The following is a 65038-nucleotide window of genomic DNA, read 5'->3' as shown; positions in this document are numbered from 1 at the left end:
CATTGAAGTGAGTAACAAGAAATAAAGCAAACTAGAATCTTGAACCCAAGAGTCTTCACCGCCTTCACTGAGTCTCAATGCATCAACCCCAGATACATTCTCAAAAGCAGAATTCCAAACCTTTCGACATCGACTCTTAAAATGTCTCACCTCTACGCAACCTACCAAGTCGACTATGCCCAGCTCCCACTGTTCCTGTTATCCCAACCCATGCCACACCAACACTCCATGAGATGAACCCCCACTCGTACTATCCCGGCAAATAACTTTACCCAACACGAGATTATGAACCTCTCAAATGGTGTACCACTGATCACCACCAAACAAGATATAACTTCACAATTCCAAACGAACAAGAAGTAATAATCACAGTTCGAACCAGCTAACAGGCAAACAGCTATAACAACAGTAGAACTTTCATGAAATCAAGCGGTACCAAGGGTTCTATGACCGTACACACGATCAGTTAACTCAAACCCTAACCGAAAGATCATCCAAACGAGCAATAGTTAACATGACTTGCCACTAACCTCATTTTTTTTTTTCACTTATGCCGTCACCAGCACACCCGCTGGTTCCATTTTCTCCAAGTTTATCCATCACCAGTACTATATCCAAGTTCACATGACAAACCAATCAACCAAAATCCAAACCGTCAAACATTCCGATCATAACCACCTCGTCTTCAGTTATAACAATAACAACGAGAACAAATCGAAAACAGTGAACAGACACAACAAGGGCACGGGCCTAAACTTGACGATTGTTCAACAGAACACTGCCAAATAAACCGATTTGCTCTTGCAATAACCGATAAATCAACTAACTGTAAATAAACTATATAAAGTTACCTCAGACTAATCTCTTGCAAACAAATCTGAACCCGAACCTAAATGGTCTTCACAAAACCCGGTTCCCTGAAGCCGAGCAACCTCCAAAGAAAAACCCTAAAACCCGAAACACCCCGACCCGGTGCTTCACCTGCAACGCCCGAGTGAAACCTGCAACTCCTAGAAGTCCAAAACAGGAATTCTAATTGCAAAATCACCCGGAAAACTGTCCCAAACAGCCCTGAAAAACAGCCCCGAACAGCCCTGTTAACCAGAAAAACGAAGATCTCTGACAATACTGTTCACCGCCGGAATCACTGTTCACGGCCGGAAACACTGTTCATAGCCGGATACTGTTCACCCGCGGCACTGTAGCGGCGGCACTGTAGCAGCCCTTCTCAAACCAGCCTCTTCTACCTTTTTTTTTTTTTTCGATCGATACCCGTGCAAAACCGTGTGTAAACAACGAGCCAAAGCTCTGATACCACTTGTTAGGAACAAAGCGGCGCGCGAAGCGAAACAGCACACACATGCACAACGATAAACACACATAAACGAAAATATAAACGACACAAGAATTTAACGTGGTTCGGTCCCCGCGAGGGGACCTACGTCCACGGGCTGCAACTAGGTTTTCTTATTAGCTCAGAACCAAGATTACAATTACATGATGGGATATATATAATAAACAGTATTAGAGTTAAACATAATTAGGAGCCAAAACCGGGCCTTCTAATAAAACCGGCCCAAAGGCCTTCATAACCCAACAGTCTCTTCTTCTTCCCCAACATCATGTATCATGAAAAATTGAGGATTGGTGCATCGATGGCCTAGTGAGTACTTCTCATCACAATAGTAACACAAGCCCTTCTCGCGACGTGCTTTAGCTTCGGTGTTGGAGATTCTGCGAGTAGGAATAGGGCTAGGTAAGGTTAAAGTGTTGGTTGGGCCTGGGCTCAATATCCCAGCTGAATCGTTGGAAGTCAAGTGGCCCCAAATCGGGTAGGCTGGGACTGTTTTCTAGCAAGGCCCAATTTGTCTTCTGCCAGCCTGGATAAACCCATCGCATCTACGAGGGATCGAGGTTTCTTCATCTTAACTTCCAATCTGACCGCATCCTTGAGATTTCCAATGTAACATGACATTAAATATTCTTCAGGAAGTCCATCCATGTCACACACCCCGACTTAGGGCCTAGGCGTGACACCCGTAGTTGGTACCTATTTTGAAAATATATCAGAGTTGCAGGTTATTAGCGGAAGTCTTTGGTTATAATAAAATATTAATTTATTTTGAAAATCTCTTGAATAATAAATATTCAAGTATTTGATTTACAAACTTTTGTTTATTCATGTTTACAATATTTTACTTATTAAAAACTGAGTCATCTCTATCTGCGAGCATCTATCTCCAAGAGTGACTCATATCCCTTGCTATCTGTGCTATACTTGCTTTCCTGTAATGAGGGAAAAAATACGTCAGCTATATGCTGGTGAATCGTTGACTCTGAAAACATTTAACTGACAAGATAGTTTTGGAACAAACTCAGCAGAAACGTCTCTTATTTCTGGGAACTTGTGCCACTGCCATACACCCACAATTATGGTTCTCCAATAACTGATGCTCATTGGAGAACTTTCGTTATGTCTGTTAGCCTGCGGCCACGTAGCCTTGATTGATAGGTTAACATATATGTTTGGATCCAGACACATGTGTACTCGGTCTAAGTTGCTTTTATTATCTACCTTGTAACTTAGGGATCACGTAATCCCTTAAAATGTAGAGATCACGTAATCTCATATTTGACTGACTGTTTAAGATAAACAACCCGTTTATCTGACTGTAAAAGGTTTAACGTATTCATCTGTGATTGTGATTGTCTTTTCTGAATGATGTGGTGATCTCGTTTGAAAACCCTTGTGAATGAATGATTGATCTATGTAATAACATAAGTTTATATAAATACTCGGATCGTCTCTTGATCCAGCTACAGACCTTTAGTCTGGTTTTGATAGCTTTAAACCTTGACTGATCATTTGTTTGAATAAATTATTTAGACTCATAATCTTTTCATTTGTTTACAAATTATGTGTTGAGTTTCTTCTTCATGAAGAAACATCAATTGATAGGTTTCTTCCTCAAGAAGAAACATTGAATTGACTATAACCCTGGTATGTAAAATCTTACATTTCTTAGTTGTGAATAAACTACTATATCTGCTTGTATGTAAAAACTTATGTTTCTAAATCATGAAGAAACATTATTTTAACTATAACCTTTGCATGTATAAAACTATTATAAACATAATCATGATCAAGGTTTTTGGGCTATACCCCTGACTATGGTCTAAGCCATATAATATAATAATAAAATAATATTTAGGCAGAACCCCTACCTTATGCGACATTTGGAGTTTATATGCCTAAGTTTGTACGGGCAGCGCTTCTACTTCTATCGCGTATCGAGGCTCAAATCGTCAGAACTTCGGGGCTTGGAACGCACTACGAGGTCGGCACGCTTATCGATGCTAAGTGTGTGTGAGTGGTGGTGTTTTGGTGTGAGAATGAAAGTGCCGTGAGCCTCCCCTTTTATAGCCGATTTTGGGAACCATCGCGTAGCGCGATGGTCCTTTCTACTGGGGCATCGCGTAGCGCGATGTCAGGTTTTGACGCGTGGCATGCTGACTCAGCCCTAGCGTCTGCCACGTGTCCCCCGTTGCGACACGTGTCTGGTGACTCATGCAACTCCATCGCGTAGCACGATGGTGATATTTATGGGCTCATCACGTAGCGCGATGGGTCCTGAAATCCGATTTTCAACTTTTGGTCCCTCATCTTTGATAACTTGTTATTTCTTGATCATACTTCCATTTCCAAAATACTAAAGCGGCCCTTATGCGGCTCGCGGCGATGCGAGCGTGCGAAGTGCGCCATCAAAACGCCACATTACGCCCATCGCCCGAGTCCGATTCCGAGTCCGTGTCCATGCGCGTCGGGTGCTTCGCCACCCCTCCACTAGAACTATAGAGAGTGGTTAGCCACATTAAAACATTCCTATGGAAACTTGCTTCCTTATAAAGAGCGTCCATTTCTTTGTTTGTTTCCATGTGGGATGAAAATTCCATTCCTTATTTATTCCCATGGAATGCTTCCCTATTTTTTCTTTCATCTATCCATGTGGGATGGATTTTCCTACTTCCTTAAACATAAGATGCTTAATTTTTTCCTTATCTCATTTTTCCCATTACTTGATTTTGAGATTATTTTAATCCTCCAACTTTCAAAGTTGACATTTTTAGTCCAAAATAAATATGGATTTTTCTAGGATGTTACAATCCACCTGATGGGACAACTTCTCGAATGACTCCTGGTATTGTGCTACCGTAGTCGTATGTTTCAGTCGGGAAAGAGCTTTGGCCGGATTTTCGTAATCCGTCGGTCCAAAACGTGCCAACAACGCCTGAGAAAACTCCGCCCAAGTCGATGGTCCCTTAAGTTTTGTGAACCAACGATGCCATTGTAAAGCGATACCGTCTAGATGGATTGAAGCCAAGTTGACCTGTTCCTTTGGAGCAACACTCAGAAACTCAAAGTATTGAGAGGCTTGATATAACCTACAGGCTGGGTCTCCTCCACCGAAACGCGAAAACAGAAGCTTGTGGTACGGTTTGGCCGCATCACCCGAAAGGATGAACTTGCCACTGGAACCTGGCGGACCGTCGTGCCGTTCATGCTTGATGGTTTGGAATTCGTTCATTAACTGTTGAAACATGTCGTTAACTTTAGCAAATTGATCGTGCATCTCTTGCTGGAACTGTTCGAGCGTTTTCTTGTTACGGGTTTCCATTGGATCACGACTGCTTTGATACCACTAATGTGGTCCAATCAATCTGATTCAATAGCCAGAAATTAAGAAGGAAAACAGAGAGAAATTAAGGGAGAAGATCTGGAACAATTTTCTGAATAATCCATTAATAATCCAAACAATTACATATAAAGGAAATTACTCTTAACCACTACCCACATGGAGGAGATCATGGATCACCACTCCTTTATATAGGAACAACTCCTTGACACACAAGCTAAAGATAAACTGAAACGTAAACTGAATAAAAAAAGAAATAACATAATTATTTTAGCATAAAATCCCGTTGTAACGTTGGCCCGGTACACATCAGGCAGTCGCGGTTTTAACAATGTTAGGGTTTAGATGAAATTGAATGGACCGATGAATTTATTTAACGTCAATTAAATTAAAGATAAAGATGAACGGAGCAACGAATGAATGAGCAATCAATAAATGAAACGTAGCGTCGCCGAAAATCGAAACTGAAGTCGCTGGCAACAGAGTGTATAGTGTATAAAATCGCCAGAGGTGAAAGAGTAATTAGTTTAGTGGCGTCTGATAGAGAGAGAAAGTGGGAGATGAAAGGTTGTGTATCTGTATTATAATATAGATATAGATAATGTAATATAGATATAGATATAGATAATATAGATATAATATATATATGTTGAGTTATAATAGAAAGTATAGTTTTTGTAGGAATGATAAGAAGTAATCTTGGCCATTGATTTTGAACATGGAGGGTTGAGATTAGTTTAGGGGGAAATCAAGTGTGAACATAAGGGGAAGGGTATAAAAGGAATAACACATTTGTTGACTTTGTCTCTCCACATACAAGACACATGCCAAAATCCCCCATCATTTTAAAATGTCCATAACTTTTTATTACTACGTTTTTATTGGAAAAATAAATTCACCATAATAACGAGTGTCTTTTTATCTTTAATATGAGTACCATATTGTAATATAAAAATTAAAAAAAAATTATTGGGTTTTTTACAAATTGTGTTTTACCAAATTGTGTTTTACAATAGTATTTTTCATTGCGTTTTTCTTTTTCATTGTGTCATACAATTGTGCTTTTTATTGTGTTTTTATCATTGTGTTTTTTTTTGTAGTGTTTTTTTCCATTGTGTTTTTTACATTTTGTTTTTCACAGTTTTCCATTGTGTTTGTTCGGACTTTTCCGGCGAGGCGGTGGCGGTGGGTGAAGGGTGTGGTGGCGGTGGGCGGTGAAGTGGTGGTGGATGTAGGAGATGAGTGAAGATGTAAGTGGGTTTTATGTAAGTGGGGTTTTGAAATTAATATAAGTGGCTTTTGAGATTAAAGTAAGTGGGTTTTGATATAAAAGTGTTAAGACAAAAATACCCTCATTCCTAGCCTTTTTAGGAAAATCAAACTTCTTATTTGAACTTAACCCATTCTCAACCACATGTTTTTAATTAATTTTTAAATCTTGTGGTCCACAATTAAAGTGAATAAAAAATGTAAATACAAATATAACTTTTTCTCTCTCCTAAAAACATATATAAAAATTAGTAAAAAAATGTTAAAAAATAGCAGAACATTTTTCTTTTTGATGTTTCGATGTTTTGTATTAAATGTTACAACATATATTACATGTAACAAAAAAAATGATGTTACATAGGGTTTTCGCGGGTTTTCACAACTCAAGTGGGTTTTCATTTTAACCTTACCCATAAACCAAAACCCTAAAATCCTATATGTCGCGATGTGGTCGCTCCCCTTTTTATGGTAGCCACCAAATTGCTTAATTTTTAAATGGAGGTCTCTCATTGATTTAACCCAAATTCATAGGTATGTGTCTTACCAAAACCAGATAGCTCTTAAACGAGTTATAACATCTCATTAAATTAAAAATTAATCTTACCAATTATTTGATGTGAAAATCCCATAAAATAGGGATATACTAAAATTTAATATCCAATTTAAAAAGAAAAAGAATATTATTTTTAATTAATAAACGATTTTATAGTAAAAAACATAAGCGGGTCATGGGTCACCAAATCCAGATAGCTTTTAAACGAGTTATAACATATCATATATGTATGAAACTTTTTCATCATCAAACCCTAAGTATATTATTAACTTTCTTACAATAAAGAAAATTAAAATCCCAAAAATAAATATTAAAAAATGAAAAATGTAAAACAACCATTCTTTCAAGCCATCGGATTGCTTTATTTGTAAATGAAGGCTTCTCACGTATTTGACCCGAATTCACGGGTAAATGTCTCACCAAACCCAGATAGCTCTTAAACGGGTTATAACATCTCATTATATTAAAAATTAATCTCATAAAATATTTGATATGAAAATTGTGACATTTGAGCCAAAACAAGGTACACCTCAGTACGTAATTACCGATTAAGCAAATAAACGCCTTTTGCGTAACAAACGAACGATTAACCGAACGGGTCGGGTTATGACCCAGATATCTCGGGGGGCCATTTATAAGTGATATACGATCTATACAAGCTAAAATATTAGAAATATGGTCTTAGTTTGATAGCAAACAAGTTAAACGAAAACATGCTCGTTTAACTACCCGCTATAGATTTAAACGAGAGATAGTTACAAACCAAGCATTGTATCATCCGTTAAGCCGAAAAAGACTTACCAAACACTTATTTGAAATGTTTTAAGCGATCCGTGAAAATATTTTTGATTTTTACAAACATATAGTATGTTTTTATAATTTTACACAAAACTAGCCGAAAAACACTCGTTTTCGCGCTGTTTAACGCACCCGATAAGTTTTTCGCGCCAAAAACCGAACCCGAACTAAATTTGGACCGGGATTTCCGTATTTGGACTTGAGAAATCAGAAACTTGGGCCAAAATGGGCCCAAAGGGGGCCCATGATGGTCCGATCGCAGCCGCCACCCCCCCTTGTTTATTCTTTCACATTTAAACTAGGTTCAAGCCATTTTTAACATCATTTCTTGGAAAACTCTGGACACCACTTCTGTTTCAGCCAGAAAACTTCCAAAACCTAAGGTAAGAGCTTAAATAAGTAGCTTTTGAACTTGTTTAAACTTGTTTAATACCATAAAAACATGTATTGGTTACTAAAAATCATTCCTAACCGTGTAAAAATCCTAAAAATGGTCCATAAACATGTTTTGATCATACACATGGTAAGGAACCTGTTTTGATAGTTTTTTTGGCCATAAACACGGATTAAAGGGTTGAAACGACGTTTTTACGGTTCAAAAGTTCGTTTTTGTGCACTAGCCGAAACCCTAACTTAAAGGCTGTTATGTTGATGAAATATTGCTTGGTTTGTGATTTAGGACTTGTACCTAGCTTGCTTAGAAGCACAAGAACCTGAAAACTTGATTAAAAGGTCGGAAACGAGCCAAACCCGCTAAGGTAATGCCGAAACACTCGCTTACGGGCTATTTAGGTTAAGGTTGTGATGTGCATATTTTTAGGACTTGAAATTTTGTAGGGACATCAGGGATCATGTCAGTGAGTCCCTGTTCAAATTTGGTAATTTTTCGACCATCCGAGAATATTTGGCGAATTTATTACCGAATTGGGACGTTTATTTGGGAAAAATAGCTAAAATACTTAAAAAATTATGAAATTTTTCTGGGAACTCAGATTTGATGTATTTTGATCACACGAGAATTTTGGGATCATTTGGAGAAGTTTAAAGGTGTTTTGTTTATTTGCGTTCGTGTGAATTTTTACAACCGAATATGGGCCGAAAAGAACATTGCACGAGCTTTTTACCTTCTGGAATTGATACAGGTTGTTTTGGGACATGATTTGAGTATTCAGGAATTTTTGTGGAATTTTTGGAAATTGTTTGGGGTAAACGGACGATTTTCAGGCGAAATATAGCTGATAAAATGAATTTTTATAAATTAATAAAAAAGTAAATAAATTCCAGAAATATTTTTATAAAAATATAAATATTTTAATTGACAAGTGGTTAAATTTTCATAATTTAATGATTAACGGTTAATTAATTATGCTAATCTGAATATTAAACAAATTCAGTTTTTATAACAACCGGCAAGTTCACGACTAGTGAACCTGCGGGAAAATAAGAACACCAAGAGTGATCAAAAATCATATTTTTGGACTAATTAAGTAAAAACGAACTTTTCTATGAGAAACCTAGACAATCCGGGTGGATTGTGCGCGTTTCTTCTCAAATCAAACTGAATAAACGGAAACGGGCCCCGTGACTAATCCGGGACCCCAATATGTGATCTTTCTTTATAACTTAATCATTTTGTTAACCAATACATTTACCCAAGTTTATTTTCCCATAACTGTTTTCTGAACGCGTAAACGAGCAACTTGGCCCAGCTGGGAAAACGGGAGTCTGAGCCAGGTTCGGTTTTAAGTATTAGATATTGAACACATCACAACCTAAGCCTATTGCCACTTTCTGGGCGTTCCAGCTACACCCAGATTAGTTATACAGCCCAGTTTAGTATTGAGATTATAATAATATTAAAATATTAATATTATTATAATGTTGATTATAGGAACTACTAATAGCGGACCGAACAAACCACGAGCCGATACAGTACGGAATATCTACAAAACCGTGAGTTTCATGACCCCACTTTTAAACTGTTTTACCAACTTTTGGGGTGAAAAGCATGTTTGATTGCATATACATACCTGAAACATGTACTGATGTGAATTATCTAAGTGCTAACACAAGAAAGTCCCCACGATCACAGTGATTAACTTCGAGCCGGTGGCTTGTGAATAGTACTATTGGTTTGACAAACCCAAACGGAGCCGGCACGGTTTGCCGAGACACCAAAACCGTTTGCACATGACCATAATTTTTACGAACCAGCTATGTAGTGTTAGACATAGCTACTGGGGCATGTTGTGGCGGAAAGGGGCCACAGTGGTTGATTGAGCGTGGGAAATGGAGGCACGCAGCACGAGCAGTCCAGGCTTCACTGTAGTTTAGCATAATTACATCACATACATCATTTACATACATACATACTTGTTTCATGATTACAAGTATTGACTTGTGAATACTCATTACTGATTTCTTGAAACTCGTGAAACTCACCAACTCTAGTAGTTGACCCGTTTTAAACTGCTTTTCAGGTGTACCTAAATCGGAGTAATTTGATGATCTGTTACTTACCTGAAGTGTGTGGTTGATGCTATGTGAATAGAGGCAGGGATGTTAGTAGTAAGAATGTATAATTAACGAACTAGTTTTGTTTGTATCGCCTAGACTGTTATACAATGATAGAACAAAGAAATGTAATATATTGTAAATTAGTTTGTAATGTTTCTTTATAAACAATGTGTTGATATCAGAGGTGTCTGTTACATTCCCGTTTTACGCTTCCGCATTGTGCTAGTCGGGGTGTGACAAAAATCCTATAAAATAGGGATATACTAAAAATTAATATCATATTTTATTTAAAAAAAAGATATTATTTATAATTAAGAAATAATTTTATAATAAAGAAAATAAACGGGTAATGAGTATCACCAAATCCAGATAGCTTTTAAACCGGATTATAACATATCATCTATTTGTGAAACCATTTTATCATCAAACCTCAAGTATATTAATTATTAACTTTTTACAATAAATAAAATTAAAATCCAAATAGACATATATAAATATTGAAAATGAAAATGTAAAACAACCCTCATAATACGAGGATATATATATAACAGGTTCACATGCTACTTGACATGTGTCATTTGGCCTTAGGGCATTTGATTCCTCATTAATTTAAGTTTCGTTGTGTCTCGTTTTTGTGCAACGTGTCCATTTTGATATGATTATAGGTTTATGTTATGAATATCCTTTTGAAAATTTAAAGTAATTAAAAAAAATATTTTGCATGTATTACCGTCGATCCACTTACCCTGACTTATCTTTTTGTTATTTTCGCCTCCGTATACATCCAAGTTATCAAAGACTTTAGGGCATTTACATCCCCTCCGTCATTTTCAACTTTATAATATAACTAGGTTATTAATTCGTGTACTGCACGGATGAAAATTAATAAAATCGTCAGATAAACATATATATTTATTTATTTGAATATATATAAAAATTTGTATTAATATGAATGGATAAATTTACATATAACTAAAAGTTCTCTCTCATTTCAAAAAATTTAATGGATCTCATCCACCATTTTTTCTATTATTTTATTCACAAATACTTTTTTATTATATTTCTCGTTTTATACACTCGTAATAATTTGAAGGGTGATGAATAGTAGCTTTTCATATATGGAAAGCTAATTAGCTTATGTAGCAATTTTTAAAAATATAGGGGTAGGGTTGAGAAATGGATGGGTTGTAGTGGGTTTTTAGTAGATTTTTTAAAAATTTAGAAGCAGGATCGGGTTTTTTTTTCTTTTTTTTAACGACTAAATTTTAGACACCACATGGTTTGAACCCATGACCTCCTATTTCACATCTTTATGAACTCTCTAGATAGTGAAATGTGAATACTCATGGGAAATATACTTTTCTTTTTTATTGAGGATTTGAGAATGGTAATTCAAGTCCCCTCTTATTTAAACTTGGCCACCAAAATGATATTAACACTTGCCTCAAAACTTTTCTTATTTTTAACTTGACCATTTAATCCAATTGTAACAACAAATTAAAAATTCACATATACACTAAGACTTAACAAATGAAAATTTTACTATTATACTATAAAATATAATATTGTAAATATAATATACTAGGTGTTACATAGTTGTTACATGTTAAATTTTGGTTTTAACTTATTCAAACGTCAATCTCTTTATCATAATCAATCATCCATTTTGACATATATTTACTTGGGTTGCTAGGCAACTCCAGTGCACAAGGATTTACATGTGCACGGTCTGGGTGGTGTCGGACTTATTTGTACCTGAAGTACACATCCTTACCTTACATTTCTACAAGAGACTATCTTCACAATTCGAACTCATGACCTAGCCACGTGACACCAGCTTACTGTTTCTCCAATGCTCATCCATGTTATGTTACAAGACATTTTAGAAATTTAAGTGCAATTTGTTTTTTTAAATGTAAAATGCGTGCAGTCTGCGAATCATATCTGCAGACATCTATTGAAAAAAAGGTGGACCAAACCTCTGCAGTCTGCAAAAAAAAATCGTATTGTTTTTTTTAATTTCTGCAGACTCCTAAGCATAAACAATTTTCCAAGACACAAATCAATCACAAAACGTAACATAATTGGAGCATAATTGGTTACGTCACCTGCAGGTGGAGAAGAGGCGGCAGAGGAAAGGGAGGCGGCGGCTGTGGAGGTGGAGGAGAAGGGAGTGGCCGGCGGTGGGGGTGGAGGAGAAGGGGTCGACAATGGGGTTGGGGTTGGTGGTTGGAGGAGAGAAACGATATGTTATTTTGTTTGAAGTCTGAGTAAGGTTTGGAAGTCTAATGAAGAAGTTAGAAGTCATTAGTCCAGGTCTTCTAGGATAAGAGGACGCACATACACTTTTTAATGAATGTCTTCCCTAAAATAAACACACTGTAGACCACAACGTCTACACATGGTTTGCACGGCACAAACAAAAGAGGTGAAGAAGAGCTTTTAAAGAAAAACAAACGCAACACTAATATAAAGAAAATAATTGATATTAGGTATGCCAAATATATATTAGAAAAAAACGTATACGTTATTAAAGAAAAAAATTACTTATTATTTAATATAAAAATAAATGGTTAACCATAAATTTTAGTTTGTCATAAAAATGTTCTTTTAAACCGAGGGAAATTGAATTTAAATAATCTCAATTATTGTTCATTGGTAAATAGCATGCCTACTAATGTGTTGGATGTTGATGGTTAAGATATTTGTTTCTAACGAGCCACGCTAACAGAAGCTTAACTCCGTTAGCCTCCGGTCGACGAAAATATGTTTTTAGCAGGAAAACTCCTTTTGGCCAGAAAACTCAACCTCTTCGATCGAACATTTAGGAATCTCTTTTTGGTAAACCTTTCAATTATTGAGGTTGTTGGAACCATAGAACCACCGCAAGAGTCAGTGGAGGTAGAAGAATGGTCACACCAGCTCTGTGATAGTGATGGGCGGTGATTAGAAGCAAATCCAACGAGCACCCAACCACTTAGACGACAAACTAAGGCTTCGTCGACTGGGATGAATGACTGTTCGTTGGTCTAATCGGTTGAAAATCAGGCAAATCCCTAACACGCAGAAGGTTTCCAGCGATGGAGGTGGTGGTGGATGTTAGCGATGGTGGTGGTCAGCGGTGGTGTTCAAGTGGTGGTGGTGTTACGTGGTTGTTGTAGGCGGCAATGGTGGTGTTCAGGTGGTGATGGTTAGCGGTGGTATTCAAGTGGTGATGGTGTTTTTTGTGTTGGTGGTGTTCGGGTTGAGTTTCTGGCGAAAAGGTATCATGTAAAATCATGGAGAAAAATGTTTTGAACACCACCGCTGACCACCACCGTTACTACCACCACCACCGCCGCCACCACTACCGTCGCTGAAAACCTTCTACATGTTAGCGATTTGCATGTTTTGCAACCAATCAGACCAACGAACAGTCGTTCGTCCCCGTCGTCGGAGCACTAGTTAGCCGTCTAGTGGTTGGGTGCTCGCCGAATTTGCCTCAAATCGCTGCCCATTACCTTCACAGAGCTAGTGCGATCCTCTTTTTTTAACCGTTGATTCCGATGGTGGTTCTAGGGTTCTAGCAACCTCAATAATTGGGCTTTTACTAGAAAAAGGATCCTAAAGGTTCGATCTAAGGTTACAAGTTACAAAGATGCTTGGAACGGAAATGTTGAGTTTTTTGGGCAAAAAAGAGTTTTCCGGCAAAAAACGTTTTTTAGGCGACCAGAGACTAACGGAGTTAAGCTTTGGTTAGTCGAGGCTCATCGGGTTGTTATTTGTCAACAACCAACTCGTTAGTTAGGGTTGTTATTTGGACCATCAACAACCAACTCGTTAGTTAGGGTTGTTATTTGTCAACAGTCTGGGATTATTTAAATCCAATTTTCCTTAAACTAATTATCACCCTTCTCATTCTATCCTTAATTATTACTAATTACAGTTTCCAAAACTATGAGCAGCTGGTTCATTTAAAATTTACTATTTTAAAAAGTGTAAAAGTTAATGCATACCTTATGTAGAAATCTTATGTTTGGCATGGATTGAGGAACATAATATATGGATACAATCATGCAAATACAAGTAAACCTTTTATTGTGTAGAATATGGCCTGGAGGACTAACTACAGTGTGCACAACTTATGTCAAAACATGCCCCTTGGATACAATCTAACCGCTAACCATCCGTCTGCTCGTCTTAACCACCAGGGACCGTTCACCCACCACGTGGCTTGTTGATTTTTTCCTCATCAAAAGCAGGTTAACTCGGCCCGCTTACATCATCATCATCTGAACTCCAAACTTCCACATCAGAATCACTCATTGGCTCCTCATTGAAGCCCTCAGCATCCGAAAACCCCGGGATTTTTTCAGAAGTAGATGATTCTGGTGTATACTGTGCTTCTTGTTGACTCTTATCCTTGACTACTGGGATCAGTAGTTCATTATAAGAAGCATCACCTTCATGCCAGTAATCAGCATCTGAACCATCCATATCTTTTCGTTTTATTGCGTCTGAAAGCAGTTGCTCAATGTCAGCATCCGCGAAGCTCTGTCGGCTAGTATTTGCAGAAGTATTTGGCTCGGGTGAATAAGGTGATCCGCTTCGAATTTGACTTCTTTCATCATCATCTGCATCTGAATCGTTTCTTACCAAGTCCGTTGGGAATACTTGTTCAATGTCAGCATCCGCGAAGCTTTGTGGGCTCGTGTTTACAGAAGAAGGTGCTTCGGGTGAATAATCTGACTCGCTTTCAATCTGCCGTGTTTCCTTGTTGTTTGCATCTAGGCCTGTAAACAAACCGAACGTTCAGTTAACCGTTAAGCGGAAAGATTGCGCATGAATAAAATTTTGTGTTAATTTGATTTAATGAAGGAATATGAACACATGTCCCGTTAGTTTATTTTTCGTTCGTGAACTAATGCTCTTTCATATTTATTTAAATTTTTTACTATCCCATGACAGGCTAATTATACAATTTTGGATTTTTGTCCATTTGCGTCTGTTTATGTTCATTTACATTCGTGAACCATTCATTTTGGATTGTGTTCGTTTTCATAACAAATTGGTTAAAGTTAAACAAACGAACACGAACATGCCTTGTGTTCGTTTGGTTTGTTTACAAGCCGTTCTGCATCTGAATCATTCATACCTAAGTCAGTTGGGAATGGTTGTTCATAGTCAGCATCCGAGAAGCTATGTCGGCTAGTATCTACAGAAGCAGGTGCTTCGGGTGAATAATCTGACTCGCTTTCAATCTGCCATGTTTCCTTGTTGTTTGCATCTAGGCCTGTAAACAAACCGAACGTTCAGTTAACCGTTAAGCGGAAAGATTGTGCATGAATAAAATTTTGTGTTAATTTGATTTAATGAAGGAATATAAACACATGTCCCGTTAGTTTATTTTTCGTTCGTGAACTAATGCTCTTTCATATTTATTTAAATTTTTTACTATCCCATGACAGGCTAATTATACAATTTTGGATTTTTGTCCATTTGCGTCTGTTTATGTTCATTTACATTCGTGAACCATTCATTTTGGATTGTGTTCGTTTTCATAACAAATTGGTTAAAGTTAAACAAACGAACACGAACATGCCTTGTGTTCGTTTGGTTTGTTTACAAGCCGTTCTGCATCTGAATCATTCATACCTAAGTCAGTTGGGAATGGTTGTTCATAGTCAGCATCCGAGAAGCTATGTCGGCTAGTATCTACAGAAGCAGGTGCTTCGGGTGAATAATCTGATTCGCTTTCAATCCGCCTTGTGTCTTCATCATTTACATCCATGCCTGTAAAGTGTAAACAAACCGAACATCAGTGAACCGTCCAGCGGGAAGATTGTTCATGTTAATTTATTTAATAAACAAACGAATGAGCATGAACATATGTCCCGGTTGTTCATTTACGATCGGTTACAATAGTTCTTGTGCTTTCATTTATGTTCGTTACACAATATTAAAATTTTGACTATTACTAATATTATTTAAGGATCTATTTGATCTTTTTACTATCCCATGACAACAAGCCTAATTTAAAATCTTTGGTTTTGTGCCAGTTTGTGTTTGTCTGTGTTCGTTTACGTTCTTGAACTGTTCATTTATACCATTAATGAATGAGCATGCACATTTTCTTAACGAACGAACAGGAACATGCCTCATTCGTCTAATTGTTCGCGTTCAAGTGCTTGTTTGGTTAAAGTTAAACTAACAAACATGAACATGCTCATTCGTGTTCGTTTGGTTTCGTTACAATCCTATCTTCATCTGAATCATTCATACCCAAGTCAGTTGGGAATGCTTGTTCAAATTCAGAATCCGAAAAGCTATGTCGGCTAGTATCTACAGAAGCCGGCTGCTCGGGTGAATAACGTGATTCGCTTTCAATCAGTCTTGTTTCCTCATCATCCGCATCTGAATCATTCATCACCAAGTCAGTTGGGAATAGTTGCCCAACGTCTGCGTCCGCGAAGCTTTGTGGGCTTGAGTTTACACTAGGAGGTGGTTCGGGTGAATAAGTTAACTTGCTTTCAATCCGGTTTAATTCCTTATCAACTGCATCTGAGTCATTCACCTCCAAGTCAGTTGGAAATGGCTGTTCACTGTCAGCATCCCTTACTAACTCCCCATCTTGTTTTTCATCAGACGCGCGTGGTTTCTTTTCCTCATCATCTGAACTCCGGTCATGATCTGAATCACCCATCTTGTTTTTCATCTCCCGTGACACTGTTTGATCATCATTATCATTATTATTATTACTTTCTAACGACAACTGCTTTTCGTTATGCTTCGTTTCATCATCATCTGAGCTCCAACCCTGATCTGAATCCGAATCTGAACCGTTCTGCTGATTATTAATAGCCAAGAGTGCAAGTTTATCATGAATACTTGGCAAATACGGAGAATTAGAAGCGTGTGCAGGTTCATCTTCAACCACTTGAGTTTGCTCCGCTTCATCATCATCATAAATCGCGTCAAGTATCATTCTAACCGCGTCTTTCATAATCATAATCTTATAGCGCGTGCTCTTCCAGTATTGCTTGTTTGGTTTTCTAGGAGAGGTATCCTTTTGATTAAGTCTTGTTTGCACTGCCAATGTTTTCCTCACTTCATTACATGTATTATCCAATATCTTCAAGAAATCACGAACAATTGCAAACAATCTTAGCCCTTCATCTTTTCCAGATTTTCCATGGAAATAATCTGCTGTGCTCTTGACCAACGCCATTATCCGTTTCTCTTCTTCAATCATCCACTTGATGTTGGCTTCTGCATACTGCATAAACTGAGTGAGTGCATTATTAAACTCGGTTGCTCCTTCTGCTTTTGTCATCTCTTCGCCCATAAACTCTTTTGTTTTCGTCAACATGTTTCCCAATTTAGAAACCGTTGATGTGAGCATCTCACCGTCAACAATGGCTGCTTTTTTAACATCGTTAAGCTCTTCGCTTAGTTTGGAAACAACCTCCATACCTAACATTTTGAGATATTCGGGTGATTTCTCATTTGGTTCGATACCTCGAGTTTTAGCCACCTTGATTCCTTCATATCGGATGATTTCTTGAACCACAAATGACAAAAGAGTTGTTTTCCCATCCGTGCCTTTAACATCCGAAAGTTTCAAAAGGGTGTCGAGCTTGAACGCCTGGGCCCCACCGCGGTACGTGCCATCGTTCATCCGGTTACCCGTTTTGAGAACTGCTTCTAAAAGCTTCAGGAATAGTCTGCTGCTTGTAAGCTTGTTGCATGCTACCTGTAATTCAGGTCCAGTAAGTATGACCAAAAAAAATTCACAAATTACTTACCAAATATAATATAATGGTTATGAAGAATGAAGTAGTACCTCCAAAGTGGCAAATGATTCTTTAGCCACATGGTAGTTCTCATGAAGTGAACCCATGAACAACAACACTTCAAGACGTTTGAATGCAGACGGGATCTCGACCAAGTTTTTGAGGAAACGTTCTGAAGTACCGAGTTGGTTAATATCGCCGTTATATACCCGAAGTTTTAGTTCTTCATCTTCAGTCGGTTGCATTTTTAACAAAGTTGCAATGAGCTCAACTGGAAGCTGAGTGCCTGATCACACATTCATATGAGAATATATACATAAATAAAGAGTTGAGTTCATTTTTCATTTATTTAGCTTGGCCAGAATTGCCACTTTAAGTCAAAAGTTAATTTATTGCATGTTAAAGTTTTTATCAAAGTGATCAAATGCCCTTATCAAAGTTTTTCTGATAAAGTTTTTATCAAGGACATTTTGGTCACTTTTATAACAACTTTAACAGAAAACTAGAGTACTAGACGGTGTTAGCCAAGTGAACTGAAATGGCAAGTTTTGGAAACCAAGTCTCCCATTAAAAAAAAGTAACTTTTGGTTAAAACGACAATTTTGGACAAACCGCAAGGACGAAAAGTGAACTTAACTCTAAGCTAAATAAGTATCACAGAAATCAAATCACCTTTCTTAACAGCATCACAGACTTGTTCAGTTGTCACATTCAATGCTTTAAGAAGAATAGCTAAATTCTGAGATTTTTTAGAATCAATGATCTGAACCAACTTGGTTTGAGTTTGTAAGTTTGCATCAATCTTCCCGCGCTCTTTCTTATTTTGAGCAGCCACATTAGCAAACAGGCCCACCATCGTCTCCTCATCGAACCTGTTTGAGTATGCACATATGTTTTCAAATATATGCAAAGCAATGCAATTTATATCTAGTAATCAAAATGAATGATTTGTATTGAGTTAAAGCCTTACTGGAACGATCCATCTTTAAGATGGTGCCAAACCATAGAACGGTTTTGAGCAGCGTTCACTTTGTCCCAAAAGAACGGCTTTAACTTGGTTTGTGTGATACTCGAGCCTCCATCTTTATTGTTTTCATCCATAACATTGCTACTCCTTGGACTACCTGATGATGAAGGTTTATTGTTTGGTACACGTCCGCCCTTTGTTGGCGGTGGTGGTGGTGCTTTGAAGCCAGAAGGTGGTGGTGGTGGCGGTGGAGCAGCTCCTTGTGAGCCAGGTGGTGGCGGAGGCGGTGGAGGTGGTGGTGATGATGATGATGATGATGATGCGGGTGGTGAAAATATAGATAATTTTCCTGGTGGAAGCGGTAAAGATGTAGTCCCTGATTCATCGACACTGTCAAGCAAATTCTTGATCTTGGGATCACGAACCGTCACCCTCATTGATCTTTGTAAAGTACCTGAATAATAAAAATCTTAAACTAACTAAACAATCGTAACCAGTAAAATCTCACTCATAGCAGAGCTATATATTGGCATGTTCCACTACGTGCACAGTATAGCAATTCTAGTACTAGTAACATAAAATGCGACTAAATATTGACTGAGCATAACAAATATGATCACCTAATTTTGCTTTATAGCCCTTGGAGCGTATGTTAACAACAAGGTCATCTTCTTCTTCTTCTTCTTCTTCTTCTTCTTCTTCTTCCTCTTTCTTTTGTTTTTCGTTTGCATTGGCTGCGGGTTTAAGTGCATCGTGCCCAAGATAACAGTACAAGAAGAAAGCAAAAAGGCCGAGTGTGACTACAACAGTTATGACTATGACACCTATCAACAACCCTTGCCCTCCACCACTAAAAATTGCTCCAATATCAGCAAGCTTACGCGAAGGCCTGGTGTAAGAAATCTCCAACTCTTCAGGTAATGTAAGTAGGGCCCGAACAGGTGAACGTTTGACTGCAGATGGTGAGCCTGCAGGCCAATGATAAGATGATGCAAATGGGCATGCCCTCTTTTGTTGATATTCACATATTTTCAGATTGTATAGTGTTGGCTGCACAAGCATCATTTCATATCATATATCAAATATCAAGAATGCATATTACATACAAAAATGAATTCAAATGATTAACGAAAAGAATCATACCGCATTTTCTTCAATAAATTGGGACGTCAAATCGTCTTCAATGCCATATGAAGTTTCTTTATGGAGCGAACGATTTCCTTCCAAAAGATCAACAAAAACCACACACAAAAGAGCTACAAAAACAGCTACAAAACCAACTTTTTTTGCAAAGCAAATTGTACCATCCCATAACACACCCCTTCTCATTTGAATCAATGTTTTGTTTATGCAACTATACCAAAATGAACATTGATTCAAGCCCTTAAAATATTTTACCCCCAAACAACCTCAAATTCCTTTTTAATTCTTGAAAATATATAATTCAAAACCGCACTAAATTCCCAATAAAAATATATGATCTTTATCTTCTTTTTATGCAATTCTTGTTTTTTCAAAATGCATGCAATCTCCAAACAAAATGTATTTTTTTTTCTGCGAATGGAGAATCAGAAGCGAAATCGAAACGAAATGAACGTTGCTAGATCATTTCTGACCCCCATGCAGAAAAAAATAAAAAGAAGGTGGTATGGGAATCGGATGAGACTGCTGATTGAAGAACTCAAAAGATATATAGATAGTGGATCCGAAAAAGTACAAATGTTGGGAAAAAAGTGAAGATAATGAAACTATAATTTCCAAGAAATCGGCTGTTAGGGGAATTGAAATTTCTTTCTTGATGGGTTAGTTAAGTTTGATTGTATTTTAGGAACAACAACAAGAAGAAGAATTAGGGAGGATCAATTTCACATTTCTCGGCAAAACATGGTACCATTACCAACGATTTTATTATTATTATTATTATTATTATTATTATTATTATTATATCAAAATATAATTTTTTTTTGTGAATATGCGTAATGTTAACCAAATGTTGTTAGTTTGGCAAATAATGTTGAGAATTGCATCATATATGCATTTGATAAATGAAAAGTATATCATATACACTTTTAACTTTTCATTAATAAACGTCGATTAGATAGACTATTTAGAACGATACATTGATTCATTAGGCATCGAGTCATCATATACCGTAACACTGGTTGCGTGATCTTGAAACTTTGGGTGTAAGACGTTAGCCACACTATGTGCCGGCAAAAGGAATAAACAAATCCACAAGTGTGTATAAATTATACAAGGGTATTGTCGAAACACGAAATGAATATGACCTGATCCATGACGATGTTTCCATGGATTTTCGAGATGAACGAACCACGTCTTGATCTTCTTCTCCGGTTGCTTGAGACCTGCAATGGTTTTTCGGGGGTGTGGAGGTGACTGCTAAGAAATCCTGAGGACCTCTTGTTTACAGACACAAAAAAGTGGTGGTGGCTCTTATTGAGCATGACCCTTTAATAAGGAGGTGGAGACCTCCTTATATAGAGAGTCTCATGGCCACCATCATGGTACCCTAATGGGCCTAGCCCAGTTAGGGTTACCTCCACAAAACCCTCTCAGCCCAATAACATTGTATTAGTCCATATAATAAAATAAGCCAAACATAATAAATTTAGGGTCGTAAAACCGGGTTTAGCACCATACCCCTACAAGCCCCCCAAGTCCAGCATTGCTCCTGGGCGTGCAAGCGTCTAGGTGGAGCGCTGGACTTTATGAGGTGTGTTAGGTCATGAGGCGGTTTTTTCCCTTTTCTTTGGCCTTGTCTTTATTGTCTTTGAGTTTTGGGAGGTTTTCCTCATGATGGTGACATGTTGCGGTCCTTATGATAATGAAGGTGCCCTGTCATAAATAAGATATAGCACGCATCATAGTGGCGCGAGGCCTGATAAAAGATGGAGCGCGCATCTCGATAATAATGTAACATAACTTGCGCGCGAGGCAGCTTACGAGTTATGAGAATAATAAAGCCTGCGCGCGAGGCGACTTACGGATCTATGAGAATAATAAAGCCTGCGCGTAAGGCGACTTACGAGCTATAAGAATAATAAAAACTGCGCGCGAGGCGACTTACGAGTTATAAGAATAATAAAGCTTGCGCGCGAGGCGACTTATGAGCTGTAATAATAATGAAGCTGGCGCGAGTTGCGGCTTACGAGCTATAATAATAATGAAGCTTGCGCGCGAGGCGACTTATGAACTGTAAGAAACATAAAAGCTTGCGTGTGAGGCGACTTACGAGCTATAAGAATAATGAAGCTTGCGCGTGAGGCGACTTACGAGCTATAATAATAATGGAGCTTGCGCGAGTTGCGGCTTACGAGCTATGAGAGTAATAAAAGCTTGCGCGTGAGGCGACTTACGAGCTATAATAATAATGGAGCTTGCGCGTGAGGCGACTTATGAGCTATAATAATAACAAAGCTTGCGCGTGAGGCGGCTTACGAGCTATAATAATAGAGCTTGCGCGAGTTGCGGCTTACGAGCTATAATAATAATGAAGCTTGCGCGAGTTGCGGCTTACGAGCTATGAGAATAATAATGAAGCTTGCGCGAGTTGCGGTTTACGAGCTATGAGAATAATAAAGCTTGCGCGTGAGGCGACTTACGAGCTAGAATAATAATAAAGCCTGCGCGCATGGCGACTTACGAGCTATAAGAATAATAAAGCTTGCGCGCGAGGCGACTTACGAGCTATAATAATAATGGAGCTTGCGCGTGCGCGTAGACTGTGCGTCATGCGACGTGCGCAGATGTTGCATGCGCGTGCGCATAGACTATGTCCCGCGCCACGCGCAGATGTTGCATGCGCGTGCGCATGGACTATGTCCCGCGCCACGCGCAGATGTTGCATGCGCGTGCGCGTAGACTGTGATGTGAGAGCATGTGATGCGTAAGCATATGTGGTGCGTGAGCATGTGATATGCGACTGCGCTCAAGCATCATGGTGGTGTGTATGTTGAACGGAGCGGAGCCGCGTTCGGTCTTGTATTCGGCGCGAAGCCGTATGGGTTTATGAGGATTCCCAACCTTTAAGTTTGGCGCTTGGCCTGATGGGTTTATGAGGATTCCCAAACCCTTAAGTTTGGCGCGTAGCCATATGGGATATTATGAGGATTCCCAACCTTTAAGATTGGCGCGTAGCCATATGGGATATTATGAGGATTCCCAACCTTTAAGCATGGCGTGTAGCCATATGGGATATTATGAGGATTCCCAACCTTTAAGATTGGCGCGTAGCCATATGGGATATTATGAGGATTCCCAACCTTTAAGCATGGCGTGTAGCCATATGGGATATTATGAGGATTCCCAACCTTTAAGCATGGCGCGTAGCCATACGGGATATTATGAGGATTCCCAACCTTTAAGTTTGGCGCGTAGCCACACGGGATATTATGAGGATTCCCAACCTTTAAGTTTGGCGCGTAGCCATATGGGATATTATGAGGATTCCCGACCTTTAAGTTTGGCGCGTAGCCATATGGGATATTATGAGGATTCCCGACCTTTAAGTTTGGCGCGTAGCCATATGGGATATTATGAGGATTCCCGACCTTTAAGTTTGGCGCGTAGCCATATGGGATATTATGAGGATTCCCAACCTTCAAGTTTTGCGTGAGGCCTGATGCGCGCATGCACGGCGATGGAGTGGTGACTCGCGAGTGCGCGTGCATGGCGGAGGTCTCTTGCGCAAAACCCACATGGTGGTTTCCGCGGTGGTTTCCACGGGCGCTCACGCATGTCGGCGGAATGGTGACCCGCTGGCGAGCATGTGTGATGGCAGTCTTCTGTGCAACACCCACATGGTGGAGGTCTTTTGCGCGAAACCCACGTGGTGGTTCCTGCGGCGGCACATGCACGGCTGCGGAATGAGAATCCGCGGGCGCGCGTACATGGCGGCGGAAGTCTGGTAATTTTTGGATCTGCAATTTAAGAGTTAGACCTGCAATTTTAAACCTAAAATCCAGGTCTGTAATCTAGATCTAGATCTGTAAATCAGATCTGGATAGATCTGAAGCTCGGAGCAGATTTAAAACCATCACAGATCCGGAGACTTGATCATTCGAGTCCGGCAGTTTCTTTTCGCACAGATCTGGAAGCCTCTTTTAGATCTATGGATCTTTTTGAGCTTTAATAGAACAAGCCTTGAAGCCTTTTTCTCTAAACTTCCAGATCTGGGTTTTTCCTGGGAGAGATCTGACAGCCGAGATGAAGATCGAAGGGTAGTTCGTTGCCGTCCCACGGATGGCGCCAATGTCGAAACACGAAATGAATCTGACCTGATCCATGACGATGTTTCCACGGATTTTCGAGATGAACGAACCACGTCTTGATCTTCTTCTCCGGTTGCTTGAGACCTGCAATGGTTTTTCGGGGGTGTGGAGGTGACTGCTAAGAAATCCTGAGGACCTCTTGTTTACAGACACAAAAAAGTGGTGGTGGCTCTTATTGAGCATGACCCTTTAATAAGAAGGTGGAGACCTCCTTATATAGAGAGTCTCATGGCCACCATCATGGTACCCTAATGGGCCTAGCCCAGTTAGGGTTACCTCCACAAAACCCCCTCAGCCCAATAACATTGTATTAGTCCATATAATAAAATAAGCCAAACATAATAAATTTAGGGTCGTAAAACCGGGTTTAGCACCATACCCTTACAGGTATAATGAGCACCTGGGAATTACTTTTTATTTATCGCTGACCTATTTTGCCCAAAGAGGCTGTTGTGATTGCTTAATTACGAGGCAAGTTTTCATTGGTTTATTTTTGTCTTTACGTAGCTAAATTTGCACTCGGTGTCCATGTGTATTAGTTGTCAAGATGTTAATTGTTTTGAGCTAAATATTATAACTGAAAACCAAAACTTAATATTTATTTACTTAATAATTTTGAACCGTGAAATATCTATTTATTTACTTTTCAGTAAATTATACCAAATCAATTAATCTCTCCAATTTAGAAATAATCTGAAAGAGTTGCATCAAACTGGGGATGTAGCTCAGATGGTAGAGCGCTCGCTTAGCATGCGAGAGGTACGGGGATCGATACCCCGCATCTCCAAGCTCCATTTTTATTTTTGGTATTTATGACTTTCACCTGTTTTTATCTTTGTTACTTAACTTTCTGCCATTGAGATGATACTTACGCAACGGTGAATGCCACCGGTTTATCTTTTTAACTGGAAGAACCAATTCTTAAGAAACAAAAGGATGAAGTGGTACTTGTGCCACTTGATCTTTTCAGTTGAAGATTTATTAGTTTAGAAGCTCAATTTGCTGTATGTGAGGGATGCATTCAGGTGTTTGATAAAATGTCACTCAACCTCTTAAAAGGATGATGATTGTTGAATTTGTTGTATTGGTTTTTCAGTAATAAATGTTCTCTATATTATTGGTTGTGGTTTCTCTATATTAGAGTGTTGGTATTTTATAATTCAGAGAGTGCTTTAGGGTATTGTGACTCTTGTCAGTATATGGGAGAGAAAATACAGTGATTTTTCCTGTAAATTTGAAAAATTCTTGTAGAACCCTATAAATTTTTTAATATTTTTTAAAATGATTGTGAGTGAAAAAGAGAGAGAAATAGTAATAATAAAGATATAAAAAATATTATTTAATTGAAAGGAAGAGAGAAAATATAGTGTTTTTTAGTGTAATTTTAAATTTAGAGATGGTGGAGGGGATGAGAATGCTCTTATATAGAGTAGTTATAAGTAGTTATGAGTGGAGAAGATAGAGAAACTTTTGTTCATGCGTAAATTTGGAAAAACATTGTTAATCATATGTAATTTTTTACTGTTTTTTAAAAGTGAATGTGAGTAGAGAAGAGAGAAAATGAAATAATAAAAATATAAAAAATATTATTTATTTGGCAATGATAGAGAAAATATAATGCCTTTTAGTATAATTATTAAGCTAGAAATAAAGATGCTGCTAGGAATGTTCTTACTAGACAAACTCTTCTACACTCATTTTGTTACTATTCATTGTTACTTTTTTTTTTTATGTTTATCAAACAAGTTTTACCTTATTTTGTTTAGGGTGTGCTTGGTATGGAGCTTTTAGGAGATTCTAGTTTCAAACTTTTAAAAAAAAGCTTCCACTCAATATAAAACCTTGTTTGGTAGAAGACACTTGAAGCTTTTAAGCTACGAGAAAAAACTTCATATTGGAACGCTCTTACTAGTAACGTTTAAAAAAAATAGAAACCTTTAATATTTAAAATTACTTAAATAACCTTCCAAGATATATATAACTGACGATAATCTCCAAAATATGTTCCAATTTGTAGTCATCAAAACCCACCAGAATCCTCCACAACTTCATTCTTGATATCCATCCCTATGTCGGCGCCTGCGCAGAAGGTATATGAATAATCATCATCATCTTTCTCTTCTTTACAAGGGTTGCTATATGTGTGTTACTTTGGTTAATCAAATGCATTCGGCTACAATTAATTTCACATTGGGCTTTATTTACGGAATTCGTAGGTAGGAGTGCTCATCTAGACCCCCTTTGATTTCTTGAGGTTAGTATGTCAAACTTTAGAAGTGCTTATATCAAACCTACAATTATTTGCATGTTATTTTCGTGACATCCTCATTTTTGTCTATTACTTGTAATCGTTTACCCAACTTGGCTTGTATTCGGATCTTTATCATTAATAAAATCGAGTGTTTATTAGTAATTTATGTGGTTTAATTTATTTTATATTGTTTTGGTATTTAATGATGTTAAAACATCCTTAAAAACACTTAATTTGGCCAAAAAACGCATTTCTGAATTTATAGGGGCTAATATAGTCAAATTGAAACTGTTGGTAGAACAACCCTCCCGCGCAGAACGTAGGAGGGGGGTTGGGTGCTACGCGGGGTGTAACATGCGACAATTTTCAGACATGAAAACCCGGCCTGTTTGAAAATTTTATTTTATTATTATTGGGTCTTCATTATTAAGCAAAAATTAAAAAAAAATGAATTACTATTATTATTATTTTTTATTTCTATTTGGTCGTTATTCGTTTATTTCGTTATGGGTGTTTAATTAGTTGTTAAACGAATTATAACTATTTATCTGTTGCAAAAACTACCCTTACCTAAGTTGTTCTTAACGTGGCTAACTAACCTAACATGAGGGGCTTAAAATGTAACTTATTTTTTTTGAAAAATTATTTTTTTTCCTTCCTGTTTCTCCCCTCTGCGTCGGCACCCCCACCCCTCTCTCTTGATTCTTGGATCCATAAATCAAGATTGAAATCACGGAATCGTTAATGCCTAATCGTTTACTAAGCAAAACACGTATCAGTCATGCTCTAATTACATTTATTGACAGCTTTTTATTAACCAATCCGTTAAAAAGAACCACAGACTGATTTCAATCTCGAAACACTATAAATACACATCTATAATTCAATTAAAAGGTGTTGGAATAAGTCAAGTACATGCATGCACGTGGTCATTTGAAGTTTGTTTTGTTTTTGAATTGTTCACCGGTTCTTTAGGAGTCACCGGTTCTTTTGGTTATTTCCTGTTTTCTAGACTAGTTAGTTTATTTCCGTTATGTACTTTTCTATTTAAGTGGTTTGTTTATTTCAATGAAGTTATCAGTTTGCTTTGACATTGATACATGTGTTCACTTTAACATTTGGTATCAGAGCAAAAACAACGATCAAAGAGAGATAGAGAGTAGCAATCATGAGTGCTGAAAAATTGAAAGTTCCAGTGTTCGACGGGCACTACGATCATTGGAGAGAGATGATGGAGAATTTGCTGCGAGCAAAACAGTTGTGGAATCTAGTTGATCCAGGCATCATCGAGCCAGCCATGGGTGTAGCCCAAAGTGAAGCACAGAAGAAAACCCTGGCTGATCTACGCGCAAAGGACCTACACGTGAAGCATTACCTATATCAAGCATTTGACAGAGTGACGTTCGAGCAGATTTTGGATCGGCGAACCTCCAAATCGATTTGGGACACCATGAAACAGAAGTATGAAGGGAATGCTCGTGTTAGAAGGTCCATGCTTCAGAAGCTCCATCGAGACTTCGAGATATTGGAGATGAAGGCCACCGAGTCGATAACAGAATATTTTGGGAGAGTCTTGACAGTGGCCAATCAGATGAGAAGCAACGAAGAGACCATGACAGATCAGAAAATTGTGGAGAAAATTCTGAGAACCCTTACCGAAAAGTACATGTTCGTAGTGGTGTCCATCGAAGAATCCAAAAACACAGAGACAATGACGGTAGATGAGCTCCAAAGCTCGCTCCTTATGCAAGAATAAAAGTTCAGAAAACCAGAAAAGGAAGAGGAACAAGTTTTCAAGATGGAACAAGATGGCAATTCAGGCATAAGGGGTCGTGGAAGGGGACGCGGTAGTCCTCGTGGTAGGGGATGGGGACGTGGAAGACTCTCTATGAATCGAGAACTGTGGAATGCTATAGATGTCACAAGCTTGGACATTTCTCATATGAATGTCCAAATGTCAAAGAAGCAAACTTTGCCGGTTTTGACGAAGAAGAAGAAATAATGTTGATGGCTCATGTGGATCCACTTGACAACAAGAATGATGAAGAGCAACATGTTGGTGAAAAGGTTAGTGTATTCATGGCACAAACTAGGAATGAAAGTAGAAATTGTATGTGGTTTTTGGACTCAGGTTGTTTAAACCACATGTGTGGGGATAAAGAGAAATTTGTTAATTTATATGAAGGTTTCTCTAACTCGGTTAAGCTAGGTAATAATACCTGAATGAAAGTAGGTGGAAAAGGACAAATTAAGTTGTTCTTTTATGGGGTACCTTATATTATTAGTGATGTGTATTATGTACCCGAGCTTAAGAATAACCTGCTTAGCATAGGTCAACTTCAAGAGAGGGGACTAGTGTTTGTCATAAAAAATGGAGTGTGTAGAATATATCATGATGAAAGAGGTCTACTGTTTGAAAGTGTTATAACAAACAATAGGATGTTTCCTCTAGTTGAGCAAGTTAGTGGGAAAAGTACAAATAGTACACCTGCATGTGACAAAAGTAAAGAAAAGGGTATGGAGAAAAGTTTGTATCTTAATGATGTTGACATTTCAAAATTGTGGCATGAGAGATATGGACATCTCAATGCAACAAGTATGGGCTTACTACAACAAAAGGCTATGGTCAAAGGTATGCCTTTATTTACTGTTAATGATGACTTGTGGGTGATTGTTGTGCTGGAAAACAAAGTAGAGAGGCAGTTCCAAAGTCCAGTACATGGAGAGCTAAGGGTATTCTAGAGCTTGTGCATTCAGATATATGTGGTCCAGTGGCAAGAGGTACATTCTCAGCTTTATAGATGACTACAGTAGAAAGGCTTAGGTGTATTTACTAAAAGAAAAATCAGAAGCTTTTGAGAAATTCAAGATTTTTAAAAGTAAAGTAGAAACTGAAACAGAAAAAAAAAATAAAAGGGCTCAGAACAGATAGAGGGGGAGAGTACTTGTCTGAAGAGTTTAAGAAGTTTTGCTTAGATCATGGCATCAAACGGCAGTTAACTACAAGACTCACACCACAGCAAAACGGTGTGGCGGAAAGGAAGAATCGCACGGTTATAAACATGGTAGTTACTCTTCTAGTAGCTAAAAACATGCCTCAATATTTTTGCGCAGAAGCTGCTGTTTGGAGTTACTATCTGCTCAACCGTTGTCCACCTAAGGCTCTCAAAGACATAACTCCACAGGAGGCTTGGAGTGGAGAAAAACCGAATGTCGAAAATTTGAGGGTTTGGGGATGTCTTGCTCACTCACATATCCCAAAGGAAAGACGAACCAAACTCGATAGCAAAAGTCAGTTGTGTATCTTGGTTGGGAGAAGTGAAGAATCTAAAGCTTACAGACTAGTCGATCCACAAACCATGAAGGTAATAATAAGTATAGATGTATTGTTTGAGGAAAACAAAAGTTGGGATTGGGAAGTGAATAAGAAGGAAGATGAAGCAGACACTTTAACATGGGGAGACAATGAAGATGTCCAAGTGGGTTCTGATGTTCCGTGTGAAGAAACAAGTGATCAACGTAATGAAGTTGTGCCTAATGTTTCAACTAAGGAAGCCGAATCAAGTGATGCAAGAGCAAGGGAGGGTAAACAACGCAGGCCCCCGTCTTACTTTCAAGATATTACACAAGGGAAGATGAGTTGAATGCAATGGAGGTAACTCATCATGAACCAACAACTTATGAAGAAGCAAGTCAAGAAATTAAGTGGAAAAAGGCCGTGGATGTTGAAATACAAGCTATTGAAAGAAATGGTACATGGGATCTTGTTGATCTACCTAAAGAAGCAAAGTGTATAAGGGTGAAGTGGGTCTTTAAAACGAAGGTGAATGAGCGAGGAGAAGTCGAGAAACACAAGGCTCGCTTAGTGGCTAAGGGTTATGGTCAAGAATATGGTATTGATTACACGGATGTATACGCACCGGTCGCAAGAATGGATACAATTCATCTTATGACAGCAGTGGCTGCACAACGGGGTTGGGACATCTTTCAAATGGATGTTAAGTCCGCTTTCTTGCATGGAAGTTTGGATGAAGACGTGTATGTACAACAACCGCAAGGCTATGTAGTAAAGAGTAAAGAGCACAAAGTTTACAAGCTCTGCAAGGCACTATATGGACTAAAGCAAGCTCCTCGTGCTTGGTTTAGTCGAATTGAAGGTTACTTTATAAAGGAGGGTTTTGAAAGGAGTAATGCAGAGCATACACTTTTTATCAAAAAGAATTTGAAAGAGAGTACTTTATTTGTTAATGTATATGTGGATGACTTGATTTATACAGGTGATGATTTAATTATGTTGGAAGAATTCAAGTGTTTTATGAAAAGGGAGTTTGAAATGACAGATCTTGGAAAAATGAGGGTTTTTTTTTGGGAATTGAGGTACTACAAACAACAAATGGTATACATATTTCCCAAAAGAAATATGCTGGTGAAATATTAAAAAGGTTCAAGATGGAAGATTGTAACTCGGTGTTGTGTCCAATAGTTCCGGGTTGCAAGCTAAGGTCCGATGAAGGAGAGAGAGTGGATGAGACTCTGTTTAAGCAAATAATTGGTAGTCTCATGTATATCACAACAACGCGTCCCGATATTCAGTTTGTTGTTAGCCTAATCAGTAGGTATATGTCTAGCCCTACCAGTATTCATTTTGAAGCAGCAAAGAAAGTTTTAAGGTACTTACAGGGAACTCTAGACTATGGAATATGGTATAAACGTGGGGGGGAAGGGTTATTGGAAGTCTACACGAATAGTGACTTCGGTGGTGACATTGAAGATAGAAAGAGCACATCCGGTTATGTTGAGGTGCGATTGCGTGGTCATCGAAGAAACAGAAGATTGTGACACTATCTTCGACCGAGGTTGAATACGTGGCGGCTACGGCCTGTGCTTGTCAAGTATTATGGATGAGAGGAGTTATTGAAGATTTTGGTATAAAGTTGGAGGGTAGTACAGTCATCAAGTGTGACAATACGTCTATAATCAAACTATCTAAGAACACGGTTTTCCATGGTAGATGCAAGCATATAGGTGTGCGGTTTCATTTCCTACGAGATTTAGTTAAGGAGGGAACAATAGTCTTGGAGCATTGTGGAACAAAAGACCAAGTTGCAGATGTGATGACAAAGCCTTTGAAGAGAGAGTTGTTTGAAGTCATGAGAAAGAAGCTTGGAGTGTGTTCTGTGATGCATGTTCAGTAAAGACCAAACTAGTTGGTATGTCCATCTAGTTTGAAGGAGGGAATGTTGGAATAAGTCAAGTACATGCATGCACGTAGTCATTTGAAGTTTGTTTTGTTTTAAAATTGTTCACCGGTTCTTTAGGAGTCACCGGTTCTTTTGGTTATTTCCTGTTTTCTAGACTAGTTTGTTTATTTCCGTTATGTACTTTTCTATTTTAGTGGTTTGTTTATTTCAATGAAGTTATCAGTTTGCTTTGACATCGATACCTGTGTTCACTTTAACAAAAGGTACCACACCCTCTCCACTAAATCCCGAAACTAATCCCTTTGTCAATTTTATCAAACAAAGCCGTCCTAGATTGATTTGAAGCTGTGTTCTAACCAAAAAACCTAGTGTCACGTGCTCCTTCGATTCGGCCTTGTACCGGGTGATTAATATATAGGGGTTAGGATCGGATTTGTGTGCTTGTTAAAACCCCTCTTCAATTTTAGTTGATAGGGGGTATAAGATTTTCAATCTGGGGTTTTTTTATTAGGGTTTATGTTGATTAGGGGATTGATCAGAAGTTTAGTATAAGAATTCTTTTTCTCATCTCACAAACAGGTGAGACACCTGCCTTAGTGACAGGTGCAAAACGCACTAAGACTTAGCCATCCAAAGACCCGAGTTCGAGTCCCTAGGTGACCGGTTTTGGTTGTTTTTTTTTATTTTTGTACTTCATTTGTTTTATTTAAATAATATATATTTAAACTAAATTATTTAAAAACTATTATTATATTCATTCGTTTGAAGAACCAAACCACATTAAATTCTCAAAATAAATTTTCGTTTAAACTTACACACACTCACACACAAATATATATATATATATATATATATATGTATATCTATAATATATATAAACGAAAACCCAAAACCTATGTGTCGCGATGTGGTCGCTCTCCCTTTTTATGGAAGCCACCGGATTTCTTAATTTTTAAATGGAGGCCTCTCATTGATTTAATCCAAATTCATGTGTATTGGTCTTACCAAAACCAGATAGCTTTTAAACGGGTTATAATATCTCATTAAATTAAAAATTAATCTTACCAATTATTTGATATGAAAATCCTACAAAATAGGAATATAATAAAATTTAATATCCAATTTAAAATGAAAAAGATATTATTTATAATTAATAAACAATTTTATAGTAAAAAACATAAGCGGGTCATGGGTCACCAAATCCAGATATCTTTTAAACGGGTTATAACATATCATTTTTTTATGAAATCCTTTCATCATCAAACCCTAAGTATATTATTAACCTTCTTACAATAAAGAAAATTAAAATCCAAAAAATAAATATTAAAAAACGAAAAATGTAAAACAACCATTCTCTCAAGCCATCAAATTACTTTATTTGTAAATGAAGGCTTCTCACAAATTTGACCCAAATTCACGGGTAAAGGTCTCACCAAACCCAGATAGATTTTAAACGGGTTATAACATCTCATTATATTAAAAAATAATCTTATCAAATATTTGATATGAAAATCCTATAAAATAGGAATATACTAAAAATTAATATCCTATTTTATTTTAAAAAAATATATTATTTAAAATTAAGAAACAATTTATAATAAAAAAAAATAAACAGGTATCACCAAACCGAGATAGCTTGTAAACCGGATTATAACATATCATTTATTTGTGAAAACATTTCATCATCAAAACTCAAGTATATTAATTATTAACTTTTTTACAATAAATAGAATTATAATCCAAATATACATATATAAATATTAATAACCAATAATGTAAAACAACCCCCGTAATACAGGGGATAAAATCTAGTATATATATATATATATATGTAATTAAAAAATCTATATATCTGTCTTGACTTAACTTGATATAATTTCCAAAATACATAAATAAACTAAAGATAGTTTCCATCTCGCCTAAACGAACCGATCGTCGCTAAACTTTCAAAGCAACTTTTTTATTTAATATATAAATATATGTATTTAATATTTAAATTAACATTTATCGTTTAAAGATTGAAAAGTATAGGGTTATTATATTTAAATCATTTACGTTTTTAACTCAACATTATAAAATTATTACAAAATATATTTAACGCTTGACCGATCGCAAATCCATTATAAACCCTCACTTTCCTTATCTTGTTCGTTTGTATCCTTAAATCAATTCTTTTAATTATACTTTAAATTTGGAGAATTCATCAAGACTCCTCAAAGGACTAACTAACTAATCTGTCTTAACATCACCATTGTCTCGTCATCTATCTTGTCTCTAAGGTGAGTAATCACACTCCCTTTTTCTTATTTTTGTTTGGGGGGGGGGGGCATTATGCGTACTAGAAACTACTATTATTATTATATTATATCTTTCAAAACACAATTGCCTTACTTGCGTGGTTGTGATGTTGCTCGATTAATTGTTGATTGCTATATGAATTATGTGTGTACTGCTTTTATGGTTGGTTGGTATCTCATCCTCATCCTCATAGTATGATCATACGCCGTCCGAGTAGACATGTCCGAATCTAGTAGCATGTTCAAAAAGACACACTTATTGGTTGCGAACTTATCCGAGTAAACATGTCCGAATCTAGTGTCATGTTGAAAGGACACATTAATTTGTTTATATTAATTGATGACATTCACTAACGCAAGGAACTGTTTTATTTCTTAATATTATTATCATTCTGACACCAAATTGTGAATTACTCGCTTAACATGTGTTGTTGACAAATTATTTGTACGCATAATGCAGGTTGTTATATGAAGTGAATTGAAGTAAAGAATTAGTTTGGGCTTTAGGCTAAATTTATAAAAGTCTAAATGTATTTATTTCTGCTGTAGGTTGGGTGTGACAATTTTTATGTGGCTATTTATTTTTTGTCCCACCTTAGGGTTTGATATTTGCATGCAAACTTTAAAACTAAAACCCTAGACAAATAAAATTGAGTTTAAATATATATGTACTAAATGGTAATTAGGGATGTCATATTTATTCGAAACACAATACACGAATCCGGCGTGAAGCTACCGAACTTGATGAAGAGTAATCCAATTATTGAACTTATTTTTTTAGCAGCCATGGCTTAGTGTTGTTTGGCTCAAATAGACCTCGTGACTTATTTTATATTATAACAAAAGTAATAATATAACTTGTCTTGGGTATTTATTTGTAAACATGGCAGCTGGAGTTATGTTTATGGAAAACTTAATGTCATTTCTTAGCTTATATGATGGATAGATAGCTACTAGTCTAGCTACTTAACCGATTTTGCAATTGTGTATATATGTATGCATAGTTGCTAGATGGATTCTAAAAAAGAGAAAAAGAAAAGAGAAAATTGGCCAAAATAAATGGTATTTGAATTATGTCGATTCTTAAACAAATTTATCACGAAGCATGGTCGAACTTCCCATTCAAATGGGTTTCTCTTCGGCTAGAGTTTTAAAAGGTAATAAATCATAAATTCATTAGTGACAAAACTATGAAGAATAAGTATGACAGTATAAGAAAAAAATATAACCTTTGGAAGTCACTTAAGAACTGAAATAATGGTTTAGTTAGAATGAAAGTAACAGGCAACTTAATTGTTCTGATGAATGGTGGAAAAGAAATTTTCAGGTGACATAATATTTGATTTAAAATTAAAATATCATATAATATTCCAGTCATAATGATAACTAACGATTCACCATTATATTGTGTAGGAAAACTCGAAAGTTCTAGCAATTCAAAATAAACAACTATCTATACAACTACAAGAAGTGTGGGATCGGTTATTTGGAGATGTTGTTGCTAGTGGGGAAATTTGTGGCACCTCTATGGTTCCAACTACATTCAATGAGGTGCTTGTTAAGAACCTTGAGGATGACAATGTCAATGGAGGTGATAATGCAAATGTTTATCAAGTATACGATGATACACCTTCTAATCTAGAAAACTTGGAAACTCAAGAAAATAATTTCGTTGGTGAATGGTTGAATGAAGTACATTAACTTGATGCATCAGCATCAAGCCCAAGCGAGGTTGCAAAAATTTTTGAGAAGCCTACTAAAGTAAACACTAAGCCTAAACCAATTAATATGAAACGTAAAGGGAGAGACTCTTTGGGAGCTTTGCTTGAAGACCATTTAACTCAAAGTAATATGAATCAATAAACATGCTCTAGAAATATTAGAATCAGATTCTTCCAAACTCAGTCAAAGTACTAAACTTCTTAGGTGTGCTTAACCGAATGGTAAATGAAGGATTAATGAGAGATATGAGGAGTTGCGGTTCTTTGCAATGGATTTATTTGAAGATACCCTGAAAAGAAAATTGTTTATAAATGTGCGACATGATCATGGTAGGTTAGTGCGGTTGCAACGAAAGCAAAAGCTCACCGACTAAAGTTTTATTTGAGGACATGTTACGAAGACATTATTGTTTCTGTTTGTTTGAACTTTATTGCTTTTGGATTAATTTATTGTTTTTTACCTTGATGTTTTAGTGACATGACGATATTGGAAGTTATTTGATATCTTTTTATTTTAATTTTTATTTATTCGAGAATATTATTTACGTCTTTATATCTTAAGATACTAATTATGCGTTTATATTTTAGCAATTTATGTATTTATATGTTAAGCTAATCTTGAATTTATTACCATGGTTATTATGAATAATGAAACAAGCAAGAAGAAGCACGAATTGCATTGCTACAATTTTTGTTGGATTCAACCTATACAAGTAATCTAGTTGCTACATACTATTATAAACATATATACAAGGAACCATACATGACACCACCTCAAACGGGGCAGGCTTGGATGGTGGAAGTTTTAAATGGCAATCACATGCGATGTGTAAATGCATTCAGAATGCATCCAAATGTATTTACGAAATTGTGTAGAGAGCTTGAATCAAACTATGGATTGCTGTCACACCCCTTCCCCTCGATCTATTTACCGATTGAAGGCAATGACTCTTACCTTTATGATAGGTGAATGGTTCTACAACAGCAAGCACATGAACTCGCTCTCATAGACAGGCTACGAGCTAGAGGGACGAAGACTCTAAAGCACAGACCGAAGCATCGAGTGATAGAATGTTAACTTGTGAGAAGGTGGGGATAATTTTGTTTACATTGGCACTGGGTTTATCTAATAGGGATGTTGGGGAGTGTTTTCAACGTTTTCGGGAGACTTTTAGTAGAGCATTTCATGAAGTTCTAGAGGCAATAGCTGGTAGAGGTAAAGTTTTTCAAGGTCTAGCACGCAACATTATAAGACCAAAAGATCCAACTTTTCAATTTGTTCCACCTCAAATCTTGAACGACAAAAGATACATGCAGTTTTTCAAGGTATTGAATTGATTAATGTCATTCCTACTTGTGTACTTTGTTACTAACTAATGTTCAAATTATATTTAGGATTGTATTGGATGTATTGACAGTACACACATAGGGGCCTGCATCCCAAAGAGTCAACAAACTACCTTATATTGGTAGAGAAGGGATACCAACTTTCAACGTAATGGCAACATGTGGTTTAGATATGTGTTTCACATTCGTATTGATCGGATGGGAGGGATCAGCACATGACACGCGAATGAAATGGACCATTGTCAAGGAATGAAAAAAAGGTGTGTTGGTTGGTTAATGAAATGAAATGATCCATTACCTAGTCAATTCCATTCCCTCTAAAATACCTCAAATCCCTTCCATCCACCCCCTCCCCTGTTTCATTAAATCCCCTCATTCACACTACACACCTCCACCACCACCGCAAATCGCCACCACTTACTACCGCCGCAAACCATCACCGCCGTCGCTGCCAACCACCGTCGTCGTCACCCGCTATCACCGCCATCGTTGCCACAGCATCCCATCCACCACGACTAATCACCACCTCCCCCGCCGTCACTACCGCCCCCCGCTATCACCATTACCGCCCCACCCCCACCGCAGCACGTGTCATCGCCAACCACAATCACCGACTTCAGCCACCTACCACCGCCAATCATCGCCTGCCGCCAACTACCACCACGACCAACCACCACAACCGACGTCACCCATCACCACCGCAATCCACTCACCACGACCGCCAAAACCCACCCCGACATCACCACTACCGGCCCTCTATAACCACTGCTGCCAACCACCACCGCGTGCCTGTCACCGCAACCACAATCACCGACTGCCACCACCAACCACGCCAATCACCGTCACTCGCCGCCAATTTTATTAATTCGTTTTTTCCCGCCTTGGAAGCAACAAAAAATGTTGATCCATTCCCAAATAAACCAAACAAGACAATGGAATGGTAATGATCCATTCCATTTGTCCATTCCATTCCCACATTCATTCCATTACCCCATACCAAACAAACCATTTGTTTGTCAACTCCTTTATTAGGTAGATATTATTTGACTGATAAAGGATATCCAGATAGAAAAGGAGACCTTGTTCCATATTCCAAGACAAGATACTGTCAATCTCAATTTCAATGAGAGACCCCGAATAATATACAAGAAGCTTTCAACCATTCACATTCATCTTTGTGAAGTTATATTGAGAGGTCATTTGGAATTTTGAAGAGACGATTTAAGATACTTGGTACAATGCCTAAGTATAGCGTGCAAACACAAATTGATGTTCTCATGGCTGCATTTGCATTACATAACTATATACGTAATTCTCAAGAAGATATCATGTTTACTTCAATAGAGCAACGTCCAAACTACACACCACGAGATGAACTACATGATGTTCGTAACCATGACCCAAGCATCAACTGTCTATTTGAAGGAACAACGAATGAGATGAAACATGTTCGCAACAATATTGCTATTTTGATATGGAATGCACGACGTTAATGATGTAACATTTCGGGTTTTTACCATATTCATTTGCTTCCGTGTTATCATTGTACGAACATTTTTTGGATCCTAATCTTTAATAAAACTATGCATTTATGAGTTACTAAGTTTCTTTATATTCATTTTAGGCCCTTGTACTTTAATTGGTGTTTAATTCCTAATTATATCATAAAAAGTTCATATAATGAACAAAAAACCAAACTTTAGGGACTATTCTTGTAAAATATGAAAACACCCCCTCCTGGCTGTCGGAGCACCGCGCGACGGCGGGCTCTAGGCTAGCCGCGCAGCACGGGGAACAGTCTGTGCAGAATCTGAGTTCGTTTTCATTTATTAGCTCGTTTAAGGTATAAAATCGTGTATTTTCGGCATATTAGAGAGAATTAAGGACCAAGACATCTTAATATAACTGAAATATATATTCTAATTTGTTTCTTAACAATCAAGATCAAAATGCTAAAATCAGTGATTCTTTCATGAAATACATATTTACTTGCTTTAACGGGCTAAAAAGGCCATAATTAGTTCGATTTAACTTTTTCTATATAAACGAACCTAAACCTCCGCCACAAAACTTTACATAAACCCTAAAAAGCATCCCTCAGCCATCAATACATTCTGCCATCTCATATTCTGCTCAGTTTTGGTGTTTTTGTTGAAGAACTGTTTAGAACCGGTTGACTTTGCAAGTTTAAGGACCTTTGACTCGTTATATCTCGTTGTTCGTTCACTTTCCGGGTAAGTTGTAAACTTAGTTTTCATTCATAAACATTCCCTAGTCGATAACCTTCAATAAATTTATGAGATTGAAGGGTATTGGCTGGTCAATTGCTTTAAAAACCGAAAAAGGGCAAAATAGCCAATTTGTTTGACTTATTGTTTTCTCATACTTCTGGTCGGATTCAAAGTTCGGTCCAGAAGAATTTTCTTCTCGAATAAAATTTTAAGGGTTCCGACCAAAACCCGACTTCCGACTCGAAGTTCGGATTCTGGTTAGACTCGACTCGTTTAAACGTTAAAATTGACATAACTCGAGTTTTACTCATCCGTTTGAATTAATTCCGGCGGAATTAGATTCGTTTTTAGTTATACTTTCATATCGCTTAGTTTCAGGTTTTGTTGATTACTTTCGTTCGGCACGTTAATCGGAAGACCTCTTCGTTTATTCTTAATATTTTATTAACTCACTTAATCTTTAAGGTGAGTTTTGTCATTCCCCCGTTTTACTTATTTTCAAACGTTTTGGGGGCGTATACGTACTTAAAGTATTTGTATTATATATATCTTAACATTAGCAAACGTTGTATTGTGTGTGAATGGCTAAACATATTTGCTACTTGCTTACTTGGTTATTTTGGGCGTTCGGAGAGGTCCACCATATTCTCATATAGTATGATCATACGACCGTCTTGTTTAAACCGGCGCCCGATTTGCTTGGCAATGGTTCACTTGACACTTATTTGCTCATTGGTTTGGTTATATTTACCGCTTTATTTATGTTTTGCTACTTTTCATATTATTATATATCATTGCAAAACTAATGGCATGCTCACTCAACATTATTGTTGGCAAATCTATCTATTTTCTACGTATATGCAGGTTATCGTTTGAATTGAATAATTGAAGTCATGGATTGCTAGTTGAGACCATAGGGTTATTCAAGAACAAATTAATTTAAGTTATTTGGATTATTTCTTTATTTGTCATGGAATATTTGTTGTGGTTGATTTGCTATTTTTGGATACTTTGTTTATTTGAAATGAATTATTAGATATTGTCACATTTATTGTATGATAGTTACCTCGAGCTATGAGCAATTATGCTCACGCCCCGGTATTTCCGCCTTAGGTTGGGGTGTGACAAATGATTCATAGTATTATTTTATGTGCTCGACTGTTTTTCAATGACTATATGTGTGTGTCTGATTACGTGTAGTATTATATTTTTTTAGTTATGCTCATTTTTATACATTTTATTAATCTGGCTACCCTGTCAAACACCTAAATATATCTAAAAAGTTACCAGCTACAACTACCAGCTTACAGCCACTAAATTATTAGACTCACAAAAAACTTTAAGTTACAAACACACACACACATTTTAGGAGCTTTTAATTTCAAGCTCTTAAGGAAAAACTCATATTCAATAAAAAAACCTTGTTTGGTTGAAGGAGCTTGAAGCTTTTTAGGTTACGAGAAAAAGCTAGAAGGTCCTACTAGTAGCGTACTAGCATTCAATAAAAATTACAAGCTTTTATTATTTAAAATTACTTAAATAACCTTCCAAGATATATACATTTATCATATTGAAGAAACACTAAGTGACCCCGGCAGATTACGGATAATCTTAGGGTCAAGTAGATGTTTCCCACGAGGGTTAGGTCCGGCAAAGATGGTTATTCTTCTGATGACCTGCAAAACAGACACCGTGAGCTCGTCACTGAGAAGGGGGGGGGGGGGGTACCTCCTTGTGACCACCCTCCGGTGTGAGAATCAGACTAGATTGCTCTGAATATAAGTGTATATTAAGAGAAATAGCTAGAGCAGATAAGATATGTGATGGTATAAGATAGTATATGATAAGATCAGATGATATAAGATGTGATAATGATACCGTTCCAAGGTGTTGGAGTATTTATAGCCGAATGTAGGTTTCCAAGCAGGTACAGCCAGCTGTATAATATTCCTTTTCTACCAACTGTGGGCTACGCACGTGCCGTGCTGGTGGTTGGTGGGTAGGCAGCGGCTGATAGTGACATGGCCGGCTGTGTAATATTCCTTTTCCACCAACTGCAGGCTATGTACGTGCCACGATGAGGGTTGGTGAGTAGGCAGCGGCTGATAGTGACATTAAGTACTAGAGCGTGCTGCTCGCCGTACTGTTGTCAGTGAGCTGTCACCCTGTGATTGGTTCATGGGCTGCTTTGGTCAGATCCTGTCTATTTTGTCCATACCTTGGCAGGTATAGTACAAAAGATCATCCAGAAGCGTACGGACTGGCTCATTTGGGCGGGAGTATTCCCGCCTTGCTCATTCCTTCTTCAGGTGACATTACTGAATTATTGAGAGTTAGTGCCTTGTGCGTGTAGCCTTACTATTAGTGCGGGTAGCCTCCGCTGATGGCTTGTATCCGCAGCTGCGGGAACAGGCGGGTTACTTCACCATTGGGAGGCTTTTCCAGCGGGAACAGCTGGCGTATGCGCGTAAGGTCTTCATCTCTCTGAGCATGGTGGGTCCTGCGGAACCAGTTGGTCTTTGGGCAGACGTCCCTCTTCAAGGTGAGTCTTGCGGGTCCAACTGGGCTCTGCTGGGACCTACCTCTTCACATATGTTTTTAGTTATGCTCATTTTTATCATTTTATAATTTTATCAAAAAGTTTCAGCTACTCTGTCAAACACATAAATGTATCTAAATAATTACAGCTACCGGTTATAACTACCAGCTTCAAGCACCAGCTAGTTTTACCACAAAATACCCATAAACAAATTATTAAGTTTCGTATAATGTTATGCTATCTTTATTACTTAAACGTTTTTAGTACATTTATTTATTAAGATTTTGGCAATCTACACCAGTGCCAAAACTTTTATTATATGCGGAATTTCTATTGTCATTATTTTCATCTGTTACTATAGAAATAATAACCTTGTAGTATACGATTTGGTTTGGAGCACCCGTCGTACTTACAGGGCCGGCCGGGGCATGGGGTAATGTGAGCGACCAGTCGGGGCACTTAATTTTCAGGGGCACAAAATTAATTGAAACGTATAAGGTTTAAAAATCATTATTGCGATTTTATAAAAATTCCGACGGGTTCGGGATCGAAACACACATAATATGTTGTTATAACACGTAATGAACGATGATTAATGTTTCTCCGTTATAGTCTAAATGTTTTACGAGATTTAATTGATTTATATAACGTACGTTTAAAGGCGTTTTTTATGTTCGCCGGATTTTTATCGCCGGAAAATCGAGGTAGGGGTGTCGGGGTGGGTTTGGGCTGGGTAAAAAATATTATATATTATTTTAAATATTTTACACTTAGGCCCTTAAAAAATTAAGTTGTTTTAAGAAAGAAAATAAGTAAAATTACAATTTAAACCTTACACTTTGAAATATTATAAAAATGTAATAATAACTTGTAAACTTGGATATTTTGTTATATTATATTCGGATTGTTTGAAAATCGTTTAATTAAGAAATTAAATCTTGGGGTTTCGTGAATTGGACAAATGAATAGAAATGAACTATCGATAAACGTAAATCATCAAAATTGAAATATAAGTGATGCACGATAAATAGGAATACATTGAAACAACAAATCGGGTCTGTTTAACGAATGCAAATGCAAATTCAAATTCGAATAAAAACAGAAATTAACGAATGTTACATGAAAAAATATTGAGAATATTATATATATATATATATATATATATATAAAAAAAATATTTTATAAAAAATATGTATATTTAATGTTTTACCCTAATTATACAATAACTAGTTTGGTCTAGTGACAAAGGTGTATGACACCTAACCAAAAGGTTGTAGCTTTTAGTCTCACTTGAGACATTTTTAAGCTTATTTTTATACAAAAAGTTTTTTACACAACCTAAATCATAACCAAGTAAGCCTATTTTAAAATTTAATTGTTTAAACCAAACAAAAAACCATTTACATAAGGCCTATTTTTTTTTGCTTATATTTCGTTACTCGTTAGGGTCTACGGACCGTTTTATTTAGGCTCGACCGCGGCATATAAATTCTTGGAGACGGCCCTGCGTACTGAAATTCAAATTTCATTTTTTAGAAACCCAATCAGTTTCGGTTATTAGCATGTCGATGACCCAACCAACCTAGGAGTGTGCCAGAAACCAAAAAAACATGTACGAAACCGAAAAACCCAATAACCAGACAAAAGCAAACAATGGTCTTGTTTTAACTTTTAAGTTTGTGTAAGAAGCAAACCACCCTATACAAACGTTTTAGTGTTTAACCAAACAAACCTATTAAGCCAACTAGAATCCAAAGATAATAATGCCAATTTCCTAAATCCAAAAGCTCTACAACTTTTTAGTCACGGCATCACGGGCGGCTACCCGATGGCTATTGGCAAGATACCTCAACTCCCAATATCTAAATTGCCTTCACGTGCCAACATGCCAGCACACACCCACGCTATTCCACTTTCCATAACATAACAATATCATTACCCATATCCACACAACCACGCTTTAACATCTTACACCCCACGCATTACAACTTGTACCCTTCTCTAAACTTATTAATCTCCGGAATTAAGGATCAGCATTCTTTAGCAAAGTAACGATACCGTACCAAACAGTTATCGATCAAACATAATCAGTATCGGTATTTGATTTTCATGTTTTTAATATACATTCTCATATTTTTAACGGTAAATAAAAAATCAATACAGTATTCGATATATTTGAATCTATACCTGTACCGGTATTGTACTGATCTCACGTACACGTGGAACAAACAACATATATATCCATTGTGAGCAATGAGTGATAACTAACCGAAGTCCGTCATTTTCACTTCCTCCGAGCTTCTGCAAATTGAGAGAGAAAGTATGATTTGTTACGTCGGCAAAGCAACGAAGATCTTCCTCTTCATCGTTGGCGCCGTTGTTGTCACCGGCCTCGTCGTCGGATTAGGCATACTCGGCCGGAATCATCACTCTAAATCTCGTAACTGCTCCGGCGAAGAGTGTTCGGCTTCTAATTACACTCCTCCGCCACCGTTGCAGATTCCGTTCGCCTCATTACCTAATTCTAGTCCGCCTGATCCAACTGTCAGTTCCGACGCACCTCCGCCACCACCGGAAACCGCTCTGACGCCACCGCCGGAAACCTATGTGGCATCACCACCGCCGGAAACCTCGCTTAATACTCCACCGCCGGCTGCAGTTACGGCGGCTCCGCCGCAATCAGTTCCGGTGTCTCCAGGTCCGACGAATTCTTCTTAATTTTCTACATTTTAACATGAATTATATTCATTTGTTGTATTTATTTTTAGAAATGATTCGTTGATTCTGATGAATTTGGTTGCTTTTTAACGATTTGAGATTGAATTTAGTCTTTGATTGATCGATTGGATCATCAGAGTCATTGTTTTAAAATTGTTGATACGGAAGGGTGATTACTGTTGAAAATTTACTTGAATTCAATGCAAAAAGAAAAAAAAGACGTTTGACTATTGTTTATTGACTATCCTTATAGTCATGATACAATTTAATTATAAATCGGACGTGACTCAATTGTGAAACACTTACTTTAATAGTGAGAGGTATAGGGTTCATATCTCACTATCACTAATTTATATGGGAGATACGCGGTATGACCCTAGCTTGCCAGGGTTCGAGTCCTGATCTCACCCGGTTTTACCGGTTCATCGCTGTCGTGCCGTTTGTTAGGCGTGGGGGTCGGGTTTTATTCGGGGAATCCCTCAATAAGTGGACCGCTAGGGGCTCCGTCCGTTAGGACTCGTGGCCGGCTCGGGCTACCTTTAGCCAATGGAGGCCGCGTACGGAGTACCCGACGTTACTTAGTTGGTCGTTTCAAAAAAAACGATACAATTTAATTTCATCATAAATATATCTGATTATTGTGTTTAACAAAAACCTACGCAATTTGTTTTTATTAGGCTATATATTTATGCATTTAACTAGGTGTCACATTAACCACTACACCTATTTTAGATCCATCTTATTTTAAGGAAATGACTTAATCTTCTTAATTTAATTTTATAACTCTTATATTATTGTGTGTCACAGTGTTAGTGTATATGATTTTAAAATCCGTTAACATCTTAACTCGTCTTGTTTTTAACGTCTCTTGACCCACAAAAGAAGTTGTGTTCCACTCGTTATCCTTTGTCAAATCAGTTTTTATGGCCTGGACGTTAAGGTATGCTCCAAGCCTAGTCACTAAATCTAAACAAATCAATCATGACCAAAATATATAATTTGATTTATATGATTATATTCCATAGAAAGGGATAGTTAGCGTTGATTAAAAGTAGAAAGCAAATGGTCGTAGCGTTGATAGAGGAATTTGTTTGTTGAGGTAGGGTCATTCACTGAATTTACCATAGAATAAAATCAAGTGATAAAAAAATAGTTACTCAGTATGTGCTGGGTAAAACAAGTTGCACGAATATCCAATGAGAAAAGAATATTGTGGGACGTGGGTAAAGACTGTTGAATGTATACACGTCATGACGGTGAATATAATTTTTCTATATCGTATAAACTTATTTACCTTATCCAGATTTACCTTAACTAAATTAAAGCAGGACCTAGTTCCATATCTTTTAGATCAAGCCACATGATCCAATTGTGTACGAGAGATGGCGTGGCAGAAGTAACCGAGAATCTTAAAAAAAAAAAAAAAAAAAAAAAAGGTGAGGGCCCGGTCGAATCAGTGGCGGATCTAGAACATAATTCTAGGGGTAGTGTAAATTTTTTTTGATCATACATTACCGGAAATCTTTTTACCCGTTTTGCACGTATTGGTAGCCGGTTTCATGTTTTGCGCGTATGGGGGCCCGGTAACGCGTTTCGCACTTCCCCAGCCTGGTTACACACTGCATGTACCGGCGTTAAATCAGATGTTTCGTGTGTACTGGCGCCCAGCCACCAGTTTCGGTGGTTTGGTAATGCATTTCGAGTGTGCCGGCGCCCGGTTCGCGTTTCGCTCATACAACCAGCTTGTTATGCGTTTCACGCATCCCCCGCCTAGTTTAGCAGTATGCGCATCTCCACGCCCGGTCACCTGTTTAGCGCATGCGGGCGCCTGGTTGCGCGTTTCGTACTGGCGCACGGTAACCCGTTTCATGCCTACCTTCACCCGGTTATTTAAGTTAGGCTTTTAAGTTTTAATTAAGTGGTAGGGTATTAAACATCTTGTGCTTTAAAACTTTAAAAGGTAAAGTTTTGGGCTTTTCAAAATTTTTGAGGGGTAACGTTACTAGCGTAATATAATTTTCAAGGGTAACGTAATGCATAAAACGTAAAATTTTCCACTTTGCTGGAAAAGATAAAAGGTAGCAGGTGCGACCTCTCCTTATAAGCTAGATCCGCCTCAGGGGCGAATAAATAAAGAGCCTCTAAATATAAACTCACTAACTACTATATAAAAAGTTGATAATTGTGACAACAGAAGAAAAATGTGGTAACAAAATAATTTAATTTCAATACGCAGACGAATCGTGAAGTCTCATTTTGTTTTACTTCAAAAGGTTTTTTCTGTTGTGAATATTTATTTTACAAAATCAAAATTTACCATTTAGATCTATCAAGCAGGTGGATGAGTTATTTATCAAACTTATTGATAACGTACTATGCTACATGTCCATTAAATAGTTAACATTTTTTAGAGAAAAAGTTAGACATAATTACATAAATTGTCTTTTATCTCTCACCCAAATTTCACTTGTGGTCCATGATCTTCAAAATTGATCTTTTTTGTCCTTTACGTTTCAAAATCCTTCAGCGTTTGTCCTTTTCGTCTAACCCACTTAAAAATCCTCGTTAAGTCAGGTCATGTGCCTTGCACATTAGGGCAAATTAGCCATTTTATCTATTAAATTAAAAAAATATTTTAATAATAAAGAAAAACAATAAAAAAACTAAAAATATATATTTAATTCTTTCTCTCACCTTCTTCTTCTTCCTCCTCCTCCTCTACCAATCTCCGGCAGCCATCACCGCTACCGTCCCCACCTGCTACCACCACTAGCCCCATCCTATCACCACCACACCTTCACTGTCGTTCAGCATCATACCCACCAAACTCCCCGTCTCCAAATCCAAAATCGTACAACCACCGTCACAACCTGAAACCGCCGGTGCCGCCACTCATGAAACCACCGGTGCCACCTATCAACCACCGTCACAACCACCGTCCACCGACGGCCATACCGTCGACGATATTAACTGCTCCGATGGCATGGATATTATTATTATTACTCTCAACTCCGATCAAAATTGGAAACCAAGAGTCGGTGGTTGCTGAAGTTGCTAGTCAGTAGTCAAATATACACTCTGATTGATAGCAATCTCTGCTTCTTTTTCCCGGAAAGAGGCGTAGACCCCGGGTAATTGCTGACATTTCAAAAGGAACTAGTCAAATTGGAGCTTGTGAACACGGTTTCCATGAAATAATGATGCATAAATGGACCTGCTTTTGTAAATTTCCACATAAATTAGAGAAGTGAAATACTTCATCTGTAGCTCCCAATTACAATCACAGAAGACTGTAGTAATTACAAAACCAAACTTCTAAATTACCTTCTAAAGCATTTCATCGGACCAATCATCTCCATTTCTCTCTTTACTCTTTGCCCGGAATCATGGCTGCCCATGGCTGTCATCTCCATTATCTCTCTTTATTTGGGGTGTATTTCTTCCACGGCAACGGCATCGGTGCCGCTAGGCTTGCAATCAAAGCCCCTTGCTGATAGAAACCCTAATCGTGGTTTCGACGACAGATCTAGAGAGATAATGAAGGTTTTAAGATGAGGGTGGGCTGTTTATCGAGGATTTGCAGATGGGTGGAAGTGGGAGACGGTGGCAGCAGTGGAGTGGTAGACGATGAGCCAGTTTTGGTAGTGGTTTCTGGTGACGGTGGTTTACGACACTCACTGACGTTGAAGGATGCGATGGGTCGCCGGAAGGGGTGAGATGGTGGCTACCGGAGGTGGGTGGAAGTTGGACGGTGGTACTGGAAGGTTGGGTTATGTCGGAGAAGACGACGATTTTCATTGTCGGAGAAGACGGCGGTGGTGGTGGCTGGCGGAGATTGATAGTGAAGGAGGAAGAAGAAGGAAGAGAGAGAGTGAGAATTAAATATATATTTTTAGTTTTTTTATTATTTTTCTTTATTTATTAAAACATTTTTTTAATTTAACAGGTAAAATGACTAATTTGCCCTCATGTGCAAGGCACATGACCTGACTTAACGAAGATTTTTAACTGAGTTAGGGCGAAAAGGACAAACGCTGAAGGATTTTGAAACGTAAAGGACAAAAAAGATCAATTTTGAAGATCAGGAATCACGAGTGAAATTTGGGTGAAGGATAAAGGACAATTTCTGTAATTCTATCAAAAAGTTAATTTTTTGTATTATAAATACTAGCTAAATATGAATGAGAAATTGAACCTTATACATACACATTCATAAGTGATATATTTCACTACTTTCTCTTTATCAAATTTTCTAAGCTTTTTTAAGTTTTAGCATTAATTTTGTGTTATTTCTTCTTAAATTATAACATTTTCCTCTTTTAATTATAGAAGGGAAATAATATGACTATTAGTATGGGGGCCAAGGCTCATGAAATAGGCCCGGTAAATGAGAAAAAAAAAGAAAAAAGTAATAGGTTACATTAAAAAAAATGTGAACCAAAACGTTAAAAGAAAAAAATAATAATACAAGATTTGAACATGGGAAAATCATTTGATAGGGCAATGTCTAACCAGTTGAAGTTGAGCTAGCTACATGCCAATACGTAAATGAACTACAAGGGTTTAGAGCATTCTCATTGTTTCCATTATCTAAAATTACACTAAAAACACATTATATTTTCTTTTTATTCTTAATTAAACAATACCATTTTATATTTATCATTGTATTTCTTCTCATTCACTCATAAACACTTTTAAAATATATTAAAAAATTTATAGAGTGTTACAGAAACTTTTTAAATATACAGAAAAATCACTATATTTTCTCTCTGCTCCACTTATAACACTTTAAATCATTCCCTATATTATAAAAAGCTCATTCATTAAATTTGATGTAATGCTCTTATGATTATATACATATAAATGCGGACACTTGGGCCAAAAAATATGTTAGGCCTTGGTCAAGAATGATACATCTATGGGTTGGGCCTGGGCAGAAGAATGACAAGAATGATACACCCCTCCTTCCCAAAAAAGAAAAATCAAAATCACCATTCACCATTTAGCAGTGAGGCTGGTTTCTTCCGTGTACATGATTCTCAATTACTGGGTGATATGTCACTATTTTATTGGTTAGGTCTTTTCCTTTTATTTTTTTTAATATTAAAAAATTATTAAAAGAATGAAAAATGGATAAATGGTGGATACAACATAAGTTGATATAGGTGAAATGTAGAGGAGATGCTGAGGTGCCAAAACATGGGAATGATAGAGGAGGCGATGAGGTGTCGCAAATGTAAAACGTATCCCATGTTGGTCAAAAATAAATACATAAATAAATAGCATATCCAGTATCCTCTGTTTATAGTTATAATCTTGGTCTACTTTCTAAATTTTCAAATCTATTTCCTAAAGAGTAAACTATCATTCTCGTCATTGGAGTTGGCCAATTTCGCCTCTATTATTCATAGTTCCTCCCCCCCCCCCCCCCCCCCCCCCTTGCGTACACGGTTTCATTTCCTTACCATTTCGGTTAAGTTGTTGCCATCGTCAGTTGTTTTCTAGTTAAGTTGGTATGAATGACCAAAATACCCTTATTAACAAATAGAAAATAAAGCAAACTTTCATTTCGTGTATGTGGTTTTGTCATTTACATGGTTCATCTGTTTATATATCTATCTACTCTAATAAAAAACTACCATTTTTGTCACTTTTCAATCTCATACCCATTCTCACCTTTTTTTCAACCCATTTCAATATATGGTCCTTATCTTTTAAACTATTTTAATATATGAGTTCAAGTTTATTTTTATAAAATGTAAATCCTAATCGATTCATCCATTAACATTAATGGTGAAATAAGAAAATAAGAAAATTAAAGAAAATAAAGGTGCATCATTGTCAAATAAATTGTTTTAAACTACTATTCGAGTAGCAGTCCATTGTTTGTTTTTTTTTTGTTTTTTTTTTTTAAAGATAGGTTTCAAATTTGAATTTAAAATTTTCTCATATACATTTAAACTCAAGAAAATGTGTAATTTCGTAATTTTCTCTAAACATTTTATATAAATATTGCAAATATGGAGAATACATATTATATATACATTGGTTTTTAGCATTAAATCATTAATGTTGAATATTATAATTATAATCTAAATTCATCTACTCTAATAAAATACTACCATTTTTGTCACTTGTCAATCTCATAGCTCTTATCACATTTTTTTCAACTCATTTTAATATATGGTCCTGATCTTTTAAGCTATTTCAATTTTGAATTCAAGTTTATTATTATAAAATGTAAATCATAATCGATTCATTCATTAGCATTAATTAATAGTGAAATAAGAAAATAAGGAAATTAAAGAAAATAAAGGATATCATTGTCAAATAAATTGTTTTTAAACTGCTATTCGAGTAGCAGTGCGTGTTTTTTTTATATAAGATAGGTTTCAAATTTGAATTTAAAATTTTCTCATATACATCTGAACTCAAGAAAATATGTAATTTCCCAATTGTTAATTGTAAAATATAAAATCAATTAAAAAATTTTGTTATACGCAGAATATTAATGACAACAAATTTATCATAATGAATCAATTTCAAATTCTAAAGATTCTATGAATGATTATATCATCAAAGTTCATGTAATCTGGTATTTTGGATAATCATATTTTTTTTTAGATAAACATGAGTTGATCTCCAATGATATCATACAATTAATGGATTAAAAAGTATAATATTTTATGTGTATAAATATTTTTTTTGTTAATTTCATGGATATATTATCTCATCTATCTAGGGTTGGTATGTACTCGAGGAACCTTATTTGTCACACGGGCAAGTATACGCGACTATATAAAGAGTTATAAGCAAACTTATATGTTACCTTATCAAGAGTTATAAGCAGACATGGACTAAATATTTTGATTTTTGATAAACAATGTATATCTACCAATACATTCACGAATGTAGCGTACAAGGAAGTTTTACTTATTTGTAACATATTTGTGTAATCTTAGTTATGTAATTTCTGTAATTTTAATATAAATTGTAATTGTATTAACAATATATGATCATTTTATTGACTGTATTTCACTTAATGGTTAAAGTTTAAATTTTTCATCAATTACTCGTATAATACACGGGCTTCAAACTAGTATACAATATATAAACCAACAATATTTATGAATACTACTACTACTACCAATAATAATAATAATAATTATGGTACGCTACTCATAAACATAAAAAAGACATAGCAAAGAAAAAACGGCATGTGGTAAGAATGTCTCTACACTAGATCCGAATATACCAAAGTGTTCACTTTTGCATCACAAACATATATTCGGTCTCGGATCATCCATGCAACACCTCAAAACCTACATGCAACTCATTTTAAGAAACTATTCCCGTGCTATAATCTGACCAATAACTTACACAGCTAAAAAATCACCATCCAGACTTCTGGTCATAAATTCCTTGTTGGAATCAAATATCTATTTGTTAGGAAGGTTCACCAAAAATTTCAGCTCGATATGATAGCTAGATCTCTTGTAATCTGTGTTGCTTTAGAGCTGCATTCTGCAAATCCGACCAGAAAGTCAGCCGCGAAAACGAGTGTAAAAACCATACTTAGACAGCTCAAACTCACGTCTACACTGTTCATAATGTTCATCTATGGGCTATGAATCCTCTATAGAAAAATCAAGATGATCGGACAGTTATCCCATAATAGATCGATCTTTAAAAGCACGCAAAACGAACACACGTTATCCAGATTTCAAACACGTTTTTAACAAACCTAAGCTTAGAGTTAGGACGATTGGAGCTTACAATCGTGTTCAGGACGTCTAAAAATGATTGTGGAGCGAAAACAGGCTTTTCCCCCTTTGGCGGCCGTACCGGACCATCGCCGACCATTGCTAAATTCTCTCCAGCTCTCCACATTTATAGGTCAGTTCTCTACCCCGCGGTCTTCGTTCACGTGCCGGTCTCTCGCTCCAACGAAACACTACTTCAAGTGACGTTACATTTTCCAAATATATTTTGTCAAAATATTTATCTCGTTGTCAACTTAAATTAGTCTCGTTAATTTATTATTTCCAACAATAAATTTTTGTCAATTGTTACCCAATGTCATTATGTGTTTGCTCCGAGCTTAATAAAAATAGTGTCATTGTTTTTCCCAAAAATAACTCATCTAAAATTATCATCTCGATTCGATTTATTTTGTCCAAATAGTAAATCTCAAATACGGCGATAGTATTTATTTTTTACGTACTCATCGATACATGTGCTTTAACGTCCGTGTTCGAAAATACTAATTTGCATTTTCCATCTTCGTAAGAACTCGAAATTTCATCACATTTTCACATGTGTTCCTCATTTTCAATTTTCTACGACTTTCAAGTGTATTTTCCTACGGATATATTAGAAAGTGTCGGGTCGAAATTTCACAACTTAACTTTAAAGGTCCGTTTCTTCATAACTTAATCACCAAAATTCCTGTAATCAATCTGTCTTTGTATGTGTTTTTCCATTATATATTTCCTTAATTCTTATAATAAAATAATATCTTTAACTTACAGGTCTTAAATCTTACATAACCCAGTCTAAATATGTCTAAATCTCAATTATGAAATATAATAATACATTTCATTTTACCATGTGTCACACATAGACGGCCAGAAAGCCGTCGTAACACCCACTGCCGTATAAACCGAAGAACCCAACACCGGCATCGATTAGATGTGTAGCGGTGGGGTAAAGATTATGTGATCATCCATGATGATCGACTTGAGTTACATGCCTCTGCAAATCCCATTCTAGACATAAACTTGATATGAAGAGAGAGAGAGAATGGAAACGCATGTCCAACAAGAGGAATAACTGTCACCTTGAAATTAGAATTGTATTCCATATGTGTCCGAAGCTAATACGGTGATATTATGACAGTGATGTTTTGTGTGTAAACCACAATTTGTTAATTAATATATGTTTATAATGTAGTCTCTAAAGAGAAACGAAAACTATTTTGATTTTATAAACAGCGTATTCACTTAATTAAATGTGAAGGGAAATGAATAAATCTTTGAAAAGTACGAACCTAATTTATTAAAAGGGCACAAGAATTTATTTTTCGTTTTAGGCTATCAAAATGGTCGTGCCAGCCATGAATATAACTTACATGGGTGGGTTAATGCAACAAATTGTGATGAATGAAATCCATCACACATATAGTGATGAACTCACAACACAAGAATTGTTGCACATTAGTGATAGATTTTCTTAGTGAAATCCATGTTAGTAGCTAAAATGCCCCCTTTTCGGTATGAAGATGAATCCATGAAATGTAATCATCAAAATAGACTAAAATACAAATTACTTATTTCATCATTTTCTATATTTGTTTCCACTCACTACAAATTCAGCATCGAAAACACGTAATTATCGCCTTCTCTTGTATATGTTTCATTATCAAAACTCTTATACTTCAATGTTGATTCACGTGTGTTCTAAGTATAAGCAATGTGATTTGATCATCATTTACACGAATGCACATTATTAAATGAATGTCATTGAGGCATTCGAATCAGTTCATCTTCATGACATTTCCCTTATGCTGATTTCCAACCTTTCATGCCATGACGATGGTAATACGTCGCAACATTGTCGCCTAGGAGCCAACAACTGTTTCACAAAACACAAAAATTTATAGGGGACCATTTATAATATGTATAATATTTTGGGGAAAAAAGAAACATTTTTGCATATGATACTTGCTATTACGGGTTCCACAAAATGTAGCATGATTGGGACAATTGATAATCGCCCATTATTTTGTTAGGGTTTGACTGATGAAGCCTTGAACTTCTTTCTTATAGCAAAATTAACCCACTAACAGGTTTGAGTAACTTGTTTTGTAGTCATAATTCATAAATAGGCTATAATATTTACCTGTTTCATGTCGAGATTGAATTTTTGAGCATGCACTTTGATCATTTCAATTCCCCTTGGAGACCCGAGACTCGATGTGCAATTCACACGGTCCATTATTTTGTAAATGCTTACGGTCTGGTCTCCTTCGATAAAAGTCTTGTTCATATGAAACGCAACCGGTCTTTTACAAGGATCCTTATTGTGTTCCCTCAAGTCGACGCTAAATAGTGTGCTCAGCATGCCACCTTTTCTCCAAGGTCTAAATGTTGCAGGGACACGAAGAACGTCTGGCAAGAGTACATGGGTTCCAAACACTTCAACCGCGTATCCCCACGATATTGATTTTGTCCATGAAAACCAACGATCATAGCAAACTGTTTGTTGTAAGATCCTATGAGTATCTACTTGTGCGGCTTTGTACAAGTGACGCATCGCGTTTCGGTTTGTCATGTTTGGAAAGATTGGGTCCAGGTAATCGGCATGGTGAAGAGATACCAATGGTGCCATTGGATGTGCTGCCAATACTCCGAACGGATCTCAGCTGATATCCATCTACACAATTTTATTTGTTAGAAACAACGTTACTGTTAACCCCTTATAATAAACAAGAATCCAAGTATACAGCATTACTAGTCAAGGTAAGTGAAAAATGTTGACAGTTCAGTTCAACCGGTCTTGACAAAAACTTTAGACCAAACCACTAACTAGGACAAACCAAACCGATTAGGTTGAGTGGGCCAAATGAACTGACAAGTTTTAAGACTTTGTCAATTTGGTTGTTTAATGTCATGTTAAATGGTTGATTTAGTTTTCTTGACCACTTCCAAGTTCCAACCGGTAAAACGTAAAACTACCAAATTCGGGCAGTGAACCAAACATCACAAAATCTCAAATCGGTCAAACCATTCGACTTGTTTCCTTAAGTGGTTCGAATATATAGAGGTGTTTAACACATCAAATTTCAAGTAACTCAAGAATTAAGTTATTTAAATAACAACTTTGAAGTGAAATTCGAACTCAAGTTTGGTTTGAATTCTGATTACATCAATTGGTAGAAAAATTATAATTCAATTTAAAAAACCCATATTTAAAGTTATATATATAATAAAAATTTATATAAATAAAATGAAATCGAAATCTAAGCTCGTGAATTCGACTAAAAACGAAATTAAAATTCGAATTAGAATCGAATTTCAAATTTTATAGTCCGATTCGATATTATAATTTAAAAAACCCGAGGGACTAAGTGTGCATATTCAAAAACATGAACAGTGAATATATACTAGTCTAAATCTTTTGGGTTTGATATATATTCTTTTCTGAAGTGTAGAAGCCATTAACACAAGCAATGAACAACGAATACAACATAGCTCGAGAAAGAAGAAAATAGCATAGGCTCAGTTAGTGTAGAGGTCGGCTTCACCATATGAAATCTTTTTTAAAGTTATATATGTTAGAATCATGACTGATTCTTATAAAAAAATTCACAAAGGCCCCTCCGACCAAGTGAGAAAATTTTTTGGGTCTGTCACGAGGTCATCAATAGCGATCAGAAATTTGACATTTTACCTGATGAAAACCGGATTCTCTGGTAATCCCAACTCCAAGTTCAGCTAAACACGATGAAATCCTCCCATCACTTCCATACAAATGATGGTATCTCTCCAAACACGAATCCAATACCTTCGCCAACGGATAACTGATCGCAAATCCAGCTCCACCAAATGCCATTGAAAATGAGAAGAACCGGTTTTGCACAAAGCTCTCCGAGTTTGACCCGATGAAATACGGTAGCTCGTGATCGTATTTCGTAAACGTCTTCACCAGATTCTCTGTGAAGAACACCGTATCATCGTCCCCAAACACAAACCATCTGAACAACCAGAAACCGATTATTTTTCTAAAAGACAAATTTATTTTACCTCTTGAGACTCGAACCCGAACCTAGGACGTTTGGGTTTTTTAAATTAGGATTAATTTTATATATGCTTTACAACATTCAAAATTTTCATATATATAACTAAAATTATCATATATATATATATATACACCAAACTTTAGTGAACTTTTACTTAATGATCATTTTACCCCTTTTCATTATATTTGTTTTAAATCATATTTTTTATTAGGATTTTGATCGACATCGACGATAGGCAAGCAAATCGAACCATTGTCTCTCCTCTTTTGTTCTCTCGACGGCAAATGTTCTAATCAGATAATCGAACATGAATCAAATAATTAAACCTGGTATAATCGCGTGATAATCGAACAAGAAGCAACCAAATATTTTAAGAAACTATTGTTTACGAGTAAAATAAAAAAAATATGTTAAATGTGTAATAAAGTGTTTAAGCGAAGAATGGGCAAATTAGAATATTTGTGGTTAAAGAGGTGCATATATGAAATTACAAAGTTTTTGAGAAAAATAAAGATAAGATGATCATTAAATTGGTTAAAACGAACCACATATATCCACCATTTTAACTATTTTCTAATAACACATATATGATATTTTTAGTAATGCATGTTTTTTTTATGAAAGTGGCAAATAATAATTAATACATGTTTTGACTACTAGACTTTTTATAATTTACCTGACGTTTGAATGATTTAATGCTACCGTTTCGGACACAACCCTCGCAACACGTATGGCTGACCGGAGACCACCGCGCCATGTATACCGAAACCGGGAGGTGTCATCGGAGATGCACACGGGCGGAAGAACCGACTCATCAGAATTGTTATCCGACCGAACGTCGAGAAAAACACATCCCCGCATTTGATCAGGCTTCCACCACATCTTGACATACTCTTTTCTTTCGGGCCATGACTTGGCATTCGACGCGATCCCAAACACGATATGATCTAGAGAAGTCGGAGATGAGAAATGATTGTCTTGATCAACACCAAGCATTAAGAATGTTGTCGTTGAATATGATGAGATCAAAAGGTATGCTATTAGACCGAGTAAAGACGAGATGAATATAAGGTTTATTATTCGAGAATTGAATTGGGTTTTTGATATGTTCATGGTGGATGAAGGGTTCCTAGTGAGATTGGTGGAGTCAGATTTATAATAAGATAATTAGTGGCGCAAGTTATGGAGAAGTAGAGTTGAAGTTGAAGTTGAAGGTGGAATAGGAGAGACTTTGTGGAAATTTGGAAGGAAAATGAGAAAATGTTAGGCAACCAAAAGTGTGATTTTATTATATTATATTTATATTTTATATTTTATATTTAAAGGGATAGTTGGGACAGGTGTTAAATGTTTGATGACCAAGAAAAGTCAACTTAGTTGAGAAACTTGACTCAGAATCAACACATTAACAACAGGAATCCTTAACGTGTATTATTAAGTTATATATAATTATTATTATACATTAAAATTGAATTAATAAGGAAATTTTGTTTGTATAAAGTTTTTTATTTCAATCCAAATTACTAATTTATGTAAGTGAAACCAAATACTCGTAGCTTGACAACATCTAAGATTCTTGTTAAAATAAAGTCTCTCTATTGGGGACTCAAGTCATAAAGTAGATAAAGACGGAATAACAATTTATTTGCGTTCAACAAGGGGGAAAAAGCTACGTTAATAGATATTCTTTAAATATTCACTCATCACGAATTAGACTAGATTGGTATTAGACTATTATCTCGTTTAGCTATAGTCTATATTAATGTGTACATGCACTTTTTTCCTCTAATTTTACAATCTTCATCTGACGCTCACCTCTCATTTGTCTTCATCCTTTCTCCCTTTCTTTGGTCATCTTTGTAAGAGATGGTTTCAAGCACAGGCCGTCGACAATGTTTTTAATTATATATTCTTAAAGTTATGTATCTAGATCTTAACTAGTAAAGGCCATACTATTAGAGGTCTAGCTAATCTTATATTCTTATTTGATCTATAGTTGTATTATTTTTTAATTAGTTATATGTTTTCAAAACTATGTACAGTAGAACCTTTATATAATTAAATACTCGATAAAATTAATAATTTGTCTAATCCTAACTTGGGACCAGTATAAAAATTGGATCCCATTGAATAAAATAATAAAATAAAAAAAAATTTGAGATCTCAATGTAAATATATTGATCCCTTAATAATTACTAAAATATTTCAAAATTCTAGGACTGTTTAATAAAAAATGAATCTATAATCATTTGTTTTTTTGTGAACTTCAAATATATATTGAGTTCATTTTTAAATCTCCTTATTGCATTTAAGAGTTAAGCCACTGTATTCTCGTATTGCATCAAAAAGTTGTGAAGAGTTGTTGCCGCTTGCGATGCTTCTTTCTGAGTGACCAGTTCCAAAGGTATTGAATCATCATCAACCGAATTTTGAATGGTATCTGCCATAATTTCTTCAATACTTTGAACCTCGTAACATTAATTATTTTCACATGGATAATTCAATAACTCATTAGCATCCATTTTGTGCCGACATGGACATAGAATTTGAAGGTCGATGCATTAATTTGAGACTTGCTCATGAATATAACCTGACTCTTTAAATTAATAATTTATTAATTTATCGGTATAATAATATCTCGCTAAATTAATAAAATATCTCCGTCCCAACATTATTAATTTATATAGGTTCTAGTAAATATAGCTCTTAAATCTTAAAAGTTAAAACCATTATTTTAGAGGTACAATTAATCTTTTTATTCTTATATGACGTCAACGAAAATAATGACAAAATTGCAATTATCTTTTTATCTAAACACCAATTAGCAAAAGTAACAATTAACTTAAGAATTTTATGAATAATAAATTTTGTAAAGTATAAGTTACATTATAAAATCACATTAAAGGGAAACAGCCTTTACAAGAAAAGTTATAAGGCATTATGCATCGCAGATCAAAAAATATTCCTAGTTATGAAAAGAAAGCATTTAAAATATTCTCAAAAGTAATTGAAAAGCAATCGACTTATTCTGCTATTTAAATTTATTTTTATAATATATAACGATTTTCTTTAATTATTTGAATTACTATTGATACTAAATACTAAATATTAATGCTATATTACTTTCTTGTATTGATGAACATCATAAGTTATACAACACATATTTATAATGTATTAAAATGTCTATTTGTAGTTTGTTATGCAACGAAGACACCAATTAATATACTTGTTTTGGTTAAAAATCGGTCTAACAATCAATGAACCAAATTCATATGTGAGGATTGGTGCTTGTATGAACAAAATAATCGAAGTAGTAATTGTAAAGGTTTGACAACGAGATTTATACGAGCAAAAGCCCTTGGTAACTAGTATCCCGCCGGCATAAAAACCTCGGGTAGTGAAAATTATCACTACCAATTATATTGAACTCGAAAAGGATACAAATTGTGGAATGATAGCTGATCGTGAATACAAGTGTTTGCTATGAACTCTTGGTGCTAAAAGTGTTGTGTGTTAATCAGCTATCACTCAATGTATATATACAAGTAAGTATAACGGCTAGTAACTACTTATGCTACAATTTCGGCCACGTTCGTTTACTTCTTCAACTTGACCATTCAAGAGCTTGGACGAGAGGGAAAGACCAGGTAAAATACTTCGTCCGCAAGAATAGGAATTTCCAGTAAGCACGTGTTTATCTGCAAATAATATATTAGAATATAACATAAATTGACTGTTGAGGATCCTTGAACCACTAAGGATCCTTAGTCCTGTTAACAGTTGCCAACGATACTTGAATTTCGAGGATCAAAGATCCTGGTCCCAACAATTGCCCCCAAACATGATAGGTGTGAATGGGGAACAACTGTCATGTTTATCCCGAGAAGAGTGCACCGTAACCGTCGATTAAGAGTGGATGTGACCGTCGCCTGCCACCAAATAATTACGCCTACTTAATAGACTCAAACCCTTATATATTCCTTCTTCATCGGATTATAAGCGTAATTCCGGCATAACCATCAGGTATCCTTCTTTCTTTTTCTATTATCTCCTTTATCTTTTTCATCCTTCTATCACAATGCCTAGAAGAAATCAGAAAGCTTCCTTTATTTCGAGCCCTAAGGATATTATTCCTGAACTCCAGACGCGACATCTTCTTAAAGATCCAGTTTTCGAGATCTGCAAATTCACCAACGAAGAAATCCAGAGAATCTCCAAATGTTTCCCTGAAGGAACAGTGTTTAGAGCGTATGACTCCCGATTAAGGAGCGATTGTGTTTCTTCTGATTGGGTTTGTTTTCTGGAACTCCCATTCCTTCTCGGCTTTTTGTATCCGTTTCCCGACCTTACAACTACCTTCTTTTCCTTCACCGGTCTCAGCTATATCCAAGCCATGCCGATGATGTGGAGGACTTTGCATACCCTTGAGAGACTGATTATAGAGCAAGATCTTGATTTCAATCTTCTAGCCCTTTCTTACTTATATAGCCTCGTAACTCATGGTTCTAGCAGATTTCTCTTCAAAAGTAAACCCTTTCAGCCTCTACCGATCAACAAGACCACTCACAATGGCCAAAGTTGGAAGAACCAGTTTTTTTTCGTTTTAAGAGACAGTATCCCAAAAGGGAATTCATTACCGTCTCGCTGGATCCTGAAGGGTAGGATAGTGGATCCAGAGGATAGGTGATACTTGTTTTATTGATTAACTGACCGTAGACTTGTTGTTTCTTGTGCAGTATCCAACTTCTCAGACCTTGCTGCTGATCCAGACGGTGTTAAAAGGGTGAATGTGTTCCTGTCTCTGGATCCTTTTGATAGGACTTTCAAGACTGTTATTGAAGAGATAAGCGATTCGGACAAGGAAACTGCTGTTGGGTTTCTATGGATAAATTATACTTAGTTAACCATTTAACTAGTCACAATTAAGGCGGAAGCGTGATATTTACAAACTAAACATATGTATCCATGTGTTTATATATATATATATTACAAGTTTATATAAGATATGTTCATGAACAACCTAGTTTATTCATGTCATAAGATTACCAATAATCTATTTATTAGAAACCCGAAGCAAGGATCAAATGATACGGAAAAACTAAACTATCAAAACTATAAACACTTACATTCTTAACCTTTTAAGAGTGTAGTTGATGTTGAAGAAGATGATGATGTTGATGCTAGACTTTCAAAGGGAAAATCCTCAAACGGAATATACCCCGAGCCTCCAACACACACCGAGCTATGTTAGGGAGCTTGAACACGAATAACCGAGACCCGAGCCTCTTCTTTTTTCTTGGCCGAAAACAAGAACAAAGAAAAAGAAAGAGTTGTGTGTGTTATTTGTTACTTGAAAGTTTCTTGATCTATATAAAATCTTTCAATCAAAATCAAATATTGTGTTAGGTTTTTAAGTCAAGTGACAAACACTCAACCTTCACCAAATCCATGACAAAACTTGACCAAAACCTTGGGGTGTGGGGCCCACCCAAAACCGGCCCCAAAATATATTTATTTATTTTTTTTTATTTTATTTATTTTATACTTTATAAAATATATAAACACCCCATCTTTCATAAACCATTTTATAAAAGAACACATAGTTAAATAATCATTCCAATAATAATTATTTGAATAAATAAATTAACCAATTAATTTATTTAACACTTTCAAGTAGGTATTCAGAAACCCGATTTTCTGAATGTATCGTGTTCTGTATTTGTCTCATAGATCTTATCTTAACAAATACATTATTGGTGTGTGTCTAACTCGTTATTGGGTATGACCCGACTTGGATCAAACACACCTAGCCACATTAACCTAATTATGTGTCTCGGGCATACGATATTCCAACAATCTCCCACTTGCACGAGACTCATAGGAAGTTAATGCTAATGGTGAATACCGCCTAACAACAGGTCACCACCCTAGTGTGTTTGACTAAGTGCCATTCAATAATATCATCCCCTTCAAGTCCATACTTGATATGATATAGGTAAGTCTTATCATTACATCCCTTTGTTACTAGATGTCCTGTCAAATCGAAGAGACACAGAGTGATCATTCTCTCAATGATTAACTTAACAGGCCTTAGACATCTAAACTCTCAACACATAAGAGGAACAAATCCCATCTTGACTGCATACATCCTCGTTGACATCTCATATGATATCTGAGCTCTTTCTTACACGTCATCGTGTTACCGAAATAACAAAGAAGAGAGTCAAGTTATCAGACTTGATGAGAAACCAGATCCAATATGCATCTCAGGTCAAAGGACACAATGATACTCGCCTTTACTCAAGGATTACTTATGATCAGTTGCACTAACTCCATGCAGTGATCCTTGAGAGCGGATCATGTCCAATATTTGTATCCCACAAATATCTATGAACCTTGGTGGCAAACCTATGCCCTATATTCATCACATGAATATCAACCAATCCGGGTTCATAATAGTCTTACCTTCATACTTGTTCCCACAAGCATGATCGACTACGGACTTTTAGAACAACATAAGTCATTCATGGATTAAACATGCAAATATAGGACATAACTCATTGAAAAATTAAAACATAATTAATTATCATGAGATACCCATTACATTTGTTCTTATACAAACACTAAACACAGATTAAATCCACTCACTAGAATACCGAAGTCCTAATGCACAAACATGACCCTCATGCTTTGGCCTATCGAGGAGCTTCGTGAGTGGGTCCGCAATATTTTGATCGGTATGAACTTTATGAATACATATCTTTCCTTTTTCAACTTCATCCCTTATGTAGTTGAATCTGCGCTCAATGTGCCTCGTTTTCTGATGAGCACGAGGCTCCTTGATCTGTGCAATAGCACCCTCATTGTCACAGAATATCTCTAGGGGCTCCTGAATGGTAGAGATAATCCTAGATCCATGATGAACTTTTTCATCCATGCAGCCTCTTGGGCTTCCATTGAAGCGGCGATGTACTCAGATTCTGTAGTGGATAACGCGACAACATCCTGCTTCGAGCTCTTCCAAGAGACAGCGCCTCCATTCAAAATGAAGACATATCCCGACTGTGACCGAGAATCATCTCGGTCAGTTTGGAAACTCGCATCCACGTAACCCTTTACGACGAGTTCCTCCTCACCAGACCCATATATTAAAAACATATCCTTAGTCCTTCTAAGGTATTTTAATATATTCTTGACAGCCATCCAATGACTGTCACCTGGGTTGTGCTGGTATCTACTCGTTATGCTTAAAGCATACGAGACGTCCGGTCTAGTGCACATCATTGCATACATAATAGATCCTATTGCCGAAGAATAAGGAACATGCTTCATCCTATCCTGCTCTTCCTTAGAGCTAGGACTTTGGGATGAGCTTAACACGGTTCCTCTAGGAATAGGTACCAAACCTTTCTTAGAGTTTTCCATCCTGAACCTTTTCAGGATTTTATCAATGTACGCACTTTGATTGAGTCTGATCAATTTCCTTTGTCTATCCCTATAGACCTTTATTCCCAAGATATATGTCGCTTCTCCAAGATCCTTAATTGAGAAACGACTACTTAACCACGCTTTAACGCTCTCCATACTTGGTATATCATTTCCAAATAAAAGTATATCATCGACATACAAAATAAGGAACATGATTATACTCCCACTAGCCCATTTATACACACACGCCTCATCACCGTTTTGGACGAAACCAAACGCTTTGATTTCTTCATTAAAACGATGATTCCACATCCGTGATGCTTGTTTCAACCCGTAAGATTGATTTCCTTAACTTACATACTTTATCAGGATTAGATGGATCGACAAAACCTTCAGGTTGAACCATATGGACATCTTCCTCAAGATATCCATTAAGAAAAGCGGTCTTGACATCCATTTGCCATATCTCATAATCAAAATGAGCTGCAATGGCAAATAATATCCTGATCGACTTAAGCATCGCGACCGGCGAGAAGGTTTCATCATAATCAATCCCTTGAGTTTGCGTGAAACCTTTTGCTACAAGTCGTGCTTTGTAAGTATCTAAATTTCCATGCATATCGGTCTTCTTCTTGAAGACCCACTTACATCCAACCAGTTTGGAGTTAAGTGGACGATCAACCAATTCCCAAACTTGGTTATCGTGCATGGATTGCATCTCGGCGCTCATGGCTTCAAGCCACTTGTCACAATCAGGTTGTGACATAACATCTTTGTAGGAGATCGGTTCATCCGAATCGACCAAGTAGCAATCATCCACAAGAAATCCATATTTCTTGGGAGGTCGACTAATCCTATTAGATCTGCGAGCAACGTGTGTATGATCAACCATTTGATCACCTTCAACATCCTCGTGTTGAAAGCTAGTATCGACCAACTGTGTATCATCCAGTGATTCTTGAACCTCTTCAAGTTCCACTCTCTTTTCACTAGGTCCTTCCATAAGGAACCTAGTTTTTAAGAAGTATCCTTTGCGTGAAATAAACACTTTTTGTTCACTAGGATCATAGAATATATATCCTATATCATCCTTTGGGTATCCTATGAAGATACACCTGATGGATCGAGCCTCAAGCTTATTTGGGGTGTCACGTTTAACATAAACTATGCATCCCCATACCCTTAAATATGAAAAGGATGGAACCTTTCCATGCCACACTTCATAGGGTATTCGATCCACCTTTTTAGTCGGGGCCATATTCAAAATACGAGCCGCTGTAAGTAGCGCATATCCCCAAAATGATGGCGGTAGTGAGCTTCGTGCCATCATTGATCGAACCATGTCCAACAGTGTTCTATTCCTCCTCTCGGATACTCCGTTATGTTGAGGAGTTCCAGGAGGAGTGAGCTGTGAAATAATTCCACAATCTCTAAGATGACTTTGAAAAGCATCACTTAGGTATTCGCCTCCTCTATCGGAGCGGAGTACCTTGATTGTTCGGTCGAGCTGATTTTGTACTTCATTTTGAAATTCCTTGAACATTTCAAAGGCTTCATGTTTGTGTTTCATTAGATACACATACCTATATCGACTAAAATCGTCGGTAAAGGTAATGAAGTACCTTTCACTATTCCTACTAGTGG

At 36.6% G+C, this 65038-nt stretch overlaps 4 protein-coding genes and 1 non-coding gene across 5 annotated transcripts; 2 read left to right on the top strand and 3 right to left on the bottom strand.

The window, feature by feature from the left end:
- Positions 1–14073: 14073 nt before the first annotated feature.
- LOC143561609 (uncharacterized) lies at positions 14074–20048 on the bottom strand. Its single transcript, XM_077049642.1, has 9 exons — positions 19714–20048; positions 19191–19620; positions 18574–19024; positions 18276–18475; positions 17654–17889; positions 16093–17563; positions 15466–15603; positions 14966–15103; positions 14074–14603 (listed from the first exon to the last, which is right to left on the bottom strand). The coding sequence occupies exons 1-9, from the start codon at positions 19897–19899 to the stop codon at positions 14074–14076; spliced, it is 3780 nt and encodes a 1259-aa protein (XP_076905757.1). The 5' UTR covers positions 19900–20048.
- A 4527-nt stretch (positions 20049–24575) lies between these two features.
- Positions 24576–24648, top strand: TRNAA-AGC (transfer RNA alanine (anticodon AGC)). The gene has a single exon. It is a non-coding gene; the product is annotated as a tRNA-Ala (tRNA).
- A 2632-nt stretch (positions 24649–27280) lies between these two features.
- LOC143561608 (uncharacterized) lies at positions 27281–27868 on the top strand. The gene has a single exon (XM_077049641.1). It carries the CDS (start codon positions 27281–27283, stop codon positions 27866–27868), a length of 588 nt encoding a protein of 195 aa, XP_076905756.1.
- A 25757-nt stretch (positions 27869–53625) lies between these two features.
- LOC143561606 (uncharacterized) lies at positions 53626–56962 on the bottom strand. Its single transcript, XM_077049639.1, has 4 exons — positions 56643–56962; positions 55618–55921; positions 54067–54600; positions 53626–53799 (listed from the first exon to the last, which is right to left on the bottom strand). Exons 1-3 carry the CDS (start codon positions 56960–56962, stop codon positions 54586–54588), a joined length of 639 nt encoding a protein of 212 aa, XP_076905754.1. The 3' UTR covers positions 53626–53799; positions 54067–54585.
- Positions 53713–54555, bottom strand: LOC143561607 (uncharacterized). Its single transcript, XM_077049640.1, has 2 exons — positions 54067–54555; positions 53713–53799 (listed from the first exon to the last, which is right to left on the bottom strand). The coding sequence occupies exons 1-2, from the start codon at positions 54553–54555 to the stop codon at positions 53713–53715; spliced, it is 576 nt and encodes a 191-aa protein (XP_076905755.1).
- Positions 56963–65038: the final 8076 nt, after the last annotated feature.

The sequence above is a fragment of the Bidens hawaiensis genome, unplaced genomic scaffold (genome assembly GCF_021521415.1).
Source record: "Bidens hawaiensis isolate Kalapana, Puna unplaced genomic scaffold, B.hawaiensis_p1.1 tig00020749_1, whole genome shotgun sequence".
In the NCBI taxonomy this organism is placed as follows: Eukaryota; Viridiplantae; Streptophyta; class Magnoliopsida; order Asterales; family Asteraceae; genus Bidens; species Bidens hawaiensis.
The sequence above is the reverse complement of the archived record's forward strand: the minus strand, read 5'-3'. Positions and strand labels throughout refer to the sequence as shown.

Coding starts and splice junctions, on each gene's coding strand:
- LOC143561609 (XM_077049642.1), bottom strand. CDS start 19,899: ATGAGAAGGGGTGTGTTATGGGATGGTACAATTTGCTTTGCAAAAAAA. Junction 18,476..18,573: donor CTTAAAGATGGATCGTTCCA/GTAAGGCTTTAA, acceptor ATACTCAAACAG/GTTCGATGAGGAGACGATGG. Junction 17,890..18,275: donor CTGTGATGCTGTTAAGAAAG/GTGATTTGATTT, acceptor ATGTGTGATCAG/GCACTCAGCTTCCAGTTGAG.
- LOC143561608 (XM_077049641.1), top strand. CDS start 27,281: ATGAGTGCTGAAAAATTGAAAGTTCCAGTGTTCGACGGGCACTACGAT.
- LOC143561607 (XM_077049640.1), bottom strand. CDS start 54,555: ATGGCACCATTGGTATCTCTTCACCATGCCGATTACCTGGACCCAATC. Junction 53,800..54,066: donor TCAATCTCGACATGAAACAG/GTAAATATTATA, acceptor TTTGTGAAACAG/TTGTTGGCTCCTAGGCGACA.
- LOC143561606 (XM_077049639.1), bottom strand. CDS start 56,962: ATGCTTGGTGTTGATCAAGACAATCATTTCTCATCTCCGACTTCTCTA. Junction 55,922..56,642: donor TTAAATCATTCAAACGTCAG/GTAAATTATAAA, acceptor CTGGTTGTTCAG/ATGGTTTGTGTTTGGGGACG.